General features: G+C 34.8%; 5 protein-coding genes and 1 long non-coding RNA gene across 13 annotated transcripts in view; 3 read left to right on the forward strand and 3 right to left on the reverse strand.

Moving 5' to 3' along the window:
- LOC131934756 (rho-associated protein kinase 2-like) overlaps positions 1-2,092 on the reverse strand; it is a 49,020-nt gene extending 46,928 nt beyond the window's left edge. Inside the window, exon 1 of the mRNA XM_059290870.1 lies at positions 1,911-2,092. Coding sequence (XP_059146853.1) covers positions 1,911-2,092 — 182 coding nt within the window. The remainder of the gene's footprint in view (positions 1-1,910) is intronic.
- Positions 2,093-8,729: 6,637 nt separating this feature from the next.
- Positions 8,730-9,872, forward strand: LOC131934757 (craniofacial development protein 2-like). Its single transcript, XM_059290871.1, has one exon. The coding sequence runs from the start codon at positions 8,730-8,732 to the stop codon at positions 9,870-9,872; it is 1,143 nt and encodes a 380-aa protein (XP_059146854.1).
- A 5,212-nt stretch (positions 9,873-15,084) lies between these two features.
- LOC131934780 (rho-associated protein kinase 2) lies at positions 15,085-38,845 on the reverse strand. Of its 8 annotated transcripts, none has more exons than XM_059290905.1 (36): positions 38,390-38,845; positions 36,365-36,493; positions 36,181-36,262; positions 35,616-35,716; positions 35,105-35,164; positions 28,833-28,910; positions 28,531-28,706; positions 28,348-28,432; positions 27,800-27,944; positions 27,553-27,691; positions 27,265-27,356; positions 27,019-27,178; positions 26,774-26,804; positions 26,536-26,630; positions 26,234-26,342; positions 25,958-26,116; positions 25,333-25,579; positions 25,068-25,174; positions 24,588-24,738; positions 24,321-24,481; positions 24,099-24,221; positions 23,876-23,937; positions 23,682-23,751; positions 23,492-23,595; positions 22,977-23,157; positions 22,705-22,798; positions 22,535-22,614; positions 22,033-22,161; positions 21,559-21,790; positions 20,956-21,148; positions 20,684-20,762; positions 20,314-20,518; positions 19,928-19,993; positions 19,700-19,832; positions 19,545-19,571; positions 15,085-18,773 (listed from the first exon to the last, which is right to left on the reverse strand). In XM_059290905.1, the coding sequence occupies exons 2-36, from the start codon at positions 36,458-36,460 to the stop codon at positions 18,659-18,661; spliced, it is 4,167 nt and encodes a 1,388-aa protein (XP_059146888.1). In that variant the 5' UTR covers positions 36,461-36,493; positions 38,390-38,845; the 3' UTR covers positions 15,085-18,658. The 8 variants fall into 8 exon arrangements, with proteins under 8 accessions (XP_059146888.1, XP_059146889.1, XP_059146890.1 ...); XM_059290906.1 differs by having other exon boundaries at positions 22,977-23,142; positions 38,390-38,844; XM_059290907.1 differs by having other exon boundaries at positions 20,956-21,124; positions 38,390-38,844.
- A 1,530-nt stretch (positions 38,846-40,375) lies between these two features.
- Positions 40,376-48,810, forward strand: LOC131934782 (replication protein A 32 kDa subunit). The gene is made up of 8 exons (XM_059290914.1): positions 40,376-40,530; positions 45,498-45,550; positions 46,049-46,156; positions 46,395-46,508; positions 46,652-46,843; positions 48,029-48,130; positions 48,376-48,479; positions 48,671-48,810. Exons 1-8 carry the CDS (start codon positions 40,518-40,520, stop codon positions 48,747-48,749), a joined length of 765 nt encoding a protein of 254 aa, XP_059146897.1. The 5' UTR covers positions 40,376-40,517; the 3' UTR covers positions 48,750-48,810.
- Positions 41,883-43,772, forward strand: LOC131934783 (uncharacterized). Its single transcript, XR_009385839.1, has 3 exons — positions 41,883-42,090; positions 42,818-42,931; positions 43,071-43,772. It is a non-coding gene; the product is annotated as an uncharacterized LOC131934783 (long non-coding RNA).
- A 3,604-nt stretch (positions 48,811-52,414) lies between the features above and the next one.
- On the reverse strand, positions 52,415-60,358 carry LOC131934777 (uncharacterized). The gene is made up of 4 exons (XM_059290902.1): positions 60,181-60,358; positions 59,127-59,181; positions 56,872-57,048; positions 52,415-53,494 (listed from the first exon to the last, which is right to left on the reverse strand). Exons 3-4 carry the CDS (start codon positions 57,036-57,038, stop codon positions 52,597-52,599), a joined length of 1,065 nt encoding a protein of 354 aa, XP_059146885.1. The 5' UTR covers positions 57,039-57,048; positions 59,127-59,181; positions 60,181-60,358; the 3' UTR covers positions 52,415-52,596.
- Positions 60,359-60,948: the final 590 nt, after the last annotated feature.

Genomic DNA, 60,948 nt, shown 5'->3' on the forward strand with positions numbered 1-60,948 from the left:
TAATTATTCACAGCAAAAGTTAAATAAACAGCTATAAGGCTTTACACATCGATTGAATTATAATCTACCTTAATTGTGGAAGAGTAAAATAAAATATCTCACGCCTTAAGAGTTTGCTAAAAACGCTCACCATGAAAGGGAGGGAGGGATCGCTTTTTTTACTTTCTCGCATATACGAAGTATAGAGAAAGTCTTGTAATGCACATCACTGATACGGAAAAACATAATTTTGCAATCTTGTCCGTATGTCTGTGTGTGTGTCTGTGTGTGTGTAAACACGATAACTTGAGTACCGTTACAGCTAGGTTGATGAAATTTCATATATAAGTATTATTTCAAAATCGTAGATCCGTATCAACTTTTGAGCGATTTCCAATAACCGAAAGTGGTACTTTTTCTACTTTGAATTTTTCAAAACTATAACTTGAGTACTATTTCAGATAGATAAATGAAATTTCACATGTAAGTAAAAGATCTAGTTCTCTACCTTCTCTCAAATTTTGAGTAATTTCCGTAGACCGTAAGTACTAATTTACGCTATTTCCACTTTTTCAAAAAAAAAACATGTAAATTTATAAAGTACTAATAATATTCCGCACTATTATGCACATTTTGTTTTGGCGTTCGCTTGGTGCGCAATTCTTTTTTCTACGAGATTCTATTTTTTTTTTTCATTTTTAAAAGTTTAAGTATTTAAAATGGTATTAAGCTACCTCCAAGAAAGCAACCCAGAACTTTGGCAGTTTGCACAGATCTGTGTGAGAAACATCAAACAGCTCATACAGATAAAGTCGTTAAAATGGAGAAAGAATACAATCGTATTTTTATCTCAGGGAGTACAAGAAAATAAGGATAAAGTGTTGGATAATAGGAATATCAAAAACAAAAAATGAAAACTCATACTCAGTTTCCCAGATATCTTTGAGGCCCATTCATTGTTATAATTATCAAAAGGTAGGTCATGTAAGGAAGGAATTGTCCAGATATGGTAAGTGTTAAGTATAAGTTAGGAACAAAGTCACAAGTCATGTTTTCATTGCAATAGTCCTGGTCATGTGCAGAGAGATTGTTGGGTAAACCCAGTCACTAGATAAGTGTGGAATACATGGTCCCCAGTTATAAAAAAAAATTGAAAATTTTCGTTGCCGCGCTATTTTCAATCCCTTCCTCTATCGGCAGTTTAAAATCGTGCTGTACAGATCTTACGCGTGTTCTTAATTTTCCTTCGTTTCAACTTAATATTAATGTTTTCAAGACCAAATATTTTTTATTTTGCATCTTCAATAGTCAGGTAAGTGTGTTTAACTTCTATTTAAATAGTTTTCATCAAACTGTTCTTGTATTAGATCAATGTTTAAAAGAATACTTAGGAGTATCGTTATGTTTGGGGATTTTTTGGGAATTGCAGAATTTAGATGTGGATTGACATAAATATTATTTGGATAGTAAATTATCTCGAAATGTAGGTACTCAAAATGATATTTATATACGGACAAGATTGCAAAATTATGTTTTTCCGTATCCTTTAGGTGTAAACGTCGAGATTTCTAAAATCGCGATTATTATTTTTTTTAACGATTACAAGACTTTCTCTATACTTCGTATATACGAGAAAGTAAAAAGTGTAAAAGAAACCCTGTATTTTCTGGCAATAAATCAGGGTTCTATATTCTTTCATCTCACTTTCAGTTAAACCATGGCAAGCATCCAGTCTATTACCTCCTATCAGTACTAATAACTGTGTCTCCCCCCTCCCCCCCACTGTGACTCATGAACATTGGTGGTTCGTGCGATAGTGACATAGCTTCTTATGTATGAATCAAGGCTGTCCTTGTACTCGTCAAATTTTGGGATCTTTCTTAGTATTTTACTATCATAATAGTTTTTCCCCTCCATTGTTGTATGTTTGCCCACGGTTTCTAATTCCAATTTTTTCTATTTCCATTTTTGCTTGCTCAGCAGCCTGAACACTACATTTCATTAGATCAAATTCCTGTCTTGCAGCTTCAGATTTCATGTGTCTTGCTACCTGGTTTTCTAATTCCTCACCCTTAAATTCTAAACTTCGGGGATCACAGCGACCTCTTAACATCTAACATACACATGCCCTTTATGCCGCTTTTATTTTCCCAAACTTAAGTTAGGTACTCATCAGAGCTGCTTTAAATCAGAGACGTACTAAAGACAAGATCCTAAATCGAGACTTTCGGGTTAGCAGCCGAACGCTCTACCATTCAACCCCGCCATCCATTTATCACACACATTTAATATATTAATACATTAATAAACCGTAGCCTATATAGAACATGATAAAGTCGTCCCGGCCAATGCGCTTACTGGAAGGCCAATGCCATCCTTCTGACTTCGACTGAAACACACTTACACACACACGGTTCCATGACAAATTATCTCAGGAAAAATTATCTCAGGACAAATGATCTCAAGGATTAATGATCGCACCGACAAAAGATACCATGACAAAATATATCAGGACAAATGATATCATGGACATATTATCTCAGACAAAATATCTCACAGCAAAATTTAAATAGTGTATTGGATGATTTTAGTTGATCTGAACATTTTTTATTGACTGTCATATGGTTTACTACCTTTAATATTGTTTATAGTCTGAGATATTTGTCGGAGATAATTTGTCCTGAGATCATTTGTCCTGTCACCCACACACACATATTTCAGTGGCGTGGTTTAGCGTAGCGTAGCGTAGTAAAGTGATGTGAAGTGAAGTAAAGTAACAAGTTTTCTGTTCTTACTTCTTTAAGATCAAGCTCGGTATCTTTGTTTATGCCATTTTCAGCGTGGTCCTTTCTGTTCATTTTCAGCCCAGTGGTTTAAAGCCTACAAGTTAAAAATTATAAAGAACATTATATATATATATATATATATATATATATATATATATATATATATATATATATATATATATATATATATATATATATATATATATATATATATATATATATATATATATATATATATATATATATATATATGAGCGGGTGAATGGATTATTTTGTATTATTTTATTTGTTGCGAATCTGGGAGTGCATGGTGGTCCAATGGGAAACGGCCACGGGGTCCCCTTCCGTCCGAAGCGGTCAGTATAAATTGACCGCTCGGACGATTTTCTTCCTTTTTTTGACCCGCGGCGAGATGTAGGTCGGGTCAGGTTTCTGTGTGGGCGCGTGGCGCACCTCACGCGTGGAGGTATTTGTTTTTTTTTTATACTTTATCTTTGAGTGATTTGTATGAATGCGACTGCCGATGTTTCTCGTTTTCTTTCATTTTCGTCTAAAACGAGATAGTGAGCATCGGCATGTCTGGTATGCACGTGGTGTGTTATTTTGAGAGATTTTAAATTTGTATTTTCTAAACCCTTGGCGTGGGTTTCGGACCACGTGGTTTAGGCCAGTGTGTTTAGGAGTGTTTCCTAAACTAGTGTGAATGCGTGTGTGCATTTACTTGATTGTTTTATTATGTGTTGTTATTGACTAGGATTGGCTTAGTCAATAGTCGGTTGTTTTAGACAGTAATTAGATTAGTATATTTTAGTTGCCTCGAGTTTTAGGTTGTTTAAAATTAATGTGTGTGCTGTTTCATGTTGAGTATCGCTTGCTTTGTGTCTGCCTTCATTGGGGCCTTAGCGGAGTGTGTTAACTTTAATGTTATCAATATGGATATTGTTTATGTAGACCAATGGCTTCGGGCTGCTCCTTGTGTAGGAAAGATTGGTTCTACAATGAATTTGTTTACACGTTATTTTTAAGTTGCTAGTTCTTCTTTAGACAGTGGTTAGTTGTTTTTGAGAATTGCTTTTAGAATTGTATAGTAAGGATTAGTTTTACTCGAGGCTTTAGCTAGATAGTAGTAGTAGGTAGTATTTTGAACTTGTGTATATATTTATGTATATATCTGCCATTACCATGCATTTTTCTTATGTTTTCCTTTTCTTTTTCTCTCCCCCCCCCCCCCCTTCCAGTGAGGTTGCTTGTGCAGCTTGGCTGGGTGTTTTGTTATATATGAATTGTTTTGTTTGTAAAAAGTTTGTTGTGTACGTATTGTGTTCTACGTAATGTATTGTACGTAACGTATTGTACGTAGTGGTTTTACGTAGTGTTTTGTTTGGTGTGGACTTTTGGATGTCGAGAATGGATGAAGGGAGGTTTCTGTGTGTCAGGGCCTGGACCATCCTAGACATCATAAGTCGGCGCAACACCAGCAAATGGTCGAACGTAATGTTTTGTTGTATATAAACTGTTTTGTTTGGTTTTGTTTTGTCTGTTTTGTGTCAGTAGTTTTTATCTATTCTTTTTTTGTGATTTTGATCGGTTCCATGAAATAAATTTTATTAAATTGTTAAAAGTTTTTTTGTTTTTAATTTAGACTAAGGTTAGGTTATTAACCAGTCTGGGTTTATCCGGGCTTGCACTGACCGGACAGTAGTTAGTTAGATAAGCCTAGAAGGGTAGATTTTAGGTATCCCCCCCTAGCAGGGCTTACATATATATATATATATATATATATATATATATATATATATATATATATATATATATATATATATATATATATATATATAAAACATACTAGGATCAAATTATTTAAAAAGAGCTAGAGAACCACTATTCGCTTACTACATATTGATCTGTAACATATAATTTATAAATAGGCCTAACAGCGTGAGTCAGGTTCTACAACTAACGAAGCTTTCTCAGAACAAAGAAAAATAATCAATAAAATCGAAGCCCAAGGTAGATATATATATAGTAGTCCTTGAGCATCGCTCTGCAACTTTGAATTATGTTGAAAAGCTTATGGGTCATCCAGAAAATGACGTCAAGCTTTATTTGACGATTTTTACCTCCCCCCCCCCTCCCCTCCGTCACACGTCGGCACAAAAAGCCAGACGCCCCCCCCCCCCCTAAAATGACGTCACACCTCAGCCAACAACCCACCTCAAAATTGCAGCACTTATTACTTCCCTTGAAAAATTAGGAAAACACTATTACTTCCCTTTTAAAAAATTCATCGGGTGGAAAAGAATTTTTTATTTATTCTATATACTGACGTACTGTTTACTAATATTTTTTTTTAAATTAATAACAGTTAATAAGCCAGCTCCTAAATTTCCCATATCCTGTGAACGCTTCGGTGCATAATTTCGCTTTAAACATTGCGATAGACTATGGATAAGAAAGGTAACTATAGTCTTTAAGTGAATCAAATCCAGGCGTCCTCCTGCACCCCGAAAGGGTGCTATTTGGCGCCACGAGCCTTTCCGTGTTCGCTGTTGCGACTACGTTCGTTTAAGTGAGTGCAATAGCATATGGATACGTTGGGGTACTATAGTCGTTTACTAAGCTGAAACAGGCGGTTCCGCCGGCACCCCAGCATGGTGCGATTTTGGCACCACAGGCTAGACTGTGATCACTTTGAGTTTATGTTTGCGTTTGTGTTTTCTTTGTGTTTGGGTTAAGGTTGGGGGTGGGTTTGTGTTTGCATTTAGTATGTTTTCGTTTACTTTTTTGTTTGTGTTAGTGTTTTCTTTATGTTTGTGGTTGGGTTTGTGTTTGTGTTATATTTGCGGGGTTTTTTTTCTTTTGTTTTTTTTTTTAGTTTTGGTTGGTTGTGGTTAGGGTTGGCAATGCCAGGTATATGCTGATTACTAAACACACGTCATGGTCCTTTACAGATAGGTTTTTCACAGAGGCCAGTGCAGGGCCTGGCCGGGATGGCTAGTATATTTATAAAGTTGAAATGGACTCTGTGCATCTGTATGTATATTTGTGGAAGACAAGCATATTTGATAGGTAAAAAGGTATTTTAACTACTACTTTTCTTTAATTTTATACACTGAATTTACTGTTAACTAATTATATAATTTGTGATCAATAACAGTGTAGAAGCCGTTCATAAATGTCCTCTATATTTACGTTCATGTTTCAATTTTCGCTATTGTTTGCGTTTAAAATTGCGTTTGTGTTTGTATTTGCGTTTGAGTTTGTATTTGTGTTTGCATTTGCATTTGTGTTTTCGTTTGAGTTTGGGTTATCGTTTGTGTTTGTGTTTGCGTTAGTGTTTGTGTTTGTGTTTCTTTAGCGTTTGTGTTTGCGTTTGTTTTTTTTATCCTTGCCTAGCATCAGAAAACATTCTACAAATGTCTGATATTAGTTTAGAAGGTGGTTCTTGTTGGGTGCAAATTAAAGTGATGGTCCAGTTTTTATATAAAAAAAACCATCAACATAGTTTGTTATAATGAGAAGTATAAATGTGGTCGAGCAAAAATCACAAATAAGTAGTTGTCCCCCTCCCCCGAACGAAATATAATTTATACAGAAAAATATATACTTTTATCAGTGTCCCCCTCTTTTGCCATGGTACTGGATGCCATCTAGGATTTATTTTACAATTTTAATATTGAAATAACTTTTTTTAATTATTATTAAAATGTATCTAAATTTTCTCTTGTTATTCTGTATACATATACCAACAAAACTGATAAAACACGTTTTTGAAAATGTGTATGGTTTTCACAAGCTTACACTTCCTCTGTCTGTCGTCAGTCTAGATCGAAATGCCGGAGCGAAAATTCGGACACTTCTAACTGACAGATACGGTTCGTAATTGCTCCGTGGGTCAAGACATGAAGACAATGCAATCTGAAATTAAATTTGACTTAATTGGATGCCTAATTAATTTTTACTTTCTCGTATATACGAAGTATAGAGAAAGTCTTGTAATCGTGCAAAAAAAATCGAGATTTTTGCAAATCTCGACGTTTTAGGGCTCCCTGAGTCGGAAAAACATAATTTTGCAATCTTGTCCGTATGTCTGTGTGTATGTGTGTCTGTGTGTTGTGTCTGTGTGTGTGTAAACACTATAACTTGAGTACCGTTACAGATAGGTTGATGAAATTTCATATATATATATATATATATATATATATATATATATATATATATATATATATATATATATATATATATATATATATATATATATATATATATAATTTCAAAATCGTAGATCCGTATCAACTTTTGAGCGATTTCCGATAATCGGAAGTGGATTTTTTTGTACTTTGAATTTTTCAAAAGCCTATAACTTGAGTACTATTTCAGATAAATAAATTAAATTTCACATGTGCGTAAAAGATATAATTCTCTGCCTTCTATCAAATTTTGAGTAATTTCCATTAACCGGAAGTAATAATTTACGCTATTTTCGATTTCTCAAAAAAACGCATGTGAATTTATAAAGTACTAATAATATCCCGCACTATTATGCACATTTTATTAGGCGTTCACTTGGTGTGCAAATCTTTTTTTACGAGAATCTATTCTATTATAAAATGTTTAAGTAATTAAAAATGGATTACAAATATTGTCTATGTCCTGAGTTGCCATCCCCGTAGTTTTATATTAGAATATTCGAGAAAGTTTAGGGGAGATCACTCCCGGTTTATTTATGAATTAATTACAATTTTGACCAAATTAGTAGGCATTTCTATCCAACCACACCACACGCGTCATCACGATCAATAGCGCGTCATCACGTTCAATAGGCGCGCAATGGTTTTTAGTTATGTAACTCTATTGTAAATAAAAGAAAAGCGTGGGTCTCTTCCTAAACATTAGTAAAGGTAACCAATAGGTACTAAAGTGACCCAAGCTTTTCTTTATAGTTATTTAAATAGTAGTCTATAATTTATTTTCTACTTTTTAGTGCATTAGTACATAAAAGCTTGTTATTAAAACGTTTTTTACGAAAAAAAAAATTTCTTGTACAGTTAAATTGATTGTATTTTTTGCACAAATTTGGATTTTTTTAAAAGTGATTTTTAGAAATAAAATTGTAGAAACAAAAGTATTTTGAAATTTGAAAATGTAATATACCAGGATTGTTACCAACATGTGTCTCTATAATCCTGCAAGATTTTATTGAAGTCGTATTAGACATCTTTTAGTTATTTCGGTGTTAAAAACGTAAATAAAATCCAAGATGGCCACCTTCATCATGGAAACGGCATGAAATTTTTGGGCATTTTTTTTTTTATTTTTGGATTTAACTCTTTGAGTCATAACTATTTGCAAAATATTATAGTATTATGTTTAGAAATAAATATGTTTGGTCTTTGCCTTTATCGACATGTTTCCGTCGCGTTCCTCACTTACACCTAATGGCCTTTTTTTTAAAAATCCCATCCAATGTTTCTCGTATCTCAAACATATCGTATGTCACGGCACTGTTATGGAGACGTACAACTGTATTTTAAGTAAGTGTTGTATTTGTAAAATTTAATAATTATTATAACTTTATTAATAGAAGCTCTTGTTAATTTGTTTTTCTATTTTCTTAAAACTTCGGCAAAACAGCTCCCTCGTTCCCCAACCTACTCGCTCGACAATTAACCACTATAGACTTCTTGGTCCATCCTGATGGCACACCGCCTTGAAGTGGTGGGATGGCTTGTGTGCCCCAGCGACCACCAGAGCTATGCCGGCGGGAGCCTAGTGCTCCTGGCAGGTCTAACTAAGTCTGACAGATCTGCGCGAGTAGGGGCCAGACCAAACTTTGTGCCCTGGTCCTCCAGGTTGGGGGTTGTGCGATAGGCTAACTACTCGTCCACATTATAAAAAACTATAGTTACAGAAACCGAAATTAATCCAGTCCTCGGAAGAACCAGGGCTCCACTTAGGAGAAGTATGACGCAATGCAGCCAAATCCGCAAGGAAGCTACAGAGCCGACCCCCCTTCTTCAACCGAGGAAAACTAAATTCACAGCCCCAAAACTACTGTCGCAAAAGAAACCTATCCTCATTGGAACATGGAACGTCAGAACACTATGGGAAGCAGGGAAGTGTGCACAGGCAGTGAAAGAAATGCAACAGTATCATCTTACAGTGCTCGGCCTGTGCGAAACAAGATGGAACACCTTTGGAGAGACAAAATTCCAGACGGGAGAAACACTGTTATACTCGGGAAAAGAAAATGAGGACGACCCACGAGAGGCAGGCGTAGCCTTGCTATTGACAAAGGAGGCAACAAAAAGCCTGATGGAATGGGATCCTGTATCTGATCGAATAATTAAAGCTAGATTTGAATCCAGGTTTCAAAAGACCTCCATTATCATGTGCTACGCTCCTACAAACAACGCAGACGAGGATGAAAAAAACCGCTTTTACGGGCAGCTTCAGTCGGTGGTTGATAAGGTACCCAAGCGCGACATGCTGATCCTCATGTGTGATTTAAATGCCACAGTAGGTAAAGACAACAGAGGCAGGGAAATGGAGATGGGAATCAATGGCCTAGGGGAAATGAATGAAAATGGTGAACTCTTCACAAACTTTTGTGCCTCAAATGAGCTTACTATCGGCGGTACACTTTTCCCACACCGAAATTGTCATAAAGCCACCTGGATATCACCAGATCATAGCGAAAACCAGATTGATCATGTCGTGGTACGGCGTCGTTGGAGGGCCTCACTGCAGGATGTGAGAACAAAGCGAGGAGCCGACATAGGATCCGATCACTACCTGGTTGTTGCTAAACTGAAGATGAAGCTAAAGGCGAAGAAGAGGCAACAAGAAATTAATCCACGAAGAAAATTTGATGTAAGTAAACTTAAGACGCAAGATAACAGGACAAATTGTCAGGTCACCTTAAAAATCGGTTTGAAGCTCCACAGACAGAAGAAAAAGATTTGGATTCAGTTGAACACACCTGGGAAATATTTAAGCAAGCCACTATTGAAGCCTACGAAGAGGCTCCAGGAGGTAGAGCGCCCAACAGGAAGCCCTGGATCACAGATGATACATGGCAGAATGTGGAAGAAAGAAAAAGCCTAAAGAGCGAACTAAATCAAGCAAAACACGGCAGCAGAAACAAGCAGCAGCCTCTCGATATAACGAAAAGGCTAAAGAGGTGAAAAGGAAACTAAGAAATGACAAGAGATTGTTTATAAATGAAATGGTAGAGCAGGCCGAAACAGCTGCTAGTAAGGGAGATCTCAAGATGCTTTATGCAACAACCAGAGCTCTGAGTGGGAGGAAAACCAATCCCAACAGGCCAGTGAGGAGCAAAAATGGTAAACTTCTAACGTCAATTGAGGAACAATTGGCACGATGGAGAGAGCACTTCCAGGAAATACTAAACGGCCCAGCACCTCAAGATCCACCAGACCTGGAGCCAGGGGAACCCCTTAACATCAATACCGAGGAAATCACCAGACAGGAAATTATCAACACCTTAAATAGTTTGAAGAGTGGCAAGGCATCAGGGCCAGATAATATCCCAGCAGATACATTAAAGCAAGGTGGAGAAGAAGTAGTAAATCGACTTCATAAATTACTTAACTTAGTCTGGAACACAGGCCAGATCCCAACCGATTGGAAGAGGGGCCTCCATGTGAAGTTGCCTAAGAACGGTAACTTATCTCAGTGTGGAAAATGGAGGGGTATTACCTTGTTGTCCATACCAAGTAAAGTCCTTACCAGAGTTATTTTGGACAGAATGAAAGAGGCGGTTGACCTTAAGCGAGGAACAAGCAGTGTTCAGGAAGGAAAGATCTTGTACAGATCAGATAGCCACTCTTAGAATTATTGTAGAACAGACGATAGAATGGCAAGCCCCGCTTTACATCTGCTTTGTTGATTTTGAGAAGGCCTTTGATAGTGTGGATAGGCAAACAATATGGAATCTGTTGAGACACTATGGTGTACCTGGTAAGTTAGTGGAAATAATCCAGCAACTTTACAATGGATTTTCATGCCAAGTTAGCCATGCTGGGAAGCTGTCTAAAGAGTTCCAGGTCAACACAGGTGTGAGACAAGGATGTCTGCTGTCGCCCCTCCTCTTCTTCGTGGTTCTCGATTGGGTGACACGCACAGCCTATGCCAGTTCTGGAAAAGGTATTCAGTGGACACTCACTGGGAAACTAGAGGATCTGGAGTTTGCAGATGACCTTGCCTTACTCTCGCACAGGCTACAAGACATGCAAGAAAAAGTTGATGCATTAGGAGCCATCTCTCAGCGCATAGGTCTCAAGATCCACAAAGAAAAGACAGAAGTGATGAAAATTAACAGTAACCAGGAGGCTCCAGTGACAATAGACGGAATAAAGGTAAATGATGTGCAAGAGTTTGTCTACCTTGGCAGCAAGATCAGCAAAACGGGAGGCACAGGGGAGGACATACGTGCTAGAATTAATAGAGCCTACGACCCATATGGAAAAGTTCGGCCATCTCCATTACCACAAATGTCAAGGCAGTTCTGCTGTATAGAGACAGCAAAAATACAGACCTTCATGAATAGATGCCTTAGACAGATATTGAAACTGAGATGGCAAGACAAAGTGCCGAACATAGAACTATGGAGGAAAGCTAGGCAGGAGCCTTTGGTTGTGCAAATAAGAAGGAAGTGGCGCTGGGTGGGTCACACACTGCGAAAGGCTCACCCAAATGTTACACGCCAAGCGCTTGAGTGGAACCCCCATGGAAAGCGGAAAAGAGGGCGCCCAAGACAGACCTGGAGGCGGAGTCTTCTTGAAGAACTGAAGCCAACAGGGATGTCTTGGGAGATGACAAAATTAATAGCCGGGGATAGGAAGAAATGGAAGGAAATGGTGGAGGCCCTATGTTCATAAGGAGCAAAGAGGACTAAAGTAAGTAGTAGACTTCTTGGTATTTATCTCTCTGTGATTAAATAGATACACAGATTATCTGTAGCAATTTAAAACATTATTCATCAGTAGATTTTAAATTGAGAGAAGCGTACCTTTTGCACATTTTGAAATTGTAACAGTGGACTACAAAACTTAAATTTGTATCATTTGTTTCTTTTCTAAGTGATAAAATATTTCTCTACATACCATTCCATATCCTTCTGAATTACACCCCAAAGGGGCGCCAAAACGGGTTATAGGAATACTTAATAGCTTTTTTGAGATGCATTTCAGAGGTAGGGGGGTGCTCTTTTCCACATAAATGATGTGAATATTATGAAAACGTTGACATCAAAGCATTAAAAGTAGTCTTTATCATCGGACTTCTATTTTCTCTTTGTTCGTAATGGTAATGTTGGAAAGGATCAGTGGCGTAGCGAGGTCGGGTGTTACCCGGTGCGGCACTTAATGGTGTCACCCCCCAGAGGCGTAGCGACCCTTCCCGGCGCCCGGGGACCAACTGTCAATTTTCGATTTGCACCCCACCCCCCTCAAACTTTCAATTTGCAACCCCCCCCCCACCCACCCTCCACCCTTGTCAGGATTTGTCAAATTTGCTCTTAAAATACTTTAACACTTGAATTAATAACTTAATTAAGTGGAATTATAAATTTTTCTCTATATATTTTGCTATTTTTTCCCTTGGTGTCACCCCCCCCCTAAATAGTGTCACCCGGAGCGGTCCGCACCCCCCCCCCCCCCCGCACCCCCCCCCCCCTCGCTACGCCACTGGAAGGGATTACCCCCAACATATTTAAGTAAACGTGTCAACTTGTTATGCGCCATGTGGTCTGTTGACTCAGATTTCAGCCTGCTTTTTTTTTTTTTTTGCTTCAATAGTCTTTGTCCAACCAAGAACAAACTACAAGTCAGAAGTTGTTTGATTTTGGAGTTTGTTTTCTCTCATAGATGGGTTGCTGTCCTCAGCTATAGAGCCTCATCTGCCCGGGAGTATGAATTTGGGACTTTTCGGTTAAGTAACCATGAGCTTTTCAGACCCGACCGACCCCTTATCATTGGACGAAAATATGTTCAAATTATACGCTTTGCCTAACCAGCTGATAGTTTATGGATTACACGTCTGATTCTTAAATGTATAAATCAAGTATCGAAAATAGGTAAAAGTAATGTCCTTATTCGAAGTACTACGAAATGCTACTTATATTTTGTAAAAATCTAAATTTTTCTATAATTATTACACTATTTTACAAATAGTTGCCTTGTTATCATCTCAGTTATTTAAGTTTTAAGGGTGTCAAATTTTTTTTTAAAGTTAATGTCACTCTAGTATTATACTTACCAAAATTAATGAAAAATGAGATTACCTGTATGACACAAGAACAAACACGAGTGGAAAAGTTAATTGGTACGCTAACACACATTTATTTCATTTTTTTCATTTTGAAATAAGAGTTACATAGCCTATTAGATTAAAGTTTATTGCATTTTGAGTTAATCTAAACAAATAAAAGCGTAGTATATAGATCTAAGTGCATTTACACAACGGGTTACAGCTTCGAGTCTCTTTCTGGATTTGTACCGCGGCTCAGGCCTTCTGTATAAAGAGTGGTTCCCAAAGCGGTGTTTTTTGGCATCTGGTGGATGACTCACGTGATATTAGAACTGTATACAGATGTAGTCCGGTAAAATTTGATTGTAAGAGGAGAATAGTGCGTTTAGATGTTTAAAATGTATTAGGTCGTTTTATCCTCAAGATAAGATGGCAAAAAAATCTCAAATTCGCATATGTGGCAAAGGACGAGACAGCAGTCCATGGACAATGATGTTAAGTGGGTATGGATTGGAGAAGCCCTAAGAAAAAAGATGAAAGCATGAAGAGGCAAACGTTGGAACTAAACCCACAGGAGAAGTGAAAAGTGGGCTCGTCGAGAAAATGCTGAAGATTTGTCAAAAGCCTGATAGGATAGAGAACCACCCAAATCAGTCCGTTGGAGAGATGTAGCTGTAACCTTTTGATTCTCATGGGTTTTACAACATTAAATCAAGTAAGTCAAGTTATCTATGAATTATATCGTACGAGAAGCAATCTAACAGAAGAAACAAGAATTTAATTTGTTGAATATAGTTTTAGACCTATAACCATGCAAAGTAGCGCAAGAAATAGGAAGGGTGACGAGGTAGGGTTAACATGCGAGGAATAGAGGAAAAACCCTAACGAACAACGTTATATGCATATATGTGAGTATATAATGTGTGTGCGTGTGTGTGTGTAGATGTTCTTTGATCAGCTTCCTCCATTTCTCAGAATTTTATATTGACTACTCTTTTTCGTTTGCCCAGATATTTGAAAAAAAGGCATTTTAAAACAAATTATTTAAAATTAAATTATCTCTCCTGAACTTTCTCATATTTTACATGTTTTAAATAGAATAGAATCGCAAATTAATGAATTAGTAAGTTTGTGAAATAAAAAAATTTTAAACATATTAGTTATTATTAGGATCAAATTATTTAAAAAGAGCTAGAGAACCACTATTCGCTTACTACATATTGATCTGAACATATAATTTATAAATAGGCCTAACAGCGTGAGTCAGGTTCTACAACTAACGAAGCTTTCTCAGAACAAAGAAAAATAATCAATAAAATCGAAGCCCAATGTAGATCTATATATAGAAGCCCTTGAGCATCACTCTGCAAATTTGAGTTATGTTGAAAAGCTTAGGTAGAAATGTTCAATAAAAAGACTGTTGGTCTAAGGAAAACGTATTTAAAGTTATTATTCGGTATAAATGTTTTTGTACCTCAGTTTTGACCCACTTCTAACGCTGCTATTTCGTTGACACTTTCCAGATGCATTCGTCTCCAAAAAAAACGCAAGAATTTCCAATTGTATCTAATTAGAATTTTAGCTAATTAGATATTTAACAATTAAAAGATTCCAAAATTCAATCCTATATATATATATATATATATATATATATATATATATATATATATATATATATATATATATATATATATATATATATATATATATATATATATATAGTTACAAGCCCTTGCGATTTTTTCCTGGTCTGTCCCTATTTGAGGGTAAGATGTCCATACATTTGTTAGGCAGGTGACCAGCACTTGATAGCCACTCTTAGGCCGTGCAAGCAATTAAATGCTGAAACATGCTCGTAGACTGGCCATTGCGATCACCTGACCAATTTAGCAACAAGGCTTCCTACTACACACATACCCTTCCAAACACATCTGTGAATGTTGCAGCTTACCAAGCACCCTTAGCTTCAGTCTTTGGCTCCAGTACACCTTGCATTACAAATTTCAACAGACACACCATTTGTACATTGATGAAATGAGCAACAAAAGATGTATCAAACATTTTATTCATGGAATAAATGTCATGCCAGAAGACAACAAAGGAAGGGACCATAGGAATGCCACTTTCAATATGACAGCATGAAAACATACAAAGGCTTTGATATATTTGCTACTAAAGTTATATACTGCTGGTAACTGCCTAAAACAGATCATCTGATGTTTACTTATCTGGAGCTGTTACAGGGTGGAATATAGATTTGAATAGAGCATTATGTACTTTGTATAAATAGAGTTCACATATATACAAGAGATAAGAACAATAACCCTGGAAGAAATGTAACACAAACAAATTACATTGTATCATTTGTTAAACAGTGATTCAAATACAGAAATAAATATTCAACAAGAAAAATTCTTCTTACAATTTACAAAATAATAATTAACCTGTGCTAATTAAACCCGATCTGTTTAAAATCAACTCAGATGTACAAGAGAAAACCTTAATGCAACGATGGTATACCCATGTAAACTGTTGAAATAAAATTTAGCATGACTGGCCAAATCAAGTTTATCAAGTACAAAAGAATTATGAGAAGCTAGTACCAAATAATGATGGGCTTATGTGGCAATGGCCAGGGCCAACCCTTGCTGGTGAAAACACTGGACAAATCAAGAAATGCTTACAGTAACAAGATGAACTATATCTATGTACAAACTTAGCCAATGTCTATCACAAAAAGGAACTGAATGTGTTCGCTACCATGACCAACAAAATGTACAGCCCCTCTCATCCACACGCAGCTGCTTTGTGTTAGTCCAACCCCACACTTCTAGTACTTGTTAAACTAGTTCCACACACACGCTCACACACAAGGCAACTACATATCCTAAGTCTTGTTTCAACAAAAAAATACAAAGTTTAGTGAGGTGCAAGACCTCACCAACAGCTAGTGGTAACTACAGGAAGAAAAACATTCGTGCTAGTAGAGCAAAGAGATGAACCACCCCATATATAACTACAAGAGAAAAAACCATTCATGCTAGTAAAGCGGAGAGATGAACCACCCAAAGTATAACTACAAGAGAAAAAACCATTCATGCAAGAGACATGAACATGACAAGCTGGGCGTAATAGAAAAAAAACATTCAGGTTAGAATTGCATAGTTATTATTTTAACATATAATTTTTTATAAAATATTCTAAATCATAGCCGGCATTCAAACAATTAGTTAGGCCTACTTGTAAAAAAAAAATTTTTAAAACATTAACATTTTTAAATAAATTATTTGCTAAAAAAATATTTCTGTTAGTGCCAAACAGTAAGTTATTATTTTTTTTAAGAAGCCTAAAATATACAAACTGTTAACATGATTGTTTTATTGCTTTAAACATTTCTATTCTATTCCAAATGCTGAAATATTATCCTACTGTAAACAAAACAGAACATTTTTAAAACTAGTTGCAGAAAGTGAATAGAAAAGTGGTCATGAAATGTTAGGATTGTCCACCTTTTGAACTGCGCAAGTAACCTCTTTCTTTAATTGGCTGACTGAAAGAAGAAAAAAAAGGAGAGAAAGGAAAGAATTGGTGAATAAGAAAATGTCTACACAACACTTAAGTACAAAAAAATAAACAATCTATAAAAGAAATAAGTTAGGTATTATTTCTACAAGCCATTGAAGAGGAAATAAATACAACAAGAACAAACTTGACCAAATCCCAGCCAATTATTCTGATTGTATGGTCATTGTTTGAAATGAATTAACTCAAATAACTGATCAAACATGTTCAGAGAGCTTTTCTAAGTTGTAAGAGAGGTCAAAACAATGAGTCATTAAAAAATATCACAAGAACAACTTTGGTTAAATGTGTTCACAAGAGCTTTGATCCAATAAAAAAGTAATGTACCATGTAAGGGTGAACACACGCCATGTTGTAATTGACTATAACAACACACCACGTTGTAATTGACAATAACAACACACCATGTGGTAACATTACCACCAACAACACAATTAGAGGGGAGCTAGTGTACTGTGTTTTACTAAGTGATCACCAACCTTATGCCCCTCCCAAGCACTGCATTAAATGTACCATTTTTATTGAAGTGCTTTTTAAAATGCCAATGGAAACATTTAATTTACAATTTTTAAAGAATGAAAAACCAATGTATAGCATAACGTTGAAAAAAGTAATTTTTTAAAAAGATATTTAAAAGGGCCTAATAAATTTGAAGAGATTTTGTACTAACAATTAAGCACAAAATCTTGTAGTAGAAAGTCGATAGAGATTTAACAGATGACTAACAAACAAAATAACTAGGTTGGTCAAGATAAATACTTTTGAAAACAAATACCAGATTTAATCATTGATTGCAGAAGTTAAAATAATTTGTACATGAAAATGTTAAAAATATGTATAAATAGTACAAAAATAAATGAAAGTGTAATCATGTCAAGTTTCCCATAACCCTATTAAAGTGAGTATAACAATGAATACTTGAGTCCAGTTTATTATGACACCAGAAACATTCAGCAGCGAATACACATTAACAATAGCTAAGTTCAATCGAGCAAAATTCTCCATTATTTCTGAATTATTCTTACTTTATTTTAAAATAGGGATAGTACAATTAAGTAGATATTTAATGTTAACTTCTGAAAATTGTTAAAAACAATATTTTGTTAAAGCATCTAAATAAATTGAGACAGTTTGGGCAAACTTTTATACGTTTTTTTTTTAAAATAACAAATCAAGTAATTACTAAAACTATACAAATTGTAATGGTGTATAATTATGGAGAAAGGTGGGTCAAATCTATTTATTGCTATCTACATATTTTATCATTGTTTTTTATTATTATTTTAACATACATTTTTAAAGTTAATTTAGCAAGAAAACTGGCTGATGTTAGTGTCAAACAAAAACTTCATTAGGCTGATGTTAGTGAAAACAAAAACATCATGAGGCTGATGTTAGTGACAAACAAAAACATCACATCATGATGATCATAGAGAACTTTGTGGAATGATCAAGAGCTCCTGGCAAACAAATATATCTCACAAGAGAAGACTTATCAACAATATACTCTGCAGCACTGAGTTTAAATAATATTTAAATAAAAAAACAATATCATTTTAGAACACTACATGGCAGGTATAAGCACTGAAATGAACGGTAGAAAAGCTTAACTTAAATATAAAGCGAAACGAAATAGTGAGACATGCAATCAAGCTTTTTCACTTACGCAGCTTTCCAAGGGAGAGAATAAATAAAATAGAATGAAAACTGACACAATCACTGGCTATTACTGAAGCATACACCAGGCAGCTTGTAAGTTAATAAATATTTTTAACATTTTTCTTCAATGTCTGAATATGTCTTTTTCAACTGAATGTATAAAATACTACTAATGGGATACTAGGCTATGCGGTACAGCAAAGAATAATTTGATAAATGGAAGGGATTTAATGATATAACATTGTTCATTAGATGAAGTGGGTCTGGTAAACAAATATTTATACTAACAATTTAAGGAGCATTGGTTATGATGTAAAAAAAATAACTAAATGGTTGAATTAATAAGACTTAATCCAGTGGAACAAGCCAATCGTACAGGCTCATGAATTACGAGCGTTAGGTGGCGGCAATGTGGCAGATTTACCAGCCTGGGGGTGGCCCCTCTGCTGAGGTCCATAAGAAGAATATTGCTTTGTGCCCCTGACAGTACCAGTACTGGGAAAAATAAACAACAGAAATAAAAATGTTAGCCCACAACACATAAGCCAAAATATTGCTGGATCCTCCCATTGTGACAACCAAATAAAACAGTAACCAAAATAGAAGGTCTAAACCAGCTACAAATATTGATTTGTTAATGTTAATATAATAACAAAGTTAAAAATGTTGATTCAGAGTTAAACATTAGTAAAAAAATATATTTAATGTAAAATGTATAAAAGATTAATAAATTACTTAATACCAATAAAATGAACAAATTGAAAAATTATTTTAAAACTTAGCCTACTTCTCCCATTAGCAAATAAATTAAAAGTATTAAAGTATGGAAAGATGAAGAAAAGTTGTTGAGCAAATAATTTTTACATGTAATTTGTGAGTCACCTCCAGTAGATTATTAATGAAAATAAAAACTTTTTTTTTTTCATTTTCTCAAGCTATTTCTTGTTTTAAGAGTAAAATCAATTTTTTTTCTTAACTAATTTGTTTCCACTCACTGTAGTTCACTTCTCTAAACAAAGCTAAACAACAATAAATACAACAACTATTTTTAACTAACAAGAAGTTTTTGACAGTAAAAAAGCAAAGATTTGATCACACTAACATACATAAAACTACACCATAAAACTGTGTATTTCAACAGATTACTTACTTACAGATAGCAAATTAAAAGAAACACCTGGGCTAAAAGCACATTGTACTTAACAAGAACACTGAAGGTAAAAAAAAAATAAACCAATAAGGAAGAAGACACCTATGTTGACCTACCTGACATTACCATCTGAGTAAGCAGTTCTAATGTAGAAAGTAAAATATTTGAGCCATGAGCCAACCATAGATTTCTGGATGAGCTACATGCTGTGATATGGAGGTATGAGAATGAACACACACATGTACTGTACATGACAAACTTGTGTATCTACCTGAGGTTTCCTGTACTGACTATCCCTTTTTTAGATACTTTTTTACTTAGATGTTGAACCCAGTTTTTCTGTTTCTCAGTTGACTCTGCCAGCAGTAACATTTCCTTTGCCTGAATACTTGAATCGTAATTTACTGGAAATAAAGGGTTGAAAATGTGAATTTTTATCTGATCAAAGCAAGTTAAATGTCTATTTTATGCATTACATAGTAAACAAAGCAAGGCTCACCTTTACAGTAGGGTAGAAACTCTTCATTCTTGTCATAGTGGTCTCGATGTACTTTTACATGGCAACCTGGTAAAACAAAACTTATTTAAAATACTTGGCTCTTTAAAATTATAGTCTTGTAATATTTGGGGTGGAGTGGTCAGGTGGTAGGGAGCTTAATAGCTAGACGGAAGGTCTAGAGTTAGGATCTTAGTCCGCACTCAAAACTACAGGTCATCCACCCAGCTCTAATAGGGACCTGACTCACAATAGGGAAAGTGCTGGCCACAACATGTCAAGAAACCTGGATTCTACTTCATCTTCCCTACTTAATATAGGCGATTTCTATGTTTAAATAAAAATTTTGTATGATAGAAAAGCATGTTCAAGAGAAACAGAGCACTTACGTTTACACTCCAAGGCTGGAGGAGGGTGAATCATATGCCAGACAGTTTTATGGCACGAGTCACAGGAAGTTGGTGTACGAAAGCTTATTGGAACTAAATCATGACCTTTATAGATGATAACACCTGAGCGATCTAAAGGAGCAATTGCACTTTCTTGATTAACCTCGTCTGGTTTTCTGTTCTCACCTTCACTTGCATATAAAATCTATAAACAGGTTTAAAAACAAGTAAATTTAAAAAGGGATTTAATTTTTGTATTCTAAAATATACTGGTACTTATGATACCATTATAGTGAAACCACTATGAATGTCTAGACATTGTTCTCTGATTAGGCTTGTACAAGGTTTCAAGCTATGTTAAACAAATTACCTGAAAAATTCTAGGAATATCTTTGGCGTCTGCCCTGTACACATCTCCCTGTGTCACTGGTCGAACATGGAAGAGTTTGCTGCAGGGGAAAATTTTAACCAGCAATAATTTTAAGATAATGTATGCTTTAATTTGCTGGTTTTATTTAATATAGTACTCAATTCAAAATTAAGTTTTTAAAAAAATCACCTATATATAAAAAACTGAAAAGCATGATATAACCCAAATATAACCATCAACTGTATTTATAGAGTGACCAGCTGATTACTTACTCTATATCTAATACCATTATTGGATCTGTATTTTGTTTATCATTTTCTGTGTTGAAGAAGAGAACTTTACGACTGCTGACAACCACATACTGCTTCTTCCAGCCATACTTCTTTATGTTGTTGCGATTGGGCACTGCCAGCCACCCCTCCATGTGGGAATCTGATGACACTGGTGAATGAAGAAGTTGTGTGGCTGTATAAACAAGGTAATCAACTGTCCTACATTATACAAGGTATCCAGTTAGTGGTGCTGAATCATGAAATGAACGACATTGATTTATTTTTAAATAGAAACAATCTTCGAATATGTCAAGAAAAAATAATTTGTCCCTTTAATTTTTCAACTTAATTATTAAAGCTTTAGGCGGTTTTCACTCATTAGATTCTGCACCTCTAAAAATGGACTTTTAATATCACTATAAATGAATCTTTATTCACACAAGTTATGAAGATTTTAACTTAGCAGTTTTAAAAAAGATTTTTCGCTTGGGTATCATTTAACTATTTTTATCATGCGTTATTATACAACTTTCTATTTAAAAGAAAAACTAAGAAAAAAGTAATTTCCTTTTTTCCAACAATTTTAAATATTACAGTAAATACCTCCTGAATCCTCTGACACATTAATGCTATCATCTGGATTGCCACTGTGAACAGAGACAGTGTCTGAGTTGGAAAAAGCTAATATCTGCCTTAGCTGCTCTAGTTCTGAGTCCTTAGCATCTATTTCTAACTGAAGTCTTTGCCTAGCTTGGCTTTCTTCATACACAGACTGCTGAGCTTCTAAGACATCCCTCTGCATTTTCTCTACCATTTTGTTATATTTTTCACGCTCCTAGGATTATTAAAATTGATAATTAGAATTAATTTTTTAAGCAATTATTTTTACTGTTGAAATTAACTCCTCTTTCACCTGACTAAAGCTAAAAAAAAACAACATGGGAGTAGGAGCTAGTTTGAAAATTATACGAAATTTTTTTTTTTTTAAATAATCAAAAACCTAAAATTTTTAAAAAGCAATGACATCTAAGAATGTGTATCTTTGTAGCTGATTTAACAAAAATTATTTGAACTTACCATAGTGAGTTCCTGCTGCAGCTTTCTGTTTTCCTTCTCTCTCTTTTTTAAATCAGACTCGGCAGCTTTGTTTTTCCCGCTTTTAACAAAGTCTTTTCTGTTCATGATTTCAGCCAGCTTGTTAACAGCCTAGAGAGTTGCAAGTTATGCTCAATAATTTTTTTTTTGAACATTTTATAAAATAACTTTGTGGGTCCCTCTCAACCCAAGTTAAAAAATAAGATGTTACTGCCAAATGAGCTCGTTATATCACTTTAAGTATATGATTGCTGATTAGTTTATTGACCTTCACTTCTCCATGTCTATCAAACCTCTAATGCTTATAAACTGATCAATGACAATTAAAACCTCATATAAAAAGAAGGGTTTTTAAATGACAAAAAATGACAAGAAAAGTTTCAAAACAGAGGAAAAGACAACATAAGCTTAAAATTTCTTTGAACAAAGAACTCAGAATTGAAAATTACATTCATTTTCCTAACATTCAATAAAATAGACTTACTTGGATTTTCTTAAGTTTCTCTTCCTCCAACATCTTCTTTAACTTATCAAAATCAGCATTATTTTTGGAGTTATTCACTTCTGCAATAGTTTGAAGGCACAATCAGTTAGATTGAAAAAGAAATTACATGAAATAATGACAAGAAATAATTTTTGTTTAAAAATCTGTACCTTCAGATAGTGTCTTTATTTTATTATTAAGATTATCTTTTTCTTGTTGAAGTTTTTCAATATCAGTTGAAAAGTTGTGCTTAAGAATCTCAGTCTGGGGAAAAAATTATTTTGAATAAAGCAAAAACAAAAAAATTCTATACAATAACTTTACATTGTGTTAAAATTGTAAAGTATCACACTAAATTGTAAAATTTTCCTTGATAGATTATGAATGAAGCTTATTTCAGACTAATCAATGTAATGAAAAAAACGAGGAGGATAAGACTTACATTTTTCACTTCAGATTTGAAGCGACTCATCAATTCTTTTATTTCAAGTTCAAACATGGTTTTCTCTTTCTCAACGTCTGACAACTGCTCCTCAGCGATTTGCCTGGCCAGTGTTTCACTGTCAGCTTTAGCGAGGGCCAACTGAAGCTGAGCACCTATAGAGTCCCTGCAATGTCCAACACTTCAATTAACACAGATATTTATTCTTATTCAAATAATAGTTTATTAAAAAAAAAAAACAGGTAACAAGTGAAGAACAATTAGATTACCAAATTGAGATAAAAGTCCACCCACTACACTATATATTTTAAGTTTTTTTTCAAGTTTCCTTGGGTTTGTTCTTCACTCTTGATTGTTTTTTTTTATTTTACAGAGCTAAATCTGATATAAAATAATGTACTTGAGTAACAACTCAAGAAATTGTTTTTTTAAGATATATCACACAAATCCTGATATTCTTGTGTAAGAAAATACATGAGACACACCAGTAAATAATTTCTTTTTTTTAAACTTACTTTTCTTGCAACATGCTTTGAACATCTGATGTAAGATCTTGTATCTGCTTATTCTTTTCACTAACTTCATCTTTTAAATCTTTCACTTGAGTCTTGTACAAAGACTTTAAAAAAAATAATTTCAACATACATTAATAGATTACCAATTTCAATTAAATCTTTAAAAAAATCAGAAGTTTCATTAACTTACTGAGAAATATGTCTCTGCCTCCAATTGTTCCTTTAGTTCTGTTATCTGCAACTCATTTACTTGCAGATCACTGTTGTGAGAATTCAATGGTTGTGAGAATTCAATACATGAAAGTTTAATCATTTATATATCAAATACTCTATATTAATTAGTAAAATAATTATTAAAGTATGCTGGTTTACTGCTCTACTCACTCTTTCAACTTTTTAATTTCATCGTCTAAGTTCTTTTTCTCTTCTTTTAAATCTTGAATTTCCTGAGATAAGAAAATTTATTCAAATATCAATTGTTACACTGTGAGTTTATGTTTAACTCAAATCCACCATTTCACAAATTACATTCTTAATCGATGCTAGTTTTATAAGATCTGTTAGGTGAGCTTTTATAAAATGTTCTGGAAAACACTTATCATATTACCTTTGTAAGCTGTTTCTCTTTCGTCTTAGCTTTTTGCAACTCGTGAGTCTGATTTTTATAATCACTTTGCATTAGATTTCTTCTTTGGACTTCCTGTTCAACTTGAAGTCCTAAATTCTTGCTCTACAAAGATTTAAAGTAATGTGAATTCAAGTTTGGATTCATAACAAATAAAAAGATAATTTTTAAAATTGACACTACTAAATGATAACATAAACCTACCTTATCTGATTCACTCCTGAGTTCTTCTTGAATGGATTGAACTTTCTGTCTAAGCTGCGTCAAGTCTACACTGAGTTCACTGTTTTTTTTCTCAGTATCGAATAATTTACTCTCTGAAATCGCCCTCTGTGCTTTCTCGTAGTCTAATTTGTCTTGAATATCTTAAGTATATAAAAAGAGTAGTTAATCAGGAGTATAAAATAAAATGTATTTATAAACCGTTCCTATAATTATAAAAAAATTATTTTACATAAGTTAAAAACTTACCCTTTATTGCTTGTAGATTGGCATGATCTGAAGTGCTCCTATGAGAACCTCTCTCTGCCCTATACTTCTCTTCTGTCTCTTTGTGTGCCTTTAATTCTCCTTCCCATTTCCTCTTAAAATCCTCTTTATCATATTCTAATGTTGTTGCTTTCTGTAAACAAAGATGTAAATATATGTATGTCTTCTGACACATAATAACAACCATAAGTATATTGGTATAAAAAGTTCTGAAACCTATACAGCAAAAGAGAACTGTTGGCAAATATCACTGATGTGACTCATTCTTATATTTGAATTTATCTTCTGGCATGAGAACTTTTCATTTAAGGTTGAGTAAAACTAGAAATATCCTGCTTTAATTATTGTCACAAATCTCAACTGTTTGTAACACTACAAGATTCAGATTAAAGTTTTATTTTACAGATATTTTACTTGTTTGAGGTTTATGTGTCAAGCTAAAATGCAAGAAGTAAGTGCTACCTTTTCAAGATGGAAAATGTTTTGTTGCATTTGCTGGAGGTTCTGGTTATTGGATCTTTCTCTCTCTTCTGCCTTTATTTTTTCTTCTTGTAAAAACTGGATTTGTTCTATGTATATAAAATACTTTTTAACATAAAACAAATTCAAACAAAGCTTATTCTAATATGAAATTAGAATAAACTGATATAATAATTTTTTAATGTAAAAAATAGAAGAAACCAGTTTAGAATTGAAGAATTTAGAACATTTTCAAAAGGAAACATACCAATCAACTCCTGTGATCGCTGATATTCTTGAACTTTATTGCTTCTCTCATTGTCCAGAGTTGTCTGCAGTGTGAAGAGGTCGTTCTGCAAAGACTGTCTGATTACTTGGACCTCATGGTACTTGCTGTTTAAATCATTAAAGTTTTGCTCTAGCATGGAATACTTCTGCTGGAGATCTGAGTATAATTTTTTCTGTTTATTAGACGTTTCACTTTCTTGCTGTAGTTTTTCTGTGAAATCTGAAATCTAATCAGAAATTAAATTCGTTTTTTTTAAATAAAAATATTGGGTAAATAATCAAAATATATATTTACTAATTAATAAACATTTGAGTCAAATTTTGTTAAAATTTTATCAGTTTATGGTTAACAACTATTTTATTGCCAGAAAAAAATGAATTTATTGATCTGGTATCAAAGGTAGGGCAAAACTAATAAAGGTAAATAGCTAAAGATAGTAGATTGAAATAAATATCCCTAATTTAAAATATTAAAAAACAATTTACCATTGAAACATATCTAACACAAGTTAAGTATCTTATTCTTTATATTTTAAAATGGACTCATATAAATGTATATTACACTAGTGTCCCCACTTAAAAAAAAACTAAAAATAAAAACTTACAGATTTTTCTAAGCTAGATACTCTCTCAGATGAGTAAGCAGAATTGTTAGACATTTGTAGTCGAGCAGTTATTTCAGCTTGTAGTTGATTTTCTTTTTCTTTCAACACAAATTCAATTTTCTTTCTGCTATCAGATTCTAATTCAAGCTTCCTCTGAACCTGAGGGTTGAATGTTTTAATAAAATTGGAGCCGTTCTTTTAAACAATTGACAACAGAGTACATATGCATCCTAATAGTTGATGAATGAAAAGATCAGGTAAAAGATTGACAACTACCTCTTTCATTTCATGTTTAACAAGCGCCAAATTTCTTTCCAATTCACGATATTCCCGTTTCATATTAGCTTCTTCATTTGAAAGATGATCTATCTCTTCTAATGTTTGTCTGTGAACAAAAAAATATTTCATAATTGTGAGACAGAAATATATACTAAAACCAAACAGATAGTCCATTTGCAAGCCAATCATTTTAACACCAAAAACATTTATAACCAAACATAAAAGACCATCTGCAGTCATAACAGCCCGATAATATTTAAAAACCTGATTTATTAAGTTCATTACCCTCTTAAACTTACTTGTATTTTTTTTCTAATTCAGTTTTTTGAATTCTCTCTTGCTCCAGCTGTTGTTCTAATTTTTTCTGTGTAAAATCACCAGCTCCTGATGGTGCCTTTTTAAAGATATTTTTAAAATATTTACAAACAACAAAGTAATATTAATGTGTTTTCTATGCAGTTATTTTGGTAATCAAATGGTGACAAGGAATTATTTGAAAAGGTAAAAAAAAAAATGTTAACTAGAAATGATACTCACCGGGGTATCAGCTCTTGTATTATTAGATGGACTGAAAAAATGTTTTTAAAATACCAATTATCTTCTCTTTTAAATATTTCTGCATAACCTAAAAAGAGTTACGTATTTCTTAAACATTGTAAATCAGTGATAAGCACTTTAAAATGTCTGGTGGGAAACTATTTTCTATGAAATTGATATGGTTCTACTAGTGAAGTTACTACTTAAAAACATGAAAAAAAAACATAAAAATAATGAGCTCATACTTCCATCCTTTACTGTATGTAAAACCAATAAAAGGCAAATGATTCCCAGCAAAAGCTTTAGGAGGTTGAAATGTTTCTTCGGGTGTTTCATCTTTTTCTATATCATCAAAATTGCTGGTGTCAACATCACTAGATAGTTCTGGGACCACAGGCGGAACAGCTGCAGATACATCATGAAGAAATAACTACTGTGTGTTTATGGCAGTTCCTTAATTATAATTCATAATTAATTAGTGTAAGAATTACTTTGTCGTATGTTTTCCCATGTCCATGTATCATTTTTGAAAAATGGATGCCGTTTAATTTCATCTACGCCATTTCTACCTAATCTTTCAGTTCTGAAAATTAAAAAAGTTTAACATTTTATCAGGCATACAGTTTAGTTATCAAAGGCTATAAATGTTTTAAATAATACTTATAAATGTCTTTATTTGCATTTATTATACTTAACTTTATTTGCTTATTCATAAATCATGTGTGTTATTATAAAAAAATAAACAATATTTGTGAATCTAAAGCCATAAACATATTTACCTGTCAGTCAGAAAGGCACATATAAGACTTTTTGCCTTTTCAGACATTTCAACATCAGTGGGAAAGTTAAGAGACCGTTTGTGATCCATAATTTTACCATAAGTTCCCACAAGGGAATCTGCGTAAAAAGGTGTATCACCTGCAAAAGAAATGATCCCCTTAATTGAGCTGTAAAAACAGTAGTTTGACAAACACTTAGGATAAAACTATTAAAGATGGAAGTTCTAATGCGCAAGTGTGTCCTTACCAACAAGCATTTCATACAGGAAGACACCCACAGACCACCAATCACACTCTCTACCATAACAGCCCTCTCCACCCTGGGACTTCAAAACTTCTGGTGAGATGTAATCTGGTGTGCCAACAGCTGTATCTGAGTGCACAAGACCATCCTTAGGACAGACAACAATGACCAAGTTAATCAAGGTGGTGGGAAATATTGTACTATTTCAACAGATGAGACTAGGTAAAGGTAAAGCATGCTGGCTATCTCAGGTCAAGATGGTTCAATCCAGTGTTTCTTCCAGACTGTTTTCTCCGGGGGGGGGGGGGGGGGGGGGGGGGGGGAGACGGGGGGGGGGGACCACACACACTGTTAAAAGTATATATTTTCTATATAAATTATATAAATTTCATTTCGTTCGGGGGGGGGGGGGGGGGGGGGTAAAAAAAAATTTGGGGGGGGGGGGGGGGGGGGGGGGAATGCCTGGAAGAAACTCTGGTTCAATCTATACTCTAAATGTTGAACTTTTGATCTGGTTTCTAGACACATGAAGCTAAAGCTGGGGGAATTACCTTATCCATCCTCATACAAGTTCCAAAATCAGTGAGCTTGAGATGGCCATTGGCATCTAACAACATATTGTCTGGCTTGACATCCCTGAAAGAAAATTGTGCAGTTTGGTTACAATGCAACTACACCTGTCAGCACAGCTGTCTTAAACTAGACTGCAGTAAAAGTGTCCTGTAAGAACTTACCTATGTACAAACCCCATACAATGAATAGCATCAAGAGCTAACACTACTTCAGCACAGTAAAATTTAGCCCATTTCTCTGGCACATCATAATTGCTCATCAGATTGACCAGGTCCCCACCTGGCATGTAGTCCATGACCATGTACAAATATTTGTTGTTTTGGAAGGCAAAATGGAGCTGCAATAGTATAAAATATTATTTGCAATCTATTAAAATATGTTTTACATTCAATAGTATAATGCCATTAATACTCCACAGCACAACAACTTTTTCTGATGATACCAATGTATAAACATCAAGTACCTGTACTATCCATTCACTGTTTGCATTAGCCATGATCTCCCTTTCTTCCCAGTAATAGGCTGAATCTGATCTTTTTATCTAAATAATGAGGAAAAGGAATGGTATCATTTTAGAATAAAAAGAAAAAAACAACTGTTGATTTTGTGGTTACTGGATATTTATTACTGCATTAGAGACAATTACCTGAGCTAACAAGCAGAGCTAAACAAGCAGAAAGAATGCAAGCACTGCAGTGCAATAAGTAGGGGGTCATCCATTGACATCCACAAAAAGGATGAATTTCAAAACACCCGCCTACACACCACAAAAGTCAATACCCCCCTTCTCAGTGTATAAGTCATACATGGATAACTCCTAGTGTAAGAGTAAGCTGGTATGTTTAAGTAAAGAGTTGTTCATTAACTAACCAATTAAAAGAAAACCAAATAATAATGATATAGTAGTAGGATTATTGAGTCCAGCCAAGTCAAGGTTTATTTTTTATTCAACTTGATTTTTTTCCAAAAAGTTTTTTAATATGCAATAAATTTCATTTTTAATTAGAGTTAAAAAGGGATGTTTTATTATTCTCTTGAGCCAGCCTTATATTAAAAACAACTTGTTTTTAAAAGTTTCTAAAATATACTCTATCTTTCTATAAGTAGTATGTGATCATTGTTTTATTTGGAGGGGGGGGTAAAGTAAACATAATTTAGCACTACTCTGCAAGGAAATTAGTTGTGTGGATCTCCCATAAAGACTTGTTTACCGGCTAACCTGACACACCTTAATGACACACCACATGGGCTATAAATAGAAATGCTTTATAAATAACCCCGCGAGGCCGCATGGAGCAAAAAGACAACTCACTTTCATCACCAACTGTAAATAGCTCATGCGCTAATGTGAGACCGCCTCCCTCTCCCCTCCCGCCACGCTAGCAGACGGTGCTCAACAAAAAACGTTTCCCCATGTTCCCGTCCGGTAACTTTGGCTTGTTTTAAATCGCGTGTAAAAAAAAACATTGGATTGTTCTACAGCGTACGTGTGCTTAAAAAGTGGGCCATGTTTGAGCATTAGACCGATATAAGTAAATATGGTAGTTTACACGACTGTAGGAATTTGTTTGAAATGCGATGAACATGTGATAACACACGTAAAACAATCTTGTTATTCACTACTTCGTATGCCGAGATGTCTTCACTCTGTAGACCGCCGAGCTCGACCTGTGGCCATTCAGCCAGACAAGATCGTTAAGTAACTGACACAGCGTGATTTTGAATACGCTTTTCTTATTGCCGTTAGTGCGAAGTTAAACATTACTTCAAGCGCGTCTTTACAACTGCTCTAGGACTGATTGACAGAGTAATCTCCCTTTCATCTACGTCACAGGTTCCCAAACGTTTTTGAGTGGCGACCCCTTATAAAATAGCCAAATAACCCGCGACCCCCCTACAAAAAAATAAAAATATTTTTTTTTGTTTTGTCTTCAAGTTGGTGACCCCCGGAAAACCATAGAAGATCCATACTTATACACTACATATTGACACGTGACGGGGTCACCAAATCAAAACCCTAGAACTCAGTGTTTCTTCCAGACTTTTTTCTCCGGGGGGGCACTTGAAATCTTCGGGGGGGCGGTAAACTTTCTTCGGGGGGGCGGACACTGTTAAAAGTATATATTTTCTATATAAATTATATAAATTTCATTTCGTTCGGGGTGGCGGTAAAAAATTTTCGGGGGGGCTTTGCCCCCCCCCGAAGAGATGCCTGGAAGAAACTCTGCTAGAACTTGTAGATCACAATTACTGGCTTTCTTGTTCCACACAAGATTAATAAGTAGTCTGGATAATAATGAATAAATATTTGAAAACATCAGAAACCGAGATTAACCTATCAGTACACACGTTATAATTGTGCCGCCAATTAATTAAAACATGAGACACATACTATGGGTGAAATAACGTGAGGGTTGAAAACTGTAACTAGACATGTCAGGGATTTAAAATGTGTACAATATGGACATCACCATACGAACTATCCATGTAAACTAACCATTTAAAAAGTTAATAAGACTCAATAAAATAGATCTAGTAAACAAGTATGAGGCTAAAAAAAAGTGTCGAAAAAATGTCGAGAACAAACGCGATGTTTAAAATAGGCTGGTACGGCGGGTGTGGAGTTGGGAAACAGCTAATTTTAGAATACACGACAGCCTTCACGTTTTTCTCCAACAGATTCACAAACGTGTACCGTAAACAAAGCGAGGGAGAACGGTGTCTACTGGGATGGCCTTGGCTATATTTTAAGTTTAGTAGATCTAGTAGTATGTGTCGCGAAAATGTGTGATCTACTTAACTTTATGACATTAAAAAATTCAAACAGTTAAACGTTTCAAGATATCATCATACTCTTTAAAAGTAATGGCACTTTAGTAACTATCTGGAGCAGACAGCTATTAACTTGATTAGTTATTAGCATATCCGTCTCATTTTGCCGCGATCTAGTCCTACAGAACACAGTGACGCAACTCTTATAAGGGTTTCAGTATTTTTGGCGGGTTATCTTGTTTTCTAAAACTGAGTGTGTAAACAATGCTAGCGCTAACTTTTTTTCCCCCGAGTTTCGCCAATGCATCTCTTCAGGGGAGCTGAGCGCCCCACCCCCTCCCCGAACGAAATGAAATTTAAATTATATATAAAATATCCCCCCCCCCCCCCGGGAGAAATAAGTTTGAAAGAAACACAGTGGTGCGGGTTTGTCAACACTACTGCCCAGACGCCCCAGGTCAGCATTTTGGAGTTTAAACAACCATCGGCGACCGCCCTGGTGTCAGGGGCGTCGAGAGCGCTCTCACGGAAGCCACCGATTGCACTACCGCAGGGCGCCGGGTACGACCACTAGTTCGTTTTGTGTAAGCCGTCTTTAGAATGAACGTACGCGTCATAATTCCCCTAGCGGAGCCTGGGGACACGGGGTCATACGGTCATACGACCGTCAGATACCATCAAATGTTATTATCTGACTGAATGGGAAGCTTGGTGTGCCAGAAGAAGAATGATTGCAACTTAAAACATGGACGATAAACTAGCCTATATAACTAAAGGGACAAACATTAAGACGAGCTCATATGTTCTATACACTGACACGACTGAATGGGAAGCTTGGTGTGCCATAAGAAGAATGATTGCAACTTAAAACATGGACGATAAACTAGCCTATATAACTAAAGGGACAAACATTAAGACGAGCTCATATGTTCTATACACTGACACGACTGAATGGGAAGCTTGGTGTGCCATAAGAAGAATGATTGCAACTTAAAACATGGACGATAAACTAGCCCATGGGTTCCCAACCTTTTTTTTACTCTAGAGCACATTCTAAAATATCGGTAGGGTGGCGGGCACCATCTATTTTAAATCGACAAACTCCTTCCAGAGGCGTAGCGACCCTTCCCGTCACCCGGGGACAAAACTTTCGATTTGCACCCCCCCCCCTCAAACTTTCGATTTCCATCCCCTTCAACCGTTCAATAATGTTTATGAAAAAAATTCTGTCTCTGTCGAATAGTGAGAGGCGGGCACATACGAATCGTTCGGCGGGCGCCATGGCGCCCGCGGGCACGGGGTTGGGAACCCCTGAACTAGCCTATATAACTAAAGGGACAAACATAAAGACGAGCTCATATGTTCTATACACTGACGCGACATGAATCAGGACTTCACATGACTACATCTCCAATGGCCGGATATTGTTGGGATCTATGCGAACATGCACATGTAAACTTGAACATCAAAATGTTTCATGATTACTTTATTTTGACTGGATACAATATGTAATCATTTTAGCGGTTATGGTGAGTACTTAAAAGCAGCACAGTAGTAGCGGCTTTTAGAGGCATACAAGCTATGAACGAAACACTGAAGGGAGGGGGAGAGACACCATATTGGACCAGACGCTCCAGGCCGGGTAATAGTTAAAACTATGCATTATAGACAAAACTGATGCTATTTAACAGCAAATATTTAAATAATAACTGTTCAAATTATCAGCATTGCTATGCACATGTCATTGAATTAGTGTAATGAAAGCTTAACTTTAAGAAAACCACTGATTTATAATTTTTGTTTCTGAAAGTCATAAATGGATGATACCACATTTAAAAAAAACAATTTCAGAGTATAAATAATCTGTTTTAAAAATCTACACCAAGTCTTTATAAAAATTAAGTCATACACTGCAGTATACACCAAAGGGTCCAGTCCATCAGTCAGTAAAGCCTAAGTTGTATATTAGCTATATAAATTCATAAACAATACATTATGATCTGTATTTATTTTATTTACCTGACATCATTGATATGTAATAAGCTTTTTAAAAATTGTTTTCTTTTTTTTATAAAAAAGAAGAAATTATGGCATGATTGATTATGACATTACAGGCTATTTAAAATGTCAGTACATCCATTGTTCAAGAGCCCACAAAGAATTTCTTGGGTGAAAGAACCAGGAACTTGAAAGGCCTAGAATTGTGTGCTTTTATTAGTTACAATAATAACTGTTTTAGTCCTCAGTAAAGTTTGTTTTTAATTCTTAGACAAACACAGAGAGCAATATGCCATGTTAAAAGGAAGTTTTTACTCCAGCTAGATTCAAGATTTTGGTTAGTGATATGTTAAATGTAAAAATGCAAATTAATAAAATATACATTAAACCAACCACTGTATTAAAAATGCTGTAAATTCTATTATATGAAAAATTATGGTTTTCTCAGAGGTTACTTCTGTTGAAAGCCTAATTCATTTCTTAAGATTACTGGAAGATAAAGTAAGTACCTTAGAGAATTATATAATAAGATGGAAGCAGATGCTCAATACATTTACACCTGGTATGGATGGATGGTCTATGTACAACCCCTAAGCTGCAGTCTTCAGGGTTTGTACTGGAAGACTTAACGCTTCAAAAAGCAGTTTACCAACAACCACAACTCAACATAGTTTATCAGCTGCCACAGGCTGGGCATTGAACAAAAGAAGCTAAAAGCTTTGATTCTAAAGTTAACTTTCTTCAATGTCTACTTCATGCTCAATCCATTGAATGGATGAAGATGACATTACAAGAACATTTTGATCAGTACAATTTGCAGAAATAATAAGACTTCTCATACTAATCTGCTTTTAACATGTATATAATTATAAACAAGTTTGATAGGCATATTAAGATAAAATTTAAAAGATTCTTTTTTTTGTGCTGTTCCCTAAACATTTTAACAACAAAGTGGTATCTAATTTTATACTCAATACACTGATTATCACTGAATACATTTTTTTAAAACAATAAATAATTTACTACACTGAACAAATAATTTATAACAATTAAACTGTATTGTGATTTTTTTAGTGTCAGAACTAGAAATTACTCTTTGGAGCTGTAATTTAAATAAGACGTTACTCTCCCGCACCCACCCCTAAACTGCAGGACATTATACCCTATAATTTACCACATCATAATATCTGTATAGAGATGAGACAGACAGAGATAAAGGATAAATTAGGATTATGAATTGGAAGATGGTTAGTTTAGAGTTACCAAGAGGGTTAAGGAGCTGAGTAGGTATAATAAATTCATTGGATACTTTTTATACATATCTAATATTCTTTTATTATATTATTGATTCACTGTAAACATTAAATTTTGTAAACTTGTACCTATATTTAAATGTTTTGAAATAAGATAAATACCAAAACTGTTGAATGTAGAGCTAAACAATGTTGATATAAATAATAGCTTTTATCCTATAATAAGCAAAAAATATGCTTGGGACTTTCTTTAATTCTTATGAGAGGACTCTACTTAAGAGAGCATTAATGGCTTAAAGTCAAGCAATAGGATGTAGCTCAGGTTCTTCTCACATCTATTGCCAGCACTAGGACTCTCCCAAGTTAATTGCACCACCTGGTTTGGATAGGGTGTTGGGATAGTGGATGAGCCCCTAGAACAAGACCAAGAACCCAACATTCAAACTAACAAGTAAATGTCTTAACTCTAGAATTCAATTATAATACAGACATTTGTATTTGTTCCTTTATCTCTATTCTGTGAGTAAAATTTGTCAATGTTTTTCTACTTAAGTGGTTTCTTTTTAATTTAAGTACTCCTATTATAACATAGATAAGTAATGAAGACTATTGCGTTCTCCATTTGTCAAATATTTTTTCAACAGTTTGCGAATGAAATAAATGAAAAGTGATACAACTGCTTGTGAGCTGATAAATGGAAAAAAAACCTCACCATTTCATATTTGCTTAAAAGCTTCATGGCAAAAACTGATCTTGTAGTTCTATGCCGCACCTAAATGGATAGAAAATTATTTATTATTAAGTCTATCAATTTAAACAAGATATATGAAAGAAAGAGTCCTATAGGACAGCTCATGAATCATAGAGAATTATTCACTAGAACATAATACTTGGGGAAAAAGAGCTTTAATTTAAGGGCTATAATTTAAAATGTTGAATTAATTTATGCAATAACAGTGTAAGGTGAAAATTAGAGAAAATCACTTTTCATTTTACAATTTGAATTTTCTTATTTTCTTCTTAAAAAGCCATGAACATACATATCAGTAGGTATTTTGCAACATTCGCTTTTGTTTTTTTTAATAATTAATATTAATTTTGGTTAGGTTGTAGCTTAGGGTCTCTAGAAAAATATGTGTTGGTTACAAATTTTATTCATAGATAAATAAACAGCATGAAATTTGGCAACATATTAAAAAATTTAAATAAATCACATTACTTACTAGTTGGACTTCACCAAATGCACCTCTCCCTATAACCTTAACAACTTCAAAGTCAGATGCTTTCATACGAGAATTTTTAATAAGATCAACGGATTCACCATCTGTAAAAAAAAAAGTTAAGCAATAACTAAAGTTCATCTTAAAATTTTTACAAAAAATTCAATGGCAAAATATACTACAGTAAAACAAATTAAGAATTCTAAAAAAAAATTGTTTATACTTTAACCTACATTTTTACTGCAATTTTTTTCAAACTATATGAAGACATTGTGATATGCATAAAATGTTAAACAACCTTTTTAAAAGCCAGCAAGTCAAATCTAAGCTAATCTGATTATGACAGAGGTTCTCTTAACCTTTGTGGAGGTACCAAACCCCATCAATTTCATATGCACATTCACCTTACCATTCTTAATAGTTTTAGCATTTGGACTGACAAAATATGATCGTCAATCATGTGAGTTAGGTGTGTCTTCAGTGTCAACGGACCCCTGAGATGGCTCACCAAACCATCGAAACCAGGTTAAGAACCACTGGATTATGATGTATTTCAAAAGTTACTTACATCTCTCCAAAAAATGCTCAACATTCTTAATTCTTTTAATAGCAGGAAAATCCAAATCTGCTACCAATGCTGTTATACCATCCTGAAGGAAACAAAGGAACAGTATATCATGATTCAAACTAGAGTATGCTTTGTTTACTTTTATATAACAACATTTTATAATACACTCTAAAAAGTAACTTACCAATAATCCATCTATATTAATGGCAGAGTTTGCATTGAACATCTTTTCTTCAAGAGTAGCAAGGCGCTTGCGATAATCAGGATCGGACATCACCATTTTTAATTTTTTTTTTATGTCACACAAAACAATCTAAAATAGAGTAAGCAAAATATAATTATAAGCAATTAAAGAGAGATTCTAATTTATTTTAAAATCTTTCAGAATTTCGAAAACCTTTAGAAATGAAAAATGCAAGGACATTTTAAAAGAAAAACTGCAGTGTCTCCTAAAAACAAACCATTTTAAGTATATTTGTAAACGAGCCGACCCGCGGCGTATCATACGCCGCTATTTAGTTGATTTATTTTCTACTTTCAGTAATTCATAATTTGTGAATTCGACAGTACCAATGCTGCCACTGAAAATATTTGCTTTAAAACACTAACCCCCCTCCTTTCCCCTAACCCCGACCCTACACCCCCCAGTGAAAGCAGCCTCCTCTTAGTTACCTCCTGTAAGTTTAAAGTCGGTTCAAACTTAATTATCTGCCCCTAATAGCCGTCACTAAACCTGGCTGTACGGTTTGTAAACATTAACGTGACCACAGCTCAGCAGACCATGTGGGGGTGGGGTAGGGTGGTAGTGATAGTGATAGAGAGAGAGAGAGGGGACTGTAAGGAGGCGCTTGCAGCTTGTTTTCTAACGGCTCGCAGAGGAGAATTATATATATAGATACTTGTATTAGTGTATTTCTTATATTCATTGCTTATTTCCATAGGCAAGTTAAAATTTACAAAATACAAACTGTAACATTTTGTTATCTTCATTGTTGAATTGGGCATACAATTGGTGGAAGACTTTTAGTTATAAGTAGGTAAAGTTCTATTTTGAACCTGGCAGCCCATGAGACAGGTGAAATAAAGTTCACCTGTTTATGAGACTTCTGCATACGAAGGGATAGTGTGGTTAGCAATATGCCCAGCTGCCTTTACTTTCCCTTTAAAAATAACTTCAACATAAATTTTTCATGTGTAGATGATGACTTATCAGTGACGAGTATCATTTTAAAAGTCTCAAGTTCAGGTCACAGGCTAGAGTTAGGGGTCATCCATAAATGACGTCACTCTTTTTTTTTTATTATTTTTACCTCCCCCTCCCCTCAGTCACACAAAGCCAGACCCCCCTAAAATGACGTTACACCTCAGTCTACAACACCCTCAAAATTGCAGTTGAATTTTTTTTTTAAACATCGATATTTTTCCAAAATCTTGTCTGAACTCTGTCAAAATAGAGTATTTTAATCAATTCTTATTACAATTTATTAAAACAGTTTTCTAAAATGCAAAATAACGTCTAAAACTAATTTTCTAACACTGCTTTTTTATAAAGCAAAAGTGTGACGTCACACCATCTGAACCCCACCCCCTCCCCACACACTGTCACAAAATTACTGACCCCCCCCCCCCCCTACGAGTGTGACGTCATTTATGGACGACCCAGGGTAGCGAGCAACACTATTACCATGTATTGAGCCTGTTTAACTGTTAGAGAGTACTGCAATGTAGTAACTTAGTCTGTAATATGTACACTCAAAACTGTACTCATGTTCTGACTTATATTATAGGCCTAGAATCAACTCCAGAAGACTCATGTCAACTTTCATCATTAATCAACTAGATTCTAAATCTAGTCATTCTAGAATTTAATTCAAATCTAGATTAGAATAATTTAGCCTACTAACTACTAGCTAGTAAAACTAGTAAGTAGATTCTAAACTAGAATAACTAGATCTACTAACTACACTTACTACTACACTCTACACTACTACTGGAGTACTGGAGTAGATCTAGATCTGGAGGTATGTGAACTTGTGAAGTATGTGTGTTCGAGTTGATGAATATGAATACTGAATACAGAATCTTGAATCAAGGCTTGATATCTTTCATGTTTAGTTTAAAGTAAAGTTTAAAAAAGACTCTTGGAGTTAGTTTAGACTTTTTAGAATCTAGATCTAGATTCTAGATTAGATGTAGAATCTCGATTTACCTGTCCTGTGGTGTGTTGTTGACTTCTAAGACCGCCGTCCTCAGCAGTCAACTTTTTCCCAACTCACAGCTCAGTTACCAACAAGTAACCAGTTTAAATGATAAATAGTTCAACTGCATTGTCAGTAATCCACAGGCTAATACATTTAATAAAATAAAATAGTATAATTTTCGTAAGCAAGTGTATAATTCTTCAAATACTGTTTGCTTTTCCGGAATGCGCCACTACCTAATTTATCTGTGTACGTTCAGTCAGGGGAACATGGCGTCATAACACACATATTTTATAAGTTAGTTTCGTAGTAAATTTAGCAATGTAATGTAGGCCTAAGCTTACTAGATCTAGATCTAGTAGTACTATATCTAGATCTATATTTATTAGATCAGCACTATTATATTTTGTAATTGATTGATTTTCATTTGTTTAATGTGTGATTCTTTCATTGTTAAAAAAATTGAAATTAGATGTAGATTATCCACTATCTTTTTTGTTTTTTAATTGCTCGAAACTGGAAGCAATAAAAGTGCGAAAAAATGTTCTGCTTATCTAGAAATAGACTAATCATAAAATATCCCAAGGCTAAAGTGAGCATTTAATTTAAAAAAATAAATTAGATCTATAAATTATATTAATGCTAATTTTTTTTTAATTTGCATTTCTTTTATTTTGAATCTAACCAAAGCTGTAAAACACATCACAAGTGCGTGTCGCGAGTTGTAGGCTACCAATGGGGCTTGGAGGTGTCTTTAATGAAGATGAAGGCTTATAAGTTACATTACCGACGCTTCAATTTCTTTTAATTAAAGAGATAATGTGTAAAGCGCCAAAACGACACGTGACAAAAAGGACCTGACAAATGACTTCGTCAAACGAATCCCGTCAAAAAGACCAGTGAAAATGAACCCAGTTATTACGGCTCCCAACAACTGGGCTCTCGTCGATTCAGCTCCCGACATAACAACCACCTTCAATATGGCTCCCAACTAAACAGTCCAGATGCAATATATTAAAATAATATTACTAGAGTAGCTCTAGTCCGGCATGTTATTAAAGGTATATTCTATTATGTAATGTAAGAATGATTTTATTACAAGAATGTGTGGTTAACCTTTAAGGCATTCATACAGTTGAAGAGGGGATGGGGGTGTTCCAACTAAGGTCGACTTTATTGGATGTGAGGGCATGGGAGTTTATGTCGTTGCTATGATTAATTGCCTATATTTGGTAGCTTTATCTACTTATGGCTTTAATATAGTACGTGCTAAATCCTGCAGTGGGCATTATAATTACAACAACAAAAACTTCATTTTAAGATAAGGTAATACTGAGGTTGTGAACATAGTTTACATCAGTCGTGGACTATATTATTTTATTTAAGGACCAGAAAAACGCCATAGAAGACGATTATTTTCACATTTTCTCATCACACAACAGGTGGCAACAATCGATGCGAGTCTTTATCTTTATTTCTTTTTTTATGTGTTACTGTATGTCTTTTTTCTGTCTAATCTGTAACCACACTGTTGTGTGCTGACGAAGACCTTGGGTCGAAACGTCCATAGTATTTGTAACTGTCTTTAACTGGTGAGGTAACGAACACTATCTGTTTTATTACTAATTGATAATTGAATCAACCTCACTGCAGCTACCATTTGTAATTTTAGTTAACTTTATAAGGTGCTTACGTGTTATTTAAAATTGATTTATGAAGATTTCAAAATGTAATCAACTTTTGTGGTGTCAGGATCTCTATAGATTTTCTTGGTTATCAAAGTTCATAAGTTAAAACACAACTATCAACTATTAAATTGGATAATAAATTAAATAGATTTAGGCCCTATAATGTTATTTTTTTTAACTCTTAGTCTATTTTATTTGATACAATCACAATTTAGTTTAAGGCGAAAATATTACGTTATAACATTAGCCAAAATCAACGATTTCTAAACATCCGAGAGAAGAGTTCTAATCCAACCAACTCCCGCCAAACATACCACGAAGTAAACAAACAATAAGTGCATATCCAAGGTCTAGATCTATATCTATTATCTAAATCTACTCTCGATCAGCCGTAAATTAGAACCAGTGTTGTTATCTCGGTCACTAATATCTCAATAAGAGGCGCAACATGTGGAATACTGGTAAAGTGTGGCAATGTCTCAGTTTACGTGTGAATGTGTGTGTACTCACTGGTCTGTTTTTTAGTGTTATTAATCTAGGTATTCTAAATGAGCCGAAAAAAACGTACTGCGCGCAAAAAAATTTGGTCGGGTTGCGCTAACGCTCGGAGATCCGATACCATAATACATACGATTACACTAAAAACTAATATAGAGCAAATTACATTGTCCGAACACTACATGGTACCGAACACTTCGTCGGTTTTTGGCTCATAGAAACTTTAATTAGCATGTCTCATGCGAAACCACGGCGCCTGCACGTAAACTGTTCATTTATGAACACTTCCGTGTCAAGTACTTCCGTTTCCTCTCTCAAGAATTATTTTTAGAAAATTTTTAACGTTGCATGGTACGCACATTTCTATTTTTACACCAGCCGGATGAAGTGACCTAGGGTTGGACTTAGGGGCAAAACTTGAACCAATCAACGCTTAGCTAAAAGGTTACACTATAAATAGCTTCTATATATGTATGGAACATCGTAAATGTCAAGGTTAATGGGTTATTTTGTGCTTGAACAATAAAAAAGGGGTGTTCGCTAACTTTTTTGACCTTACATGGGACCGGACAGCAACACAAAAATATTATTAAATAAGAATTTAGATCATAAAAGGGGCTGGTTATTGAAGGGAAAGGGTCAAAATAAGGTCAAGAAGGCAGTGGAATGCGAAAGAGGAGGGGGAATCATGTGACCTGGCTGGCTTAGCAGCGTACTGCGCGAGCCGCAATGGCTGAATGGGATGAACTTTGGGAGTGTGGGAAAAAGGTTTTATACTATTAAAATTACCTCACAAACAATCAATAACACAATATAAATGCATATATGTTTTTATTCATTAAATTGACTTTAAATTATTCTAAATGAACAAAAAGTGCTTTGTCCGATGACGGGTAAAGGTGTCCGAACACATTTGAAATTGTATTACATGTGTCCGAACACACGTTAAGACCCCCCAGTCACTATAACAAGAATAGCTAAAGTTCTATGCGTATGAATACAAAATGACACACACATTATTAAAGTAGAATGATTGCGGATAGATATGATACTTTTTTTTCCTTCCTATGTTAAGCGGTTACTGAATGAGACCGCATGGAAGTTTTAAGTTGCGTTTTTTCGCGGTGTGTGTCCGGACAGTGTAATTTGCTCTAGAAAGTAGAATGGACGCCCTTTAAGATGATATGACTTTGCCCGCTGTAAAATATAATTTAATGCTAAAAATAATAGATTTAAAAGTTTCAAATGATTTTTTTACACGAAAAAAATATTTTACAGCCGGCAAAATTATATATTCAGATAGGGCGCCCAATTTACTATAAAAATGTTATAATTTAATTAACACTTAATGTATGGTATCGGATCGCAGAAATAAAAACGAACGCATACGTATCGTGATGACCCGCGCTAACTTTTGCCGGCTTAAATCTAGTTTTGCGTAATGTCACGGAACACCCGGCTCAAGTTCAAAGCAGGATTTTGTGTTTATTCGCGGATTACCATGGATTTTAAACAATGTCTAGGTAAGTTAAGTGCTTTATAAATTATTAGCTATATTCATTTTATTTATAATAAACTGCTGCTTTAAACCATTTGCGTTTTAGTGTCCACTTATCGGTAATTGCTACACGCTTAAAAAAACATTTAACAAAAAATTATCTAGACCTTTTTAAAAGTTCTTTGTATTTAATTTACGATTACCAAAATAAAAAAGGAATGCACAGTTAAATCAAAAAGATGTTTAAAAGAGTGATAGAATTTAATTTGTATTCGTGAATTTTATTAATTACTAACATCGACCGATTAAACTATCAATATATTGTTGATATTTCAAGCCGCTTGTCGGCCATTTTTTTTTTTTGCCTTCTCGTAATGTTGGATTCAACTATTATATTACGCAGGGTTAACAGCATACTTTCAATTTATTGTAGCATTGTTTATTTTGTTTTTCCTAGTTTAATAGTTAACTATTCTATATAATTGCAGTAATTACATTAAATTTTAGAATACTACGATCGTTAATGTTTCTTATCTCTAGGTTTATTGAACTGACGACATTAAAATAAAATGTAGCCCCCCTGCCATAATAGTTTAACCCAAAATTGTTTCTAGATCTACTTAGATTAGTTAGATTCACTATTGCTTTCATGTTAATATTTAGATTCTAGTAGTAGAACTATCTAAAGTGTTTACATTTAATATCTAAAAAAGCATTGAGCAGCCTTACTTTTAATATTATTCTATTTACAGAGCAAGATATTAGCAAAAGAAAGGGGAAACTGAAAGGCCTGTCAAAAATGTGTATTGTTTGTGTAAGCACCAACAGGACTACGGAATACTTTTGAAGGAAACCATATGTCAGATGTTAGTATTTTCTTCACTTTGCTTATTAGTTATAATGATGTAATGTTACATGATTGATATCTAAGTAGGTATAAAGATATACAGACCTACTATATAAGTCAGTATATTGGAAATGCTAATTAATTGTTTTTATTCACAGACATTTTCTATACTCTGGACCAATGGAAGGATCCCTTACTAGTTTCCATAATTTGATGTGTGCTGCCAGTTCACAATAATTTATTACAATGCTACTCCAAACCTTGAAGAAGAAGACTAACTCAACCAAGATATTGACTATTAATTACAATGCTACCCAACCTCATAGAAAACTTTCCCAATCAGGATATTGACCTGTCTTTTTGAACCTGCTCTAAGATTTCTGATAAGTTAGGACCTAGACATTTCCAGAAGTTGACATTGATCAATAACTAACTAGAAGAAATAAATTTACTGATAACAAGTAAATTTAGGCTAAGCATGTCATGATTAGGGAGCAGAGTAACAAAACTAGATGAACATCACAAAGCTAACAGTTAGGATCATTTATAAAGAATTTTAGTTTAATTAGTTATCTTACTTCATCAGTGTTAAAAAGGCATGAAATTTCTTCTTAGTAAGTATATAATTAAAGTAATAGTATAGTTATTTAATTTTTTATAACAAAGTAATGCTAACATGTTTCCTACACAATTTATATTACTTTCTTAAAAGTAAGGACACTTTTTGCAAGATGTTAGGTAATGAAAATTCTTGATTTTGGGCGTTAAGGAAGGATGCCTTATATTGTTTTGCAGAATGATTATTTTATGTTTCTGTGTTTATTATATATTAAGAACATCATGTGCTTTAAGATGGTGTAAAATTTATAAAGATACCTTACTTTAATATTTTTTAATCATTTTTTGAAAAAGAGTGTAATTTCTAATTTTTATAAACTGACCTCGCAGAATCTGGTCTCGCTAATTACTTTCTTTATTAATTCTTTACCTGCTTATTTCATATTAACATGCTTTAAATTTCCTTTCTTAGAACATTTATATTATCAATGTGGCTTAATTAGTTTATTTTATATGATTTTTTAAAAATGACTGTAAATTGACTTTTTGTCTCCCTTTTCGTACTTTGGTAAAATTGTGCTTTGGCTCATTTTTAAGTGAATAAATTTTCCATTTATATCTGTCTGACAACCTTGAAAAAAATTGGGTTTGCTATTTGTATTACTGGCTGTGTGTGCAAGAAATTTGTGAGTTCTAACTTAGTTATTTTAGAAGTTAGCAGGGGTCTCAAATAGACCCTTTACTGCTCGAAAAGCGAACACAGTTTTCGAGTTTTAAAAAATTCATAACTTTTTAAAAAATGGACATACATCAATAAATTTGGTGTTTCTGTTCTGATGAAAGCAATCCCTATCAGGTGGAAGTGTTAAATTTTATTTAATTTCATTATGAAAATTTCATTTAGAATACCTATTATTACTACTTATTAGTTATGATGGTGGGGGGGGGGGGGGGGAAGAGAGAAATGAAAATCAAACCAAAATGCCTGATCTTGGTTAAAATTTAAAATGAAAATCAAATTAAACACAAAAAATGCCAGACTCGAACTGGCAAAGCGTTTTAAAAATACAAGAAGGGTGCTCAAATGCAGGTCACTGGAATCTTTGTCTGGCTTTAGTTTAGAGTTTATTGGCTTTAAAAAAATTAAAGTTAAACTTTTAGTGTTAGGCCAGGCCAATTTATTTAATAATTAATATATTTATTAGTATTTAATTTAGGCCTAAATTAGTAATTAATAATTTATTTTATATATTTAGGCCTACATGGCTACAACTATTAACTATTTATTAAAAATCAATAGGCCAATTAGGCTAAATTAAATTATTAGGCTTAAATACGTAAATCATCACTTGTTGGTATATTTCCTTTGTTCTTGGTGGGGGTAAATTCAAAATTGCTCTGATTTTAGCTTAATTTTCAAATTTTAAAATCAAATATGTGATTTTAACTAAACTTAAATTTTGACCTGCCAATGATTTACCCAAACTTTGATGGAGACTTTTTTTTAAACTCTTTATTTAAGTTCGTATTGTTAAAATGTAGCAGCACCACCACCAACAATGTGCTAATTCAAGTTTAATAGTGAATATGATGTTCCTATTTTTACAGCACCCATAATTTGTTAATAATTGAACAACTTATTTGTATTGTCTCGACTTTGAATACCACCTAGATGGGTTTTGGTATATTGCGAAACATGGTAAATTACGAGAAGAAAATTTGAGACATACTTGCGGAATCACGGATAAATTGCTAGACATGATGTGCGAGACTTATTTTTGTTTCGTGCTTTTGGTGGTTTTTTTTCCCACCAGATGTGCAAGTAGAAAAGCTATCAACTAACAAAAAGTGGAGGGGGGGGGGGGGGCTTATTTTAAAGTTCCGGTGGTTTTTTATTAGTTGAATATGGGATAATATTGTCTTTCATTAAGATAACTTATTAATGATCCCTATTATAACTTGAAATAAACGTGTATTTGTTTATAGTAAGCCCATACTATATTAAATATTGTATTTGTACATTCTAGATCAATTTGATCATCAAGGTGGTTTTAGCACACCACAAGCAGAGGATAAAAAGGTAATCATTAATGCCAATGTATTGTCATTAGTAGTCTCTAATTAATATACAGGCCTACCCTCATTGCAGTGAAACGTAGGTAGGGTTGTTGATGATGATCATATAAACATTGCAACTTTAATAATTAAGGGACACATTCATTTTGTTTTTTATCTTGTATTTATTTTTGCATATACCGCACAAACAATCAGTCTAAGAATGAACCTTTTATACTCCATCTACCAAAATATACTGCTTTTTCTTCCTAGTTTATATTTGATTGAACACTATTTATGTACTTGTGTACACTATTTTGTTTTTAATAATTACTTTAAAGGAACAATCATTTTATATAAACACAGTTGGTGAAAGGTTGTTTCATCTTTTCATTCACTCTTCATTTTGACATTCGGTCGGCAATCATTTTTTTTCTAAAGGAAATTAAATGCTAAAAATGTTTCACAGCTAAATATATATTACTACTTTGTATTGGATCAAATATTTTATCTGTATTTGTAGAAAGGAAGTAAACGAAGCAGCAGTATTGTTCCTGTGACTGTTGCACAGATCTTAACAGCTAAACATGAGGATGACGTTTTTGTGTCAGGAAATTTAGAACTCTCTATGGTAATAGAAAAAGTTTACTTTGCTCTTTGGTTAGCTTTAATTTTATCTTCTTTTTTTTTTCATGTAGACCAGTCTGATAATAAGATGGCTATTGAACTTTAATTGAAATTACTACACCTGTATTAACAAGTAGATATAAAACTAATACTTTTTGCTCTTGTTTTATCCAATTAGTTTTAAAGTAAATGTTGTTCCAATCTCATATGCAGTTGTATATTTGTAAGAAAATATTTTTCAGATAACACTTGTGGGCCTGATTACATCAGTTAATGAATCACCAACTAGAATAGATTACATGATAGATGATATGACAGGACCCCCTATTGAAGTCAGATTTTTTAACACAGCAGACGTGAGTGTAAATTTAGTCTATTTAATGTGATAATGTAAAGTAATATCAACATGGTAATGTTTTTCTTTTATCTTTGTGTAATGAAGTATATTTTTGAGGCTGATAAGTTTTATTTTTAATTAAGGTTGCTATTGTATCCACAGGATAATGAAAACCCTGATAGCAAAGAGTCCACCACACACCCAACTAACATTTATGTCAGGATCTCTGGTAACCTTCGTGCATTTGGAGGCAAAAGAACAGTAAATGCCATTAAAATCACTCCCCTCACTGATATGAACGAACTAACGTATCACATTTTGGATGTTATTCATGCAAACGGTAGTTCAGAACAGGTAAATGAAAACATTTTTATACACGAAACATATGAATCTAATTTTAAAATAGATACTATACATTTTTATACTTTAATGAAAAGGTGTAAATTTATAACAGATGTGGTTAAAATCCAGTTTTGAACCTTATTATGTCTGTTGTGGTTAGTAATCATGGCATCATATGTTAGGGAATTAAAATCTAATGCCCATACTTATTGTTTTAAAAGTGAAATGACTACATAGTGGGAAACCGCTAACAAAAAGTGTATAATTGTAGGTTTTAAAAAGTGTTAGTTATTCATTCAGGGCTGTTCATAAGTTGCATTGGTCAAGTACATTTTTAAACATCCTCACAAGATGTTGATTTTTTTGTTGGATTTTTTTCTTTGAAGGTGTGATGAGAGCCCACTGGACATTATTTCTCTCACATTGCACTGTATATCTGTTTATTTTATTAATAAAGCAGCATAACTCTTTATCAGCGAACAAGCAAAATAATTAATTCCAAATGTTCTGAAAATTCTAGTAGTAGGGCCTACATAGATTCAAGGAAATTTCCTAAGCATAAGATATGGTCAGTGGCGTAGCGAGGTCGGGTGTCACCCGGTGTGGCACTTAATGGTGTGTGTCCCCCCCGTCCCCCAGAGGCGTAGCGACCCTTCCCGGGGACAGACTTTCAATTTTCAACTTGCACCCCCCCCCCCCCCCCCCCCTCAAATTTTTCTCTATATATTTTGCTATTTTTTGCCTTGGTGTCATCCCCCTAAATGGTGTCACCCATTGCGGTCCGCACCCCCTGCCCCCCCCCCCCCCCCTCCCTCTTTACGCCCCTGGATATGTTTACACATGTTTATCTACTGTATCGTGCATAGCATTTCATCATAGTGTGATAATGAATTTCAAAATTAAACATACATGTTTTATATTGTGTTGGATGTTAAATAATTTATTTTGAAAATATCCACCATCGTTTGGGCGTAGCTGTTTTTCTTGGATAGAGCATCTAAAGTTTGATAAGTTAGGTTAAGTGGGTGGTAGACTAGCTGTACCAATTTCTTTAATCTTGAGTCAACTGGAAGTGCCATACTGTTATATTTCAATATAAAATAGAGATATATTTTAGGGGAGCTCACTCCTTGAATAATTTTATCCTTTGTTTCTTCTCTTTTCCAATGTTTTCTAAGTCGTGCTTCTAATCCACAGATTTCTGGTTCTAGCCAAGCTGGTAACAAGCAGCCGACAATGGGTAAGATGGATACAGGCAGAGAAACACAGATCCCTGGGTTGACTACAATACAGGCACAGGTATACGATGCTACAAGATTGAAGTGTTTTTAAACTTTGTGTTAAGAACTTCCCTTGAACTGTTTATTAACAGCAGTGATATATGTTGTTAACTTAACATTATGTTGTTAGCTTAACAACATAGCACATAGAGATCTTCAATAGTTAAACAAACTTCTAGTTTCAATTCGTCATATATTGCTAATGTTGTTTTTGTTTAGTTTTTAATTCTTTGTAAGTTTATGGTTAAAAAATATATTTTCCAGATTCAAATGATCATCAAAAACAAAACATTAGAAAATGGTGACAATGGTTGCAGCATTGATGAGATTTGCCAGCAGTTAAAAAGTGTGGCCCCCAAAGCTATCAGGTATAGATGTTATCCTTTTGAATTAAAATTGAGCACAATAACTTGAATAAGCTTGCATATTACAATAGCATATATCTATTTTGTTTTGAAAATTGTTTTGTACTTTGAAGTTACAATACTCTGTGATATTTAAAAACACCATTTTATTTCAAATAAATTTAAGTGATATAATTGTTTCTTTTTTTTCTCAGGGACGCAATTGAGTTTTTAAGTGGTGAAGGGCATATTTATTCAACAATAGATGATGAACATTTCAGTTCAACTGATTAACTGCAGAATTATCACTTGTATATTATGAATGAATCTTTTTAAATAAACACAGGTTTAAAAGTTACAAGTTTGATGTATTTTTAATGCTGGTTGTTTGTTTTTTTACAATGTTTAAAAAAACGTAATTCAATTTCAAACTACTGAAGTTGTTGTATTGTAATTTAAAATGAACTGCCTATTTACCACATTAAAAAAAAAGATTTTTAAATTAATCTCTAGAAAATGACAGTTGCACAATTAATACAATCACTAACTATGCAAGTTCTCTGAACTCCTACGCTAATAATTACTTAACAGCTGTACGATTCTTTCCATTAGACATGATGTGTTAAGAAAATTATAGGTTTAGATTTTAAAACGTACAAATAAAACTAGGTTCTATCTGTATCTTGTTTCAAGGGAGGCTACTTTGAGTTAATTTTCGTGTTCGATTATATTCAGTAATGTCCCTTGAAATTTCAACAGCTTATACGCTGCAGTCGTATCACCCACCACCACTATAGTAGATACCTAATAAACACTGCATACACATGATAGTTATAACAATATATTAGCATTTTTCGCTATACATGGAGATGTTAAGAAATGTATGGAATTACAAAAATGAAATCGTTATGGACATATTAAACAGATTTATATTGTTTTTATTTGTTTACTCCTTGAGTTACATCTGTGAATATAACGTGGGAAATAAGGATTGTTTATTTTTCTGTTATTTAACACGGACTTCATTTATTTTTGTTATCACAATTTGATGAATAACACAAATGGCTTACTATAATATATATTATATATATATATATATAGTAATTCATTAACGTACTGTGATTTAATTTTTAAATCCCCCACACTTATTAGAATTACTATAACAAACTGTGTCCTCATTTATGGACAGATGGTGTCTGTGGCTATAGAGACGTTACATAACATCGTCACCTCCTTAAAATGAAATCACTAAACTTCCAATCCCGTTCTAAAGTAACCACCGTAAAACAGCATATTTTTCATCCACTTTTGTTTTTAAAAGACCCAAAAATAAATTCTACATCACATTCACACCCCCACCCTATCGCTCACAAGGCACATCGTCACAAGTCTTAATCTCTAACCCCCCCCCCCCCCCAACCTAACCTCGACGTTTGAACATGTTTCGACGACCTCGGTGTAGTTTGCTGGTTTTGTTGTAGGAAGTGCATCCTGCTGGTGGCTCTTTTTTTACTTTCTCGTATATACGTAGTATAGAGAAAGTATTGTAATCGTGCAAAAAAAAAAAAAAATAGAGATTTTTACAAATCTCGACGTTTTACACCTCACTGATACGGAAAAACATACTTTTGCAATCTTGTCCGTATGTCTGTGTGTGTGTGTCTGTCTGTGTGTCCGTGTGTAAACACGATAACTTGAGTACCGTTACAGCTAGGTTGATGAAATTTCATATATAAGTATTATATCAAAATCGTAGATCCGTATCAACTTTTGAGCGATTTCCGACAACCGGAAGTGGTACTTTTTCTACTTTGAATTTTTCAAAAGCCTATAACTTGAGTACTATTTCAGATAGATAAATGAAATTTCACATGTAAGTAAAAGATCTAATTCTCTACCTTCTGTTAAATTTTGAGTAATTTCCGTTGACCGGAAGTAGTAATTTACGCTACTTCCGATTTCTCAAAAAACTAATGTAAATTTATTAAGTACTAATACTATTGCGCACTATTATACACACCTTTATTAGGCGTTCGCTTGGTGCGCAATTGTTTTTTACTGAGATTCTATTCTATTTTTAAAAGTTTCAGTATTTAAAATGGATTAAAAATCATAACTATATCCCCAGTTACCATCCCCTGTTGTTTTATATAAGAATATTCGAGAAAGTTTAGGGGAGATCACTACCGGTTTATTTTTTTTTAAATTCTCCCCGATGTATGCATGCGTACATAGAGTAGGCTGGGCATAGTGCTGACCTCACTTTCCTTTCATACGCCGAGGTCACTAAAACAGGTGAACTCTACTTCACTTGCCCCAATGCAGGGGTAAAATATGCACACAAAAAACATTTATGCACGAGTCATTATGTTATTAACTCCATGCGTCATTTGGAAACGTTACACGGTTGTGTATGATTTACCGCATAGTCACAAGTTCACAGAATTTTAATTGATGAATGGAGCACCACAAGAAATAAACATAGGAAGGCAAAGTGTAATGACATTGGTTTGTTTATGTGGGGCTAACGATAGACATGACCGGATTAGCGGTAGATTATGACAGGACTGTTGATAAAGGACGTTAAGGGAGTATAAAAATAAAAGAAATACACACAAAAACTTGCTTTTCTAATGTAAGCTATTAAACATAAGAAAATAAAACAAATTTTCTTTTTTAGTAAAAGCGTTGGTAGCTAAAATGTATTTGGAGTATTTATAATAGCATACGCAATCAACGTTTCACTAAAAAAGGAAAGTTTATTTTCTTATGTTCATAATATGACATTTTTTAAATGTTCCATTTCTCACAGCCGGTAAATATTCAAAATAAAATGTACAGGCCTTCTTTGGTGTGTCAGCATGATCTAGTGTTAAGCCATATTGGTTTACATTACCATGTGGACATAAGAAAAAAAATCAAATTGCTTAGCTTTGTTATTTTTTTATTTCCAAAAAATAGTATAAACAACCACTTTACATACGTCCAATCTATAGAAATGTCACACAAAAAATAACCCACACACAATCAAGCTTAATAATATCACGTTTAATAACACAAAACTATTTTTAAAATATTAAATGGGGCCCTTTCAAGAGCCCAACCCGTTCAATGCCGTTAAGTCCACACCCCTAATGACCATTTAAGACCTGTTTAGTAGTCTCTACCTTGGCTCTAGGTGACAATTATCTGCCCCTTGTTGACGACCTAGCGAAAAACAACCCCGAATACATCTCACCACAGCTCCCCTTTGTTACTGAGGGTGGACTCAGGTACGTTCTACTGACTTGCACCCGGATTCGAACTTGAGACCTTCAGGTTAACAGCCTAGCTCTTTACCGCTTAGGCGTCCCATTACTGAAGATAGTCATCTTTAAATTAATAAGTAGGAGCCGACCCGAGGAGTATCATATGCCGCTATTTAGTTGTTTTATTTTCTACTTTTCAGTAATTCATAATTTGTGAATTCGATAGTACCAAAGCTGCCACTGAAAACATTTGCTTTAAAACACCATCAGTAGCTCGTTAAGGACGATAACCCCCCCCCCCCCCCACACACACACCCTCCTTTCCCCCAAGCACTACCCTACACCCCCCCCCCCCCCCCCCCCGTGAAAGCAGCCTCCTCTTAGTTACCTCCCCGAAGCTTAAAATCGTTTCAAACTAAATTATCCGCCCCTAATAGCCGTCACTAAACCCGGCTCTACGATTGTAAACATTTAGCGTGAACCATGTGGGGGTGGTGGTGGTAGGGATATGCCTAGAGAGGAAGAGAGGGGGCTGCTAGGCGCGCTTACAGCTTGGTGTTTTCTATGGTCTCCATGAAGAGAATTATATATATAGATAGATAGATACATTTTAAATCACTCATTAAATATCTAATTAGATTAAAATTGAAACATTATTGCGTTGCCATCGGCAAAGAGTAGATATGGAATCCAAGTTCCGTTATAGGGGGAGCACTTATAAAGTTTGGGGGAGGGTTAAAGTGTATATTTGCTAAATAAATTAGATCTATATATTTTTGAAATGAACTTTGAAACCTATCGACATGGTGAATTAAGAAAAAAGTTTGCGGTTAGTAGATCTATATAATTATGTTTTTTTTTATATTTATTTTCACTAAAGAGCTACTAAAGAGCTACCCCTTTTCGGGGTTGGGCAATCTGAGATATCTGCAATCTTTCAGCTTTTCCCACTCCTCTGGAGGGAGAATGTTCGCACGATTATACATGTCCATATGGTCTATTCCACGGGCCAAATCTTGAATCAGCTGATCCACGGTAAACGATGACCTCCTGTTGGTTGCTCGTCTCTCGACACTTAGACTCTTCCTACGAGGGGTGTTAACTCTTGGAGATTCGCGCGATATCGAAGCAAAAGACACTGAAATACTGTTGCTCCGCGGTCGTGCTATTTCAGATTTTTTTTCTTTGAAAATTAAATTGTCTCTACTCCCAGTGAAATTTTGTGTCGCAGTAGAAGATTCGAGATAAGAAACGGGTGGGAAAATTGACGGTACTGAAGAGCTCCTATTTCGCCTAGGAGTTGGCGATAAAGATTGTTTATTTTCATAACCATTAACCGGAAGTTGTAGCATTGTTTCGTTTTCAGTCACGACTTTTGGGTTGTCTTCACGCGGGTACTCTTCCGCGCTTACAACTATCTGAGGTATGTTGATAAGCGACCCCCCGCGTATTTCACCCACATTGTCGTGACCAACAGAGGAATATTTTCTCGCAGTGGATATACGTCCGTTGACTGACTCAATGTTCATTTGGCCTTCGTTGCTTGGACGTCTGTTTATTAAGAGACGTTTTTTAGACTCGGGTGACGACGACGGAGAACTCTCGACGGATGTGTACGAAGATGATCTTGGCGTGGGAGACCTGGCTCCCGCTGTTGCCATGGTTTCCAAAGACCTAGACAACAAACGCGTCTGTGTGACGTCACGCGGACTGTACCACCCGTAGAGCTCCCCTGATGCGGAGCCTGGTGATTTCTGGAAACCTTGCGAAGAAAAGTCTGTGTTCCATTTGCTAAAATGAAATAAATATATTATGCTTAAGTGTGGTGACGGGGTGAAAATATATAACTTCACGCGCAGTGATAAGTAATGGGGTGAAAATATATAACTTCTCTGCGGTGATAAGTAATGGGGTGAAAATATATAACTTCTCTGCGGTGATAAGTAATGGGGTGAAAATATATAACTTCTCTGCGGTGATAAGTAATGGGGTGAAAATATATAACTTCTCTGCGGTGATAAGTAATGGGGTGAAAATATATAACTTCTCTGCGGTGATAAGTAATGGGGTGAAAATATATAACTTCTCTGCGGTGATAAGTAATGGGGTGAAAATATATAACTTCTCATGCTGTGATAGGTGATGCGATAAAAATATATATCTTCACGTCATTTATGAACGACCTCAAAGGGCTAACAAAGAGGATAAACATAAAATAGCCCTAAACCCGTTGTGTTGAAACATTGAAATCTCAAGATTTATGTAAAGTTCGTAGAGTACGTGTATAAATCTGTAACTATATGTACGGCTCGCCGATTCACATTTATAAATGTGTAACTATATGTTCGGCTCGTCGATTAAATTACATTTATAAATGTGTAACTATATGTTCGGCTCGTCGATTAAATTACATTTATAAATGTGTAACCATATGTTCGGCTCGTCGATTAAATTACATTTATAAATGTGTAACTATATGTTCGGCTCGTCGATTACATTTATAAATGTGTAACTAAACCAAGAACAAAAAAATCAATACGATGACGCTAATTAAATTTAACCCCACTGTGTTTAAAACATAGTTACTGGTCTTGAACAAACGTGGCGGACATGTTACCTGTCAAACACATTGTTAAGGACCACAGGCGTTCATTTATCATTCAATTTTTTAAAAATTATCTGCGGTCATTAGTCTCGTATTTCTGGTGTTGTATTGTGGGAGACCGTGACACATTAGCCTCGGGTTTGGGTGGTTGTGTAAAGTGTATTGTGTTTGGGTGGTTGTGTAAAGTGTATTGTGGTAAGCCTAGACGCAAGGGTAGACCGTGGAACGGTAAGCGCAGGGGAGATCATGACTAAGATAATTGCCTGATCATTACGGCGAACAAACGTCGGGTTATCTACACAAGGATCTTTACGCCATGAATGGTTTGGGTAAATAGAAAGAAAAAAAATAGCCCAGAGGTAAAGGACACCAATCGATGACCATCAGTTTTTTTTTTAATGAATTCAGGAATTTATGGAGGAGGAGGGCTTCCACACAAGATTTTGTCTAGTACTAATGTAGTACGCAGGATCCTAACTTTGGGACAATTAGACATACTATACATTTTGAGTTTCTATCATTTCTTAAGAGTAAAAATAAGGCTGAAATGTTCAAGATAGTTAGATTTAGAGGGTGTAGAAGCGTCAATTGTATAGGGGAGCTGGCATTTTGAGATGAATAGGAGTGTGGACAAGACAAAACGGCAAAAACTACGACCCCCTCCCCCACTCCTAATTTTTTCTATAAATAAAATATTACAAAACAAAACATGTGATTTTAAGTTTGATTATTCAATTAGAAGCCTCCACATTTTAAACTAAATCTTACATTTTACATATTATAAACACATAATGCAAACCAAAATAGGGAAATAAAATCACGAATAAGAAAATGCTGGGCTTAGCGTGAAAATTAAACCATCAGGGGTTAGAGTAAAAGTTAACCTACCAGGATGAGGGGTTAGAGTGAAAGTTAACCAGGATGGGAGGTTAGAGTGAAAGTTAACCCACCATGATGGGGGGTTAGAGTGAAAGTTAACCAGGATGGGAGGTTAGAGTGAAAGTTAACCCACCATGATGGGGGGTTAGAGTGAAAGTTAACCCACCAGGATGAGGGGTTAGAGTGAAAGTTAACCCACCAGTATGAGGGGTTAGTGTGAAAGTTAACCCACCAGGATGAGGGGTTAGAGTAAAAGTTAACCCACTAGTATGAGGGTTAGAGTCAAAGTTAACCCACCAGGATGAGGGGCTAGTGAAAGTTAACCCACCAGTATGAGGGGTTAGAGTGAAAGTTAACCCACCATGATGGGGGGTTAGAGTGAAAGTTAACCCACCAGGATGAGGGGTTAGTGTGAAAGTTAACCCACCAGGATGAGGGGTTAGAGTGAAAGTTAACCAGGATGGGAGGTTAGAGTGAAAGTTAACCCCAAGGGCGGAACTACAGTGCCGCCAGACCCCGCATTGCGGGGGGGGGGGGGGGCCCACGCCATTTAGGGGCCCATCACCGACCATAATAAATTTTTTTATAGTTAAAAAAAAATAATTTTCTTGCATTTTTGACTTAACGGTAAAAACTTTTGTAAATAACAAACAGATCTACTACAGTAGTGATGTTATACAGTAGCTAACACATGATGTTGCGTTAAAAAACTATGCCTGAGCTGTAGTGTGAAAGATAGGAAAACGTTCAGAACACTTCCATGACTTATTTCCCTTTTTTAATAGTTAAATAGGGGTGCTCATAAGCTCCTTTTAATATATTTGTACTAAACAAAAGAAAAAGCAATTAATTTTCTTAGTTATTTTTTTTTTAAAAATACATACCAAAGAATGACATAGCATAAATTGGAAATATATTTAAAACAAATAGTATAAATAAAAAAACATAAAAATAAACATAACACGAGAAACCATTACACACACAAAGCTTTCATGTTTTATATTCTTTTGACCGGCTAAGTACTGTGGGTAGGCAGGATTACAGCAAACATTGAATAAACTAGTTCTAAATACATAGGTGAAATACAAAACAGACAAACGGACTCACACACATAACATGCTGTAATTTGTTTAAATTTAAAAAAAAAGACATTTTTTTTCAAAACCCGATCGGGCAAGAAATGAGTATTCAATGTAAATATATATATATATATATATATATATATATATATATATATATATATATATATATATATATATATATATATATATATATATATAGGAGGGGGCCCCAGAATTATTTTTTTTTGCGGGGTGGCCCTTTTTTTCTAGTTCCGCCACTGGAGTTAACCCACCATGATGGGGGGTTAGAGTGAAAGTTAACCCACCAGGATGGGGGGTTAGAGTGAAAGTTAACCCACCAGTATGAGGGGTTAGAGTGAAAGTTAACCCACCAGTATGAGGGGTTAGTGTGAAAGTTAACCCACCAGGATGAGGGGTTAGAGTGAAAGTTAACCCACCAGGATGGGGGGTTAGAGTGAAAGTTAACCCACCAGGATGGGAGGTTAGGGTGAAAGTTAACCCACCAGTATGAGGGGTTAGAGTGAAAGTTAACCCACCAGTTTCAGAGGTTAGAGTGAAAGTCAACCCACCAGGATGAGGGGTTAGAGTTAAAGTTAACCCACCAGGATGAGCTGTTCAGAAACTGCCTGCTCTCGTTGTTCAGTTCCCGTAACGCAGCTTTCCGTTCCTTCTCCAGGCGACGCAGCTTTTTCTCCAACTCTTTGCTTGTGCGGAGGTTGACGTGAATCACACGGCTTGTTGTAGACTTGTGCTGGTACTGGTGCGTCATGATTTCCAATCTGTAAAAAAAGACCGTGTATACTATAAGTACTGCATGGGTAATCTTAACCCGAACAGTACATTAGCTGTTGTCTTTTCGTAGAAAATAGTTTTTTAATTGGAGGTCTTACTAAATTAAACGATGCTATTTTAAAAAAATAGTATCACATAACCACCCCAAGCGGATCAGTATTTAGCTCGTGTACCAATCTAATCCCCCCCCCCCCCCCCACACACACACATCCTCCTACTATTTGGGGATTTTTTTTTTGTCGAAGGCTTTCAGAAAAATACAATTTGTAATAATATTTGTAACAGTGGCATCGGCAGGGGGGGCAGGTGCTAGTGTGTTAGGGGTAGTGTCAATCCCACCTGGATTCGATATATATATATATATATATATATATATATATATATATATATATATATATATATATATATATATATATATATATATATATATATAATATATATATATATATATATATATATATATATATATATATATATATATATATATATATATATATATATATATATATGTGTGTGTGTGTGTGTGCGCGCATGCGTTTGTATGTGGATATATTGTAAACACCAATAGAATAAAATTCTGGCTACGTCACTGGGCTGTTAAGCTGAAAGGGGGAAAAATATTTCACTAGAAACTAACGTGAGCTTAAATTGGTCTGAATTTATAAAGAACATAATTTGAGAGTACTTGTTATTTTTTTTTAGATACGAAACATGCCATTGCACTTGTATTTTCGACCTGCACTTTTCACACGTCCTTACTCACTGGGCGAGGTGTCCTCTACTATTTCGTTGCGCAAATCGCCTTTGCTTGTTGAAGCTGGGGCGTGTATTGATTTCACGGGCTAAAACCGGAAGTGTGTCCTCACAGCCAGGTCACTTTCAGCAGTTGCATAATGTTGAGATTTAGAAATGATTCGGTCCTGGTAATTTCTATTGATCCGATCGTCCTGACCATGTTCGATATTTAAACAATTTGTGTCTTTATTGATTCACTCGTGGACAATGGAAATGCTGGATTTTATATCATCACCAACCGCCCCTCCCCCCCCCCTTATTCCCCCCTCCCCCTATTCATATGTGCACAACACGATAGCTACTTTGCATATACATTTTTAAAAAATTTCGAAAAAATAATACATTAAGCGAGGTCAGAACAAAAACCGAAAGATCGTAAAGTGGATACAAGGCCTTTCGTCTATATTGTCTTTTTGTTAAATTGTGGGGTCGGCGTGGTCGGGTCGGTAGAGTTCCGAGTTCGAACCTCAAGGGCAGATGAGGTTCGGTAGTAGGGGACAGCAACCCATCCAGGAGAGACAACTCCAAAATCAAACTGCTGCCTTGTAGTTTGTTCTGGGGTGAATAAGGCTATGGAAGCATACTAAAATCGGAATCAAAGACTTATATGGCGCATAAAAGATTGAGACGTAATGCTCAATTGTGTTGGAGGAAGATGAAAAAAAAAAGTTTATTTAATTAGACAAGCCTTAATAACTAACTTTATTTATAAAGTCTTAGACGTAGCCTACGTTTTGAATATTAACCTAAGATTACCCTATGCTGAAATTATTTGACGTTAGGTTTTTATAACAGGTAGGTATAGTTGTCTAACTTTTTTTTAAACTTACAAGATAGATTTTTAAAACTTCCATCACAGTGGCGTAGCGAGGTCGGGTGTCACCCGGTGCGGCACTAAATGGTGTCACCCCCCCCCCCCCCCCGCCCCAAGAGGCGTAGCGACTCTTCCCGGGGACAAACTTTCAATTTTCGATTTGCACCCCCCCCCTCAAACTTTCGATTTCCACCCCACCCCCTCAAACTTTCGATTTGCACCCCCACTCAAATTTTTCTCTATATATTTTTACTATTTTTTACCTTGGTGTCATCCTCCTAAATGGTGTCACCCGTTGCGGTCCGCACCCCCGCCCCCCCCCCCCTCTCGCTACGCCTCGCTTCAACAGTCTATTTTTCTATCTGTGTGTGTGTGTGTTGCGTATGGTGAGCATATGCATGTATATACATGTACTTTGATGTACTCATTTTAATCAAATGCAGTTGAAATACTTACGGTTTTAACGAAAATTTAAAACTATAAATCCCTTAAGCAGGCTTCAATATAGGTCCTGTAAAAGAAAATAACCCCCTTACAGATACAAACACTAAAATACACAATCTTTCAACATAATGAAGAGCAATATCAAAAGAATGGCAAAAGAAGAACTGTTTATTTTTGCAATCATTTTTGCAATCGAATAAACTGTAGCAATTAACTACCAACAACAAATAATATGTTAGGATGTTAATATGACGAACGACTAACTAGTATGGTTAACAGACCAAAAAGATACGCCCATCGTATCCATCTATTCGCAATACACACTGAATACAACAAAGCACGCAAGTCCAGCAACTCGACGAAACAAAGTAACTCACTCTTTTCTCCGTGAAATTGGTTAGGTTTATGTACCACAAGCAAACATCAATTCACGCTTTAAAACTGTCTATTTAGTTTAGCTGTAGATACGGGGATGAATGTGTAAACATCACTTTCTTCGCGAGACAAAAGGCCCTTCGATTGATAGCCACACATAGCAACTGAACTCGTAACATTTGCTTGTAGGCAAAACAACATTGAAACCCATACTATTCCTACTTCACCCCAGTTTATTTCTCACATAACCCCCCTCCCCCTAGTATCCCCTTACACAATACGATATCTCAGATTATCCAATTAAACAGCTAGATTTAATTGCAGCAAGGCAATAAATTGCGGTGATCAATTAAATATTAAACCGCGCGATATTAAAGTATAAAATCATTATTTTTTAAAAAAAACTTAATAGGTTGTGGCGGTTGGAGACTTTTTTTTATTTTTAACAAATTTTACAACTTTTTTCTGAGCTCTTTTTTTTTAAATATATCAGGCCGATACCTCCACGTGGATACTGGATAGATATATTTTTCTTTTAAATAATATCTCTAAGTAGTCTAGGGGCAGCCGGATGCAAAAACCCACCCCGGTGCTAGTGTACTGATTCACCTAAGATAAAACCATGCGAAAACAACAAAACAGCATGGTACATAAAGACTACAGACAGAATATGAATGAAAAATAAACTTACCCAGCTCCAGCATATTGTTCCGTTAAATATTTACACTCTTCTTTTATACCCTGTCGCATTTAACACAGAACAGCCACTTAAAATAGAATAGCCATTCTAAATATAGAATGTTGGATGAATTTCAAATAATTGGATGACTATTTTAGGTTTCCGTAAGAGATATCACATCTCTAATGAATAAAGTATTGATTCGCAGGAACACAAGTTCCAATTTTTATTTTTCCACGCGACAGACTTGAGCGATTGAGTCGAAAGAAACGCTTACTACGCCTACATTTTTTACAATAATATAACGCAAAAAAAAAAAAAAATGACGTGCTCTGATTGCTACAGCTCCACGGTCCAGTGATTTCAACACGTATTGGAAATTATTAATCGCCCACCTGACAATTGTCCAGTCACAAAGGCGGCGCCTCGACACGCGTCGAATGAACTCTTACAATAGCCCACAATCCCCCAGTCAAAAACAACAAGCCATCAACCACGGTCATGAGACCCGTAATTAAACCTATCTAAAGAGACGTAAATAGAAGCAGTATCACGTTACTCTAAAACAGTAGCTGCCGGTGTTTTAGCCACATTATCTCGTCACGAGTAGACTTATTTGTGTGTGACAAACTGGCAACCACACCGATATTTGTTAGAACTCAGCACAAGTAATGTTAAGAAATAAGAACAGATGTACTCAAAGCATTTTATAAATTGAATATAGCTGAGTTAAAAATACGAAATCAGTATCTGCATGTGTGTGTGTGTTTCAGTGGGTCC

Source organism: Physella acuta, unplaced genomic scaffold, assembly GCF_028476545.2.
Source record: "Physella acuta isolate Inbredline_101_S28 unplaced genomic scaffold, ASM2847654v3 ptg000117l, whole genome shotgun sequence".
NCBI lineage: Eukaryota > Metazoa > Mollusca > Gastropoda > Physidae > Physella > Physella acuta.

Bases quoted from the DNA above. Each gene is read 5' to 3' on its own strand.
- LOC131934757 (XM_059290871.1), top strand. From the start codon at position 8,730: ATGACGCAATGCAGCCAAATCCGCAAGGAAGCTACAGAGCCGACCCCC.
- LOC131934780 (XM_059290905.1), bottom strand. From the start codon at position 36,460: ATGGTGATGTCCGATCCTGATTATCGCAAGCGCCTTGCTACTCTTGAA. The intron at 36,263-36,364 runs GTAAGTTACTTT...TGTTTCCTTCAG, and splicing joins TTAATATAGATGGATTATTG to GATGGTATAACAGCATTGGT. The intron at 18,774-19,544 runs GTAGGTCAACAT...TATTTTTCCCAG, and splicing joins TACTCAGATGGTAATGTCAG to TACTGGTACTGTCAGGGGCA.
- LOC131934782 (XM_059290914.1), top strand. The intron at 46,844-48,028 runs GTAAATGAAAAC...TCTAATCCACAG, and splicing joins CAAACGGTAGTTCAGAACAG to ATTTCTGGTTCTAGCCAAGC. The intron at 48,480-48,670 runs GTATAGATGTTA...TTTTTTTCTCAG, and splicing joins GTGGCCCCCAAAGCTATCAG to GGACGCAATTGAGTTTTTAA.
- LOC131934777 (XM_059290902.1), bottom strand. From the start codon at position 57,038: ATGACGCACCAGTACCAGCACAAGTCTACAACAAGCCGTGTGATTCAC. The intron at 53,495-56,871 runs GTGGGTTAACTT...ATTTCATTTTAG, and splicing joins TTTCTGAACAGCTCATCCTG to CAAATGGAACACAGACTTTT.